Source organism: Lotus japonicus, chromosome 3, assembly GCF_012489685.1.
Source record: "Lotus japonicus ecotype B-129 chromosome 3, LjGifu_v1.2".
NCBI classification, from domain to species: domain Eukaryota; kingdom Viridiplantae; phylum Streptophyta; class Magnoliopsida; order Fabales; family Fabaceae; genus Lotus; species Lotus japonicus.
Genome location: NC_080043.1, coordinates 7899084 through 7962131, shown reverse-complemented (window position 1 = coordinate 7962131; position 63048 = coordinate 7899084). Strand labels below are relative to the sequence as shown.

General features: G+C 35.9%; 3 protein-coding genes and 1 pseudogene across 7 annotated transcripts; 2 read left to right on the top strand and 2 right to left on the bottom strand.

Annotated features, from left to right (window-relative positions):
- Positions 1-2715: 2715 nt before the first annotated feature.
- LOC130743531 (uncharacterized) lies at positions 2716-3573 on the top strand. The gene has a single exon (XM_057595779.1). The coding sequence runs from the start codon at positions 2716-2718 to the stop codon at positions 3571-3573; it is 858 nt and encodes a 285-aa protein (XP_057451762.1).
- Positions 3574-27437: 23864 nt separating this feature from the next.
- LOC130743530 (aspartate aminotransferase, cytoplasmic-like) lies at positions 27438-33619 on the bottom strand (annotated as a pseudogene).
- A 3820-nt stretch (positions 33620-37439) lies between these two features.
- LOC130745251 (histidine-containing phosphotransfer protein 3-like) lies at positions 37440-47481 on the top strand. Of its 5 annotated transcripts, XM_057597425.1 has the most exons (9): positions 37722-37806; positions 40992-41043; positions 41439-41550; positions 42195-42284; positions 43606-43742; positions 43829-43897; positions 46546-46617; positions 46874-46946; positions 47197-47481. In XM_057597425.1, exons 4-9 carry the CDS (start codon positions 42225-42227, stop codon positions 47245-47247), a joined length of 462 nt encoding a protein of 153 aa, XP_057453408.1. In that variant the 5' UTR covers positions 37722-37806; positions 40992-41043; positions 41439-41550; positions 42195-42224; the 3' UTR covers positions 47248-47481. The 5 variants fall into 5 exon arrangements, with proteins under 5 accessions (XP_057453405.1, XP_057453408.1, XP_057453410.1 ...); XM_057597427.1 differs by lacking the exon at positions 42195-42284 and having other exon boundaries at positions 41439-41655; XM_057597424.1 differs by having other exon boundaries at positions 41439-42284.
- A 2425-nt stretch (positions 47482-49906) lies between these two features.
- LOC130748561 (putative UDP-rhamnose:rhamnosyltransferase 1) lies at positions 49907-51667 on the bottom strand. Its single transcript, XM_057601785.1, has one exon. It carries the CDS (start codon positions 51650-51652, stop codon positions 50231-50233), a length of 1422 nt encoding a protein of 473 aa, XP_057457768.1. The 5' UTR covers positions 51653-51667; the 3' UTR covers positions 49907-50230.
- Between the last annotated feature and the right edge of the window lie 11381 nt (positions 51668-63048).

Genomic DNA, 63048 nt, shown 5'->3' with positions numbered 1-63048 from the left:
TATCTTTTGTGCAATCTTTGGTGCTTTCACTTGTCATTATCATCATTTTCAATCCATATTGTTCTCCTTTCTCTTGAACCCAGGATTTCGAACTTGGAAGCTAAGTTTAGATTTTTGTTGGCACTTGGTACTTGAATGACCATCATTGAAAACTTTGTTGGTTTACAGCACTAAAACAAAGCCAACCAACTACCAACATGTGCCACCAAGGCACTAAACCAAGGCTGGTCAACGTGGTGTAGAGGAAATGTTATTATTAGATGAAAAAAAAAATCAATCACACCCCAAAATTACTTGCATAGTGAGAAACATAGTAATAAAAGAAAGAAATTAGAAAAGAAAAAGTGGATAGATGAGAAAGAAAATTGTCTTGTAAAATCATTTCACACCCCAAAATCTAATTACTATACATAGAGTTTGATTTTTTAGTCATTTAAACACGTAAGCTTCACGTAGCGTTGAACTAGTATAATTGAAGTATTGAACTGGTATAGATGAATCATATGCATAGACTTAATGTGTATTTTATCCATCGGTTTTTCGAACCCGACCGTTTACATACAAATACAAAAAGTTTTACTCACTTTAAAGTTCACATGGCATGTCTAGTGCCTGGCTTTGATGTTTTGAACCTGGGTTTTTAGATGTGGGGGTTGAGGCGGGTGAAGAGGAAGAAGATCAAGGGGGAGAGGAAGAGGATGAAAGAGAGAAGAAGGATTTGATATAAATTTTTGGGTTGCAACAAGGAAATGGAGATTTGAGATGAATTTCTGAATTTGAGAATTTGAGTCATGGAAGATTAAGAAGTGGGAACGGGAAGAGGTGGCTGGAAAAATAAAATAATAATTCCATGTGAGATAAGTGGTAGTATAATGTGGATGTTATGATTGATTAAAATTCATGACACATAAGTAGAAAACACACTTTATGTTTTCCGATGTACCAAAAAAAAAGGAAACACACTTTATCCTTAATTTAATTTAATTTTTTTAAATAATAACATTTTAAAGATTTTTTATTGGAGACTCAATTTTTTGTCAAAATATTGGAGACTCAATTTGATTCCTCTTAGAAAGTTAATGATCTCAAACCTATTTAAATTTCTTTTAAATCCACTCATTGCCATACGCACCATAATTAAAATAAAAACTTGTCCCTACACCTATCATTATCAATTAAGAAATAGATAAATGAAAAAATAAAACAAAAAGTTACCTTGTGTTGGCATTCTACTTATTATGTGTGTCCAAAAGAGCAGAAGAAACTAGAAAATATAAAATAAAATAAAAGCTCAAGCAAAAGAAACTAGTGAGATCACACTAAGAAGCGGACTAAGGTAATCACTAATCAAAGTTTATTAAAGACAAAACATACAATTAAGTTAATTGAACACACGACAAATATTCAATGAACCAATATTTATCTGCCGATAAAGCAAGAAACCCGGTGAGACAAGACATTCACATAATCACATCACTTAATGATTACAATCATCTTATCTTAAACATGTAAACAAAAGTCAACACCTCTTAAGTTATTGAAGAATTCTTTGTATCTATTGAAATGAAAGGGTATTTTTATCCGTTCAAGATGACTAATACTAAAATATACTTAGCTTGAATGGGGGCAACGGCAACACCCTACATTATTACTTTTCCAATATTGAAGTTCTATTGAAACCATTAAATATTGTTCTTCCCTTATTTATGAAGGTTAATACTTAGGGATTAGGATAGTAGTTTAATGTTTTAAAAATATTAAGTATTTGTAAAAATTTGTATCATTTCGATTAATGATGTATTAAATATTTTAATCTCAACTATTACAACATCGGAAATTTCCATCTCTTTCAAGATTACTTAATTAAATTTTTGTTATCTCTTAAGGATAAGTGTTAGAAAAACAATCATATACTGTGTGAATAATTTTATATAGTTTTTTTTGGTGCTAAAATAATCTTATATAGTATGAACACAAATATGAAGAAATACAAGAATAAGGCTTTTAGCCAATTTAATCAATGCTTGTAACCATCATAGTGGGCCAGGTTCAAATCAATCTTCAATTTTCCTTTTTTAAAATGATATACTTTGTGATAATGAAGAATGATTATAGGAGTTCATAAAATCATAATAATTCAACTCCCCAGTCCCCACGTTCAGTTACCAGACACACTTAATTCATAAAAGACAATGAATAATACATTTATATTTAATAATATGCTTATTTCATTATTGATTTCAACTCCACATTGGTTAACAAGATTCTTTATTTAATAAAAAGATTTTGTTACTCATTAGTAACCAAAATAGTAGCACATACAATTTTTTATTTTCATCAACAAACCCATGACTAGAAACAAATTACTGGATTATAACAAATTTACAACTCAATAGGTGCTGTAATCCAGCCCACAAGTATTCCTATCTTTGACCCTTTCCTCTCTCTTTATCTCTCCCAAACCCATATACTCTTTCTCTCTCCCAATCTCTCTCTCTCTTCCATTGAAATTCTCAAAACAAGAACAAGAACAACAAGACAAACAAACAAACCCTTCTTTCTCCTTCACCTTGAATTCTCCATCAAATCCCTCCCACTTGGTAACACAACACAATCAAACAAAGTGAAAAAGCAACCACCAACAGCGTTTGCACAATTATAAAACAAACAAAACGCTGTCGTATCGTGTATAATCAAATTTCCACAAAGGAATCAATGAGGTGCAAGAAACATTTACCGGACCTCACCAGCACCCTCGGCGTCTGCGCCTCTTGTCTCCGGGAACGCCTCGAACCTCTCGCCGAGGCCCAAGCCCAATCACCCCATCCTGCCACCGGAAAATCTGATCCCAATCATCCTCCGCCGCCGCTCAATCTCCCTCCCTCGGTTTCACCCTATGTTACTCGCCGGAAAAGCGACCGCGACCGCCGCCAGGAGCGGTTATTCCACAGCGTGCCGGAGGTCGGCCAAGGATTCTCCCCAGCGTGCGACGGCGGAGCAGCGGCGGCGGCGTCAAAGAAAAGGATCGGAAGGTTCTGGATCTTGTCAAGCCTTTTCCGTCCAAGATCGAACAAGACAACGGAGGAGGAGGATTCATCTCGTGATTCCTACGAACCTTCTTCATCAGCGTCTCCTCCGCTGTCATCGTGGTTCTCCACGATCCTCCCTGCTCGCCGCCAGAACGATCAACGGAGTTGCCGCCGGCAATCAGATCGGGGATTATCGCCGGTTGAGACGGTGACGGTTACGCAGACTGAGAGCCCTAAAATCGACGGACGCGACAGATCTCCACCGGGATGCTCATCGGAATCTTCGCCGCAGCGGCGGCACCAAACGCCGACGGTGGCGCGGCGGTCGCGGTTTTGCCCTGCCGGGAAAAGCTTAACGAACATCGCGTTTTGCTTGAGCCCGTTGGTTCGGGCGAGTCCGAACCGGAGGTGGGGCCATAAGGGGTTGGCTCAGGAACTGAGTGGAGGTTTGGGTGGGCCCCAACATATATCCACTGCGGTTTCTTATTGTGCTAACCGGTCAAGGAAGCTTGCAGATTTCGGAAGAGTTGCCCACAACCGTTGATCTTGCTGACCTGTGACATGATTGTACGGTGGTAATTTTTCTGTGCATTTATATTTGTGAAGATTTTTAATATTTTTTTTTTACAAATACAAAAGGAACTTCCTTCTTTGAATTGTCTCTATGTATAGTGCACAAAGTTTATAACAAGGAAGAAATACATTTTTTAGATGAATTTATGTAATGTGTTTGAGTTTGAGATGTTGGTAATTAATTGCAACTAGGCTTAATTGCAATTTTCGTCCCTGATGTTAAGTCTTTGTGCAATTTGAATCCCCTTTGTTTAAAACGAGCGATTTTAGTCCTAAAACTTTCAATTTGTGCCAATTAAGTCCACTGTTAGTCTACTGTTTAATTCAAACAGAATTTACATATGTGGCTGCTCATTAATGACGTGGCTTTGACACATTTTGCCACTGAGATGCCACTCAGACTCCACGTAATAAAAATATAATTAATTAAAATTCTAAAAAATAAAAAATTCATAATTTATTTAACTTTAATCCAATTAAATCATTCATCCCTAATCATGATCCATCTTCATCTCCAGTGAATCAACAACAAAAATCTGTAAATAAATTTCAGAAGTAACAACAAATCAAGAAGCTATAGAAATTTCAGAAACAAAAATAAACTTTTCCCCTTCCTTCACCCAAATCCAGAAAACAAAAAAATATTTCCAGAGAACTAGGGATGGCAATGGGTTTCGGACTTATAGGGTACCCGCAAAAAATACTCATAATGGGTAGGGTAAAAACCCGCTAAATGGATATGAGATTGGGTATGGGTAATTACCCGCAAAAGATAGTGGGTATGGGTGCGGGTATGGGTACTATAGTACCCAACCCGCCCCATACCCGCACACACATTATTATTATTATTATTATTATTATTATTATTATTATTATTATTATTATTTAGTAATATATGAACAAATTAACTTAAGCTATTACTTTCAAACTTACTTATTTTAAAAAATTGATGAGTATTTAAGGTATTCATAATCATTGCTAATTTACTCCCACTTATTTTTAAATTAGTAAGTTAATAACCTACAACTTTAGGACTACATTATAATCCAAAATTAAAAATTAAAGTTATATCTTTCTTGCTTATTTGTTCTAAAAAGAAATATTCTTAGTTGAATGATTTTATTTGTTAAGTATTTGCATATCTTTTGTATTTATATTCGTGTTTTTTATTTAAAAAGTTAGTTTTATTTTTTATTTTCTATTAATAAAGATAGTGAAAAATATATTTTGGTTAGCTAAATTGCGGGTAATGGGTACGGGTACGGGCATATAGGTACCCAGAGGGTACGAGGACGGGCATTCAAGTTGCTACCCACGCGGGTATGAGGACGGGTACGGGTAATTTTTTAAAAACGCGGGTATGGGGATGGGTACTATAGTACCCTACCCATTGCCATCCCTACAGAGAACAACAAATCTGAACCAACAGATCTTTTTCCATTACCCATAAACCAACCCCACAAAGCTTTTCCCTTTACCCAGATGGCAACAACCATGAATCACTGCTCCCCTCCATCGTCGCACGACCTCCGCAGCCAAGTACGCATGAAGTCGCTCTCCTTGTTGTGCATCCAAGATCCTTTCCCTTTTTACCCCATTCTCTCTCTCTCTCTCTTCGATCTGGATATCTCTAGATCTGGAGACGCTAAGACGCACCACAATTCTAGAGAGAACCTGAATCTGGCTTTAATTTCTCTCGAACCTGAATCTGGCTTTGGTGTGCAAAGAAAAAAGAAGTAAGGATTTGGTGCCACTTCTCTTCTCCTATGGTTTTCCTCTGTAAGGATTTGGTGCCCACTTCTATTATCCAATGGTTTTCCTCTCTCATCATTTGGGCCTGAAAAAAGACTCCTTATTAGAACAGTGGCACAGGTCTGGAAATTATAGAGATTTGAGTTTGATTTTTCTGGAGATCAGGTTTTGATCTTTTTTAATTTTGATGAAGATGATGGAATAAGGATAACAAAGATGAAAAATGCAGATGGTAGATGGTAGAAGAGTGATAAGATTTTTTTTTTTGAAGTTGAGTGATTTGAAATAAAAAAAAATCATTTAGGTATAATTTCATTTTTATTTAATTACTGATGTGTCATTTTTGGTGGTGTAATTAGCAAAAAGGAATCCTGATAAGAATATTCCGTTTCAAATTTAACGGAGACTAACGGCCGGACTAAATTGGCACAAATTGAAAGTTTGTTAACTAAAATCACTCGTTTTAAACAAAGGGGATTCAAATTGCACAAAGGCCTAACATCAGGGACGAAAAGTGCAATTAAGCCTTGCAACTACTAACATCATTTAGCAAAATAATTAAGTTTCTTAAAGCATTTAGTTCAGACTTCAGAGTTCGATGCATTATATGTAATCTTAAGGTAATTAGTTTCATGACTACCAGGGTGTCGGGGTTGTTATCATTTTAATTCATTTGATAAATTTGGTGATATATTTTTATATAGCTAGGAGATAAGTAGATTTAATGATTGATGAAAGGGCATTAATTTTTAGTTTACAGACCCCAATATTTGAAAGAAGGGCATTGAAATAAAATAATCAAAGGGCATTGACTCAAAATTTGATTAGTGATGGCAGTGACAGTGAGAATGTGTTGAACTTGAATTTAAGGGAACTTTATATTAGGGGTAAATAGCCAACTTGGTCCCTGAATGTGTCAACCGCCTTCAACTTCGTCCCTGAACTTCTAAAATGCCTCTCGTTGTCCTTGAATGTGGCAAAAGTCATTCACACTAGTCCCTGAGTTAAAAAAAGTAGACGGACGTTAACGGAATGCTGACGTGGATTTTTTTTGTTAAGGCCGAAGCTTATATGGCATTTGAATGTTGAGAAAGTTTTAAAGTCTTCAATTTAGTCCCTAATAGTTTAAAAAAAAATTCTTTCTCCCCCACCACCATCACCCTCTTTTCCTCCCACCTTCCTCCCCAACCGTCCACCTACTCCACCACCACCACTCTAAACCCAGAAATTTAACCCTCTTCCATAATCATTTCCACAAATTTGGGCACCAATACTGCACATTTTCCGATCAATTGAACTAAAAATGTGATAATGTAAGTCCTTCACCTCCTTGTAATTCACCTTAAACTCTTCTAAATTCCTAACATCCTGCATCAACAGTACCAAATGTATTCAAAATTTCAAATTCATATTCCAAATTCCATAACAATGAAGCTTCATCCGTCAAACAAAATCCAGTGAACCACAAATAAAAATTGAAGTTCAGCAGCCAAAATTAGCTATTTCGAATGAAAACCTACCCTAAAATACCCAGAAAGAGGAAGGGAAAAAAAGTAGGTACATTTACAAGACATGAAATAAAATAGAAATGGAGAAGAAATCACAGATTAACCGAGAACACAAATCAATTGCCAGATTGAAAGAGAGACAGAGGATGAGGGAATCAGGGTGGGTTTGCTTTCAGAGATTGAAGAGAATTTCCGTCTGAGAACGTTGCTTCGTTGCTGACTGACAAAACTAAATGGTCAGATTGAAAGATTCAATTGTGGAGCGAGATAAAGGAACCCAGATCCAGAAAATGGAAAGAGGTATAAAGGGTTACATAAAAATCAAATCTTGAGAATAAAGAGTAAGTGGGTGGTGTTGGGGATAGAACATGTGTCATCGGAGGTTTGAGAAGTGGAGATCGGTGGTGGTTTGATTATTTGATTTGAAGACAATACACATTTCCTTTTTTTTTCTTTAACATCTTTGAAAATTTGGGGTTTCTTGGCTTATGGTTTTTCAGTTGGGATTTTAGAGTGGTGGTGGTGGGGTGGGTGGACGGTTGGGGAGGAAGGTGGGAGGAAAAGAGGGTGATGGTGGTGGGGAGAGGTAGAGTAAGATGGGGAGAGAAAGAATTTTTTTTAAACTATAGGGACTAAATTGAAGATTTAATGTTTTGATCAAATCACTTTTCTTACGTGGAATTTCCAAGTGGAAAATAAACATGACAAGTCAGCCTCTCCGTAAACGTCTGTTAAGTTTTTTAACGTCAGGGACTAACTTGAATGCATTTTGCCACATTCAGGGATTACGGGAGGCATTTTAAAAGTTTAGGGACCAAGTTGAAGGCGGTTGACACATTCAGGGACCAAGTTGGCTATTTACCCTTATATTAGTGATGATGGCAGGATGGTGAAAATAGGAAGTTTTGAAAGAAAAGGGGGGAAGCAACTGTGAGGGTGTGTATTGACCTGAAGGGGATTTTTGCAAGAAAATATTTTAGGGTGTGAGACAGTAAGTTGAGGATGTGCAAAAAGTAATCCCTTAATGAAATCTCACTGTAGTTTTAAAAAAAAAATCTCATTATTGAAATAAATTTCAATGATAACAATAGCTGCAGTACTTTAAATAATTGCTCAGTATCCCTTATTGTGTGATAGGTTCCTTTTTTTTCTTTTCCTTTTTAGGGTGGCCATGATATTTTAACTTATAAGCTCGCTATCCAAATCCTTCATCATTAATATTGGGGTTTTTTTTGGGGTACAAATATATTGACTTATTAAGGCTTTCATTCTTTGAAAAGTAGCTGTATTGTCTTACGACGTATACACATGTGAAATACTTGGACAACATTAGTTTAGGCCTTTAGTGGAAAGCTTCAGAATATTGGGCTTGACTCTTGAGTCTCTAATGAAAAACAAAAGGTTGATCTTTTAAAATGTAATCTTCAATTGAACAAAAAAAAATTGTAATCTTGACATAAGTAGACTTCTCTGTTCCCTATTAACTGTTCACTTTGAAGAATTGTTTTTGTTCTTATATGTTTATCTACTTAGCATTTCAAAAGAACATTAAATGATGTTTTTCCAAATAATACTCTTTTGGGAGTAATAAATGAGGAACGATAAAATACATTTGAGAGAGTGAAATTGGAAAACAAATAATACTTTTCTAAAAATTAACAACATTAATTGCACTTCTTAATATGTGTTTATTCTCTCTTGGGACAATTAAGTGGGAACTGAGGTAATAAGCTACAAACCACATGTTATGTGAAAAGTAAGAAATTTCGCGTACTTTGCCCGATTCAAATGAAAAATGGGGCTGCTCCCTCGGCAAACTTGGATAAAAAGTACAAAAGCTTTCTATTAAGTGACCTGCAGAAGGATCGCTTGATCAGCCTTAGTACCCACAGAGTGTATATTAAATATGTGGAGTAATTTCAATCCTCAATGTCCAATTTCATAGTCATCATAAACTAGGGTTCTAGCCTCACCTGACATCATCTCAAACTATATGCACATTGACCACATTAGCTCTTCGTTGCGACAAATGATTCTCATTAGTCACATTATCGCTTTGTTACGACAAGCAACTTCACATGTCGGTACTATGAACATAAATTTCATATAAAACTCGAAATATAGCTTCTACTCAAACGTGTATTGAAGTGTGCACAACTTATTTTTAAACATATTATGTATTTTGTTCTACTAGAGGCCAGCAGGCCCAAAATGGCGTTGATAGTCCATACATGCTTAGTTGTGGTGTTACATTCACACTAATAAACAATGGTGATTAACACCATAGATTTGTAGAGGAATGCCCTAGGGTTCATCTATGAGACTAAGGGCTAGTTTCTAGGTTTTTTCTTACATTGTTGGTTGTTTTTGGATCTTTGTTTTCTAACTCGACTAATTATACTTAGTCAACTAGTTTCATTTACTTCCTTCGTTTCAAAATAACTGTCCACTTTAGAGAAAATTTTTGTTTCAAAATAATTGTCCACTTAAAATTTCAAGAAAACATTAATTGATGTTTTTCCAAATAATATCCTTAAAAAAAATGAGGAGAGATAAAAATGTATTATAAAGGGTAAAATAGGAAAACAAATGATATTTTTATAAAAGTTAACAAAATTGACTACACTTCTTAATATGTGTTTTTTTTTACAAAGTGGACAGTTATTATAAAACTGAGGGAGTACAAAAGATGTAAGTCAGATAATCTTGCTTGCATGTGTTTCTCAAGTTCTTTTGTAGATGGGCCTTGGGCCACGATGGTTTTGTACACAAAATTAACTTAATTGATGTAATTATCTTATTTTTAATTTTCGAAACTGATGTAATCAACTTAATTGATGTAAGCTACCTTTGAATATTCCATGGGTGGGCTTTATAGTGTTCTAAACATTATTTGAGTAGAAGCTATATTTCGAGTTTTATATGAACTTTATGTTGTGCACTCGTGACCTTGAGTAGTCATAGGTCCGCAACGATGAGATGCTTGGCCTACCCCATGAGGTACACTCGTGACGTGGAGAGATTAAGAGCCTCAAGGCATGTGTCTAGGATGATATGAGTTGAATTCGTACACTCATAGAGTTTTATCTTTTGTATTATCGCTTTATCTGAGGTCCCCCGAAATGGGAAGAGATGTGTATCGTCACGGTTTGAACATTGATGGAGCAAGTGAATGTGTGTGGCTACTGGATGGATGATAATTGGTTTGGTGCAACTCTTTAAATGTGGCACAATGATGGGGCGCAAGGTGTGAAAGATTGTATGTGCTCTCGCTTGGGAGGTGAAAGATCACATTTGGATTTGGTTTGTTGTCTTTAAATTTGGAACTTAAACACCATTTTGCCTTCTCCTAATTCCTGCTATCTTCCCAAGCTTCTTCCTTTAGAGATTTCTAATCTAGAGCACCTAAATCACTTTTTGTTGAAATCTTCAACTCTTCTTTGACTTAGTAAGTTCTTCAATTTTATTTTTGTTTCCCCTTTATATTGTGCAGTTGCATGTTAAGGTATAGAGAAGATTAGGAACTTTGTGTTGTTCCCTATAAGTCTACTTCGTCATCAAACCAACAGTGTGTGTTGGTGGAAATTTTCAATTTTTGTTCGAAATTCTTGAGTTTTAAAACTATATGAAATGAATGACAGAAACAAAACAAAAAATTAAATTTTACAAGTTTCATCATATGACGAAAGGGAGCTATAATCAAATTTTATTAGGCTAAAATATATGCAAATTTTTTAATGTTGGAGTAAATTTTCAATTTTTTGTCGAAATTCGTGAGATTTAAAGGTGTTAGCCCATAGATTATGGATTGAGTTGCGAAATCTAAAAAATTAATTTTTTTTAGTTTTATGGTATGAATAAGAAACACTTTAACTAAATTTTACTCAGGACAAATATTATAAATTGTTTTAGTATCGCTGTAGTTTTTTTTATTTCAGCCATAATTCTTGAGTTTTAAAGGTGTTAGCCCATGGAATGAGTGACGAAATCCAGAAAAATTAAAATTTTCATGTTTCATCATATGATAAAGGAGATCAAACATTTTTTCAAGATAAATTTGTGCAAATTTAGAGTGTGTTGGTGGAAATTTTCAATTTTTGTTCGAAATTCTTGAGTTTTAAAGGTAATGCCCATGAAATGAGTAACAAAATCAACAAAAAATTAAATTTTACAAGTTTCATCATATGATGAAGGGGAGCTTTATCCAAAATTTATGAAGCTAAAATTTGTTTAAATTTTGGAGTGTTTGAGGAAAGTTTCAATTTTTAGTCGAAATTCTTGAATTTTAAAGGTATTAGCCCTTGGAATGGGTGACAGAATTCAAAAAAAAATTAATTTTTCCGAGTTTCATTATATGATGAAGGGAACCTCTAACTAAACTTTCTCATGCCAAAATTTATTCTAATTTTTTAGTGTTGCTGGTATGTTATTTGATTGTCTTGAGGAAATAGCAGTGCGTGAATTGACAAATTAAATTGCAAGCTATCGATTTCAATAGTTTACGTTTGATGCGTTGGGTGAGGAGGTGTTTTGATTTGTTTGAGCTGGTTGTTGTATGGGGAGAATTCTTTTTGTCGGGGGTCGTGGAGGAGGAAGACATAAATATGAAGGAGTTTGGGTGATCAAGTAATCTTATTTTTTCCTTGACTGATTTACTTATGCAAAATGGGGTGTACTCGTGGTGCAACACGAGAGGTGTGGGGATTATGGAACAGTTTTGGTAGATGACAAGTTTTGAGGAGGCTGTGTGGGTGTTTAATGGGGGTTGATTAGGTGGGTCACGAGTGAGGATTTTCATCTGACATTTACATTATGTTGGGGATGTAGAACTTTTTTTTTTAAATGGAATGAATATTATTAATAAGAAATCCAGCTTGAGGAAAAGATTCTCAAGCAAAAGAGAGTACAATAAAACTAAGGTTCCCAACATCAAACATGACCCATACAGACGTCGCCACAAAATGGCTTAAAACAAAATGTGATGAAATAATTTCATTCTGGGTGGTTTATTTTTAGCTAGTTGGTGATTTGTAATTTCCACTCTTGAGAGGGTTGCTCTTAAGTTTTTGGCATTTCAATAATAATTTTCATTTAAAAAAAAGGGATTCTTTTGTAATTCCCACTCTTGAGTTGCGAAATATAAAAATTTTAAATATTTTGAGTTTCATGGTATGATGAAGGGATGCTTTAACTAAATATTATGAATCTTTTTAGTATTGGTGTAAGTTTTTTCTTTAGCCGTAATCCTTGAGTTTTAAAGGTGTTAGCCCATGGAATGAGTGACGAAATCCCAAAAAATTAAATTTCCCACGTTTCATCATGTGATGAAGGAGAATTTTAACCAAACTTTCTCAGGCTAAATTTGTGCAAATTTTAGAGTGATGGTGGAAATTTTCAATTTTTGTTTGAAATTCTTGAGTTGTAAAGCTAATGCCCGTACAATGAGTGATGAAATCCAAAAAAAATAAATTTTACAAGTTTCATCATATGATGAAGATGTGCTTTAACCAAATTTGGTTGGTGGAAAGTTTCAATTTTTAGTCTAAATTCTTGAATTTTAAATGTATTAGCCCTTGGAATGAGTGACGAAATTCAAAAAACATAATTTTTCTGAGTTTCATTATATGATGAAGGGGAGTTTTAACCACACTTTCTCAAGCCAAAATATTTTCTAATTTTTTAGCGTTGGTTGAAATTTTCAATTTTTAGTCGAAATTTGTAAGTTTTAAAGGTTAATCCCATGGATTGAGTTGCAAAATCTAAAAATTTTAAAAAATTTTAGTTTCATGGTATGATGAAAGGAGGCTTTAACCAAACTTTCCCAAGGTAAAATATGTGCAAATTGTTTAGTGTTGATGAAAAATTTCAATTTTTTTTTCGAAATTAATGAGTTTTAAAGGTGTGCCCAAAAATTGAGTTGCGATATCTAAAAAAATTCAATATTTTGAGTTTCATGGTATGATGAAGGGAGACTTTAACTAAATTTTTCTCAAGATAAATATTATTAATTTTTTTTGAGTATTGATGTGGTTTTTTTTTGTTTTTTTCGGTAATTCTTGAGTTTTTTTTTTTAAAAAACTGAAATTCATTATAAGTATAAGAAAATGTAACATGAGAACAAGCCTCTCATGAATAGCTAGAAGACATGCCCGCCATCACAAATACAACCCAAGTAACTCCCCTATCTTTGATTTACTAACCAAGGACTGAACCTCATTAAAACCTTCAATGGAAAAATCCAGTGAGAAAAATCCAAATAATGAAAAAGAGTACCCAAGCCAAAGATAACAACCAAAAAGCCACTATTTCATTATTACAGAAACATATCCCCAACTGTGATGACAAATAATAACTGCAAAACCAGCTAGATATGACAAATATCATGCCCTCCTATCCTGCAATACGAGTATCATGCCAACCAAATAACACCAACAACCTCTCTACGAAGACAGACCCAAGTGCAATGAGTGGTCCATCAACATTGTTTCTTACGGGTTCAACAACATTAATTCTTGAGTTTTAAAGGTGTTATAGCTCATGTATTGAGTGACAAAATCCAAAAAAATTAAATTTTACAAGTTTCATCATATGTGAAGGTAAGCTTTAACCAAATTTTCAAAAGCTAAAGTTTGTGCAAATTTCGGAGTGTTGGTGAAAAGTTTCAATTTTTAGTCGAAAATCTTGAATTTTAAAGGTATTTGCCCTTATAATGAGTGTCGAAATCCAAAAAAAATAAATTTTACAAGTTTCATCAAATGATGAAGAAGTGCGTTAACCAAATTTTCTCAAGCTAAAATTTGTGCAAATTTTGGAGTGTTGGTGGATATTTTCAATTTTAAGTCGAAATTCTTTAATTTGAAGATATTAAGACCCTAACCACGTACATTTATAAAAAATAATTACTTCTAATTATTTATACAAAATAAGTTTAACATTCAAAATATTTGTGTCTTACCTTATTATGGAACCTCTTTTTCCACACTTGACGGTTGAGGGAATACTCCAACAGGGAGCTGTAACTCCCCAATATCTCTCAATTAAATGAAATATTTTCTTTTTAATATTTTCAATATAATTTTAATTTATATTTCGAGTTAATACAAGAGAAAAAGGATTATTCTACTAAAAATCAATTTAGTATCATCAGATTTATTTGAGCATATAACCAAATAAAAGAATTAAAGGGGTGGGAGGGGCTCACTTGGTTAAGATAAGGGTAGAAGTCAGTACTTTTTTTATTGCTGAAGCTGGATTTGAGTATGCAACCCCTCATATTTTTCCTTGCCCTCACTACTCTCCCACCATTTCAACACCAATGGCTCCATCTTTGTCACTCCGCCGCTATTTTTGAATTTAGAATTCAGCTGCTGCATTTTTTAATTTTGAAGAAACACTATATGCCATAGAAAAGTGTCTAGTTTCTGTAGATCAGAAATTAATCCAAACATGGTCTTATTCTTAGTGCATATTTGATTTAGCGTTAGAGTCAAGACAAATATGATTTCACGTATCTTATACCTTGCTGGAAAAGTCTTTGTCCGTCCCCGAATGATAGTTCAAGTGGTAAGAGGTAGATGATATATGAGTTGGGTAGGAGAGGTTTAGGGATCAAACCCCGGCGGAGGTGCATTTTATTTTTCCAACCTCCATGGCGCCCTCAATAATACTCTTAAACTCTCGAGACTTTTCATCAGATGTAGAGTGAGACAAATCCATAGAGAAGAGAGTGTTTGAAATTGAATTGAGGACAGTTGAGAAAATAGCTTTTCTTAAGAGATGGTGAAGCAACTTGATGACCCGAGATTAAATGCTATTTTTTAATATAATTTTCATGCATTTTAATATATTATTTAGGATATTTTAGTCATTTTATGTCACTTTAGGATTATTCCATGCATTTTATTATTTTTATGTGTTTTTAGTATTTTCTATAATTTTTATGATTTTTATTTATATTTTATTTGGATTTACTTAAGTTATTTGGGTTGGTGATCTTATTCTATCTTCTAGTTAATCTTTTCTATTAGGTTTTACTTATTTTCCCTTATTGTTATTGTTATTTTAGGAGAAGATGTGGAAACAAGGAGCAAATCAAGGGAGAAAGATATGAATTTCGAAACTTGGAACAATCTGGATTTATTTGCGCTAGTTATGCACCAATTTCCTCTTGCATTTCGCGCAGACGCGCCAAGGAAGTAGCTACTGGAAAGTTTTGCGCGAGTTCCTTCACAAAGTTCGCGCATTTGCGCGAAATATCAGCCAGAGTCTATTTAAGTGCGTTTTTAACCTAGTTTAGAAAGCTTTTCACGTGGAAACATTTGGAGAGACCTTTGGAGGCAGAGCTTTGAGTTCTTTAGGATCCCTTACAGGTTTCTATTGTAATTTTGATGTATTGCTACCTTTTTCTTGAATTGTTTCCTATGACTATGAGGAACTAATCCTCTCTTGTACTGGGGATATGATGTAGTTTTCTCTAAACTATGTTTTGATACGTTTCAGTTATATATGAATGGTTATTTTAGTTCACAAATTTCTTCTTTACTTTTATTGAATCCAATCGCGAAAGGGTTTCATGCTATCGTTTGCACAATTGGGAAATTGGTAGATGATAGGGATCTAGGAAGAAATTGAATAAGGGTCTCTACGCCTTAGGGATAAGGGTAGCAATTTATTTGTGTTTGCCTGAACATGAAATTGAATCTCTAGTTAATTAGGATTAGGTACTAAGGAATTAGCTATCACTAATTAACTAGAAGGGGTGCTTGACTAAGGGATTAGCAAGTAAACATATAGGCTTAGCACTATGAACAGATTTAACTAATTTCATATATAATTGTAGCGGGTAGAAATATAACAAAGGGTAAACGAAATCAATTCCCCGATGCGCTTATCTCTACTTAATTTCAAATAAATTATTATATTTTCTACGTTTTCTTTCAACCGTGTTATTTGTTTTCTTTAATTTTATTGCAGTTAAGTTTCATACCAACAACCAATCATATCTTATTTTTATTTTTATTTTTGTGTCCTTTCATTCTAAATTTAGTTAATTTAGAGCATAAACGTACGTAATCCTTTTGGTTCGACCTTTTTATTACTTCGAGCAACCTGTACACTTGCAGATTCGCTATCAAGTTTTCTATCAAGTTTTTGGCGCCGTTGCCGGGGATTGTGTTTAGTTTATTTTCTATTTTATCTGAATCTAATTGTTAGGACTTTTATTTTTTAAATTTATTACTCTTGTGCAGGTGTTACTGACTGTTCTTTGCTAGTGCATGCAAGGTACAATCAAGCGAACACCATGGCTGAAACACAAGAGGAGTTTGAAGCAAGACTCCGGGCTAAGTATGAAGCGGAGCTGCAATCTAAGATTGAAGCTATGAATGCCCAGGAGGAATTTGAGAGAAAACTCAGAGTTAAACTTGAAGCAGAATATGCTAAAAAAAGGCGTGATATATTGCAGTTGGAGAAATAATTTTATGCTAATTGGAAGTGTATTCGTGAAAGTGGATCGCATGGACAAGAACACGAATGGATAGCTCAATCCAATGTCCTACGAGAAAAAGTATCTTGCATTTTGCGGACGCGAGCAGATCATCAAAGTCATGATGAATCACCTATTGGTCATGAAAGTGATTTCTTGGAGCAATGTGAGGAGACACCAATTGAAGAAAATGAGAATTACGAGTTAGTTGAAGAAAATATCTCTCGTCAAGCCATTGAGAAAAAAGAGAAAGAATTTTTTGAAGAAGAACTCACAATTTGTCAAGAACTAGAAAAAGACATGACAATGGGTGAAGCGAAAGAAGCATTGATTGACTCCGAACCAAAAGAAACCTTCAATGTGGATTTTGTGTATGGAGATGAATTGATGATGAATTCAGGTAAGCCTCAAAGTCTAAGCCTATATTTTAATGCCCTATGGATCAAAGGTGAATATGGCAAGGGAAAGAAGCACTCATGGAAATACATTGATAAGAATTTCCTTAGCCTCCTTATTTTTAAGTTGCTTTATTTGGCCATGATCTTTGAGAGTGAATGCACTGTGATGATGAACTTATGTGAAAATTTGCATGATCAAAATGATTTAATCGAATTTGCAATAGACACTGGATAGTTTTATGAGTCCGGGAAAGTCTAACAAAGACTATAAAATTGTGCTTCTTGGGAGACAACCCAAGTGTGTCTTGTTTAATTGTGTTCTTTTATATTTGAGTTTAGTTTTAATCTTAGTAATATTAGTAGTGTTATTATTTCCGTTTGTGTTTTAGTCCAATAAAAAAAACATTAAATTTAAGAGTTGAAATTTTTATTTATGAATTAATAGCATGAGAATGGTGCAAGTCTTATGCTAAAGTTATGGCATTCATCAATTCTAAAATTTTTGGCATGAAAATGGTGCGGATCTTGTGCCAAATTGCATGGCCATGCTGGTTCATCCTTTTTTTATAAAAAAATACAAAAAGATTTTCTTTTTTAATTTGAGTTTGAGTCTTAGGCTATGTTTGGCATGTCATTTCAGCTAGCTTATAGCTTATTTGACTAGCTTAAAACTTATTTGACTAGCTTAAAAGCTCTTCAAAAGTGTTTGGTGAATGAGCTTATTTCAGTAGCTTAAAGCTTTAAGCTATAAGCTATCTCAGGTAGCTTATAGCTTAAAGCTTATAGCTTATTAAATTTATTCTCATTTTTATCCTTATTATTTTATTAAAATTCCACCATTACCCTTATATATTTATAAGAATACTAAACATATTTTCCCCCTCACACTTACGTATGCAGTTCCCGCCACACCGCTACGCACCATAAGTATTAAAAATATTATATTAATAAAAATAAGTAAAAATCAATATTATATTTTTAAGATGATAAATAACTTGAGTTAATAAAAATATTTAAAGTGATAATAATTTTAATATTAATATCATATAGGTATTAATATGAAAATAAAGTAATGTTAAATATAAAAATATTTATATAAGTATGTCCTTTTACAATTTCAGCTTGTTTAACAGCTAGTTTTACCAAACACCTTTGTTTCAATCACGTAGCTTTTCAGCTTTCAGCTAGCTTATCAGCTTTCAGCTATCAGCTAGCTTATAAGCTTTCAGCTAGCTTTTCAGCTTTCAGCTAGCTTTTCAGCTTTCAGCTAGCTTATCAGCTAAACATGCCAAACATAGCCTTAGTGTTCTCATGAGTTATTTGAGTTATAATTGTGATATTTTTAATGTGTGTGCTCATTTTTGCAAGGATTAAGTGATTTACAGGAATTAATATGAGCTGGAGAGCCTAGCTGACAGAGTCCTGGTGCTATTATTGTTTGCACCCAATTTGAATACAAGGAGTTTTTCTTAACCAATTATCTCTCAAGTAATTGCATGATCATGCATTTTACGTTTTGTTGCACACACTAGTTCTGCACATGCTTTTATTCCTTAGTCATTTTACCTTTGTATTTGACTACTCAAGTGGTTTCAATTCTGAATCTATGCCTTGTTTTTTATGAAAATTGTGATACACTTGTGTTGTTAATGTATTGGGTCATGACATGCTATTGAGAGAAGGAAGTGAATTTTAGGACTGAGTGGTGTTTTCAATAGATAGTGTTGATAAGAGTTCACTGGAGTTCATCTCTTTACCCCTTGTTTTGTTGCTGAGTGATGAGTGATCTCTGATGATTCCTGACTTGCTTGGTTCTGCTTTGAAATGCATGTCGGTTTGATAGTGTTACGCTTGTAATTTGTTAAGAGATTATTAGGCATTCTTGATGGCCTTCAGACTTTGTTTTAGTTATTCCTTAGTTGCCCAAGTTGAGCCTAAATGTGAATTTTCTTGGTCCCTAACTTTGGAAATATTCGTGAATTGTTAAGTGAGCTGAATTGTTAATTGAAAAAATAAATATTAGCGTATCGGTTCCCTCTCTCCACTAGTGTGCATGAAAATGAAGCAAAATGCTTGAAAAAAAAAAGAACGTTAAAAAATGAAAAGAAAGAAAAAGAATGAAAAAAGAAGAAGCAAAGTTTGCAAATAAAAATAGGAGAGTAGCGAGAAAGAACCTTGAGTATTTTAAATAAATGCTCTGAATTGAAAGAAGAAATAGATCACTTAATTATCTGTATGTGTAGCCCTGCTTTATCCTTTTCTTATCCTACCTAAAGTTACACCTTGGCCAAGTTACAACCTTGTGAATCTCTTTCTCGTTGCATAGCTTGACATTGTCTGATCTTGATTTGATTGATTATCATAATCGAAGCATAATGTTTGTACTGTCAGATGCACTAAATAAATGATGATTGATGATTAAATTTGTGAGTTTTGATGTGAACTCTGAGTCTCATTGTCCTATTGATTTCATTCTCTCTAGACTGAATTCCTTGTTTCTCTTAACTAGTATGCTCATGAACTTATCTTTCCTTGTTGGATGTGTATCTTGCTTTTTAAAAGTGCTGGCAATTGATTTGGAATTGATTTATTCTGTGCTTGAGGACAAGCTTTCCTAAGTTTCCGCTTGAGGACAAGCTGCCGTTGAGTATATGGGTGTGATGACCCGATATTAAATGCTATTTTTCTATATAATTTTCATGCATTTTAATATATTATTTAGGATATTTTAGTCATTTTAGGTCACTTTAGGATTATTCAATGCATTTTATTATTTTTATGTGTTTTTAGTATTTTCTATAATTTTTATGATTTTTATTTATATTTTATTTGGATTTACTTAACTTATTTGGGTTGGTGATCTTATTCTATCTTCTAGTTAATCTTTTCTATTAGGTTTTACTTATTTTCCCTTATTTTTATTGTTATTTTAGGAGAAGATGTGGAAACAAGGAGCAAATCAAGGGACAAAGATATGAATTTCAAAACCTGGAACAATATGGATTTATTTGCGCTAGTTCTGCACCGATTTCCTCTTGCAATTTGCGCATGCGCGCCAAGGAAGTAGCTGCTGGAAAGTTTTGCGCTAGTTCCTTCACAAAGTTCGCGCATTTGCGCGAAATATAGCCAGAGTCTATTTAAGTGCGTTTTTAACCTAGTTTAGAAAGCTTTTCACGTGGAAACATTTGGAGAGACCTTTGGAGGCAGAGCTCTGAGTTCTTTAGGATCCTTTACAGCTTTCTATTGTAATTTTGATGTTTTGCTACCTTTTTCTTGAATTGTTTCCTATGACAATGAGGAACTAATCATCTCTTGTACTGGGGATATGATGTAGTTTTCTCTAAACTATGTTTTGATACGTTTCAGTTATATATGAATGGTTATTTTAGTTCATAAATTTCTTCTTTACTTTTATTGAATCCAATCGCAAAAGGGTTTCATGCTATCGTTTGCACAATTGGGAAATTGGTAGATGATAGGGATCTAGGAAGAAATTGAATAAGGGTCTCTACGCCTTAGGGATAAGGGTAGCAATTTATTTGTGTTTGCCTGAACATGAAATTGAATCTCTAGTTAATTAGGATTAGGTACTAAGGAATTAGCTATCACTAATTAACTAGAAGGGGTGCTTGACTAAGGAATTAGCAAGTAAACATATAGGCTTAGAACCAAGAACAGATTTAACTAATTCCATATATAATTGTAGCGGGTAGAAACATAACAAGGGTAAACGAAATCAATTCCCCGGTGTGCTTTTCTCTAAGTGATTTCAAATCAGTAATTATCTTTTCCACGTTTTCTTGTTACTTCGTTCTATCAACCAACTAAACCTTCTTTTAATTTCGCTTTTCGTCCTTACAACGAGAATTTGGTAACATTAGGAAGTAAACTATCACAATCCTTGAGGTTCGATAAATTAAAACCCCGGGCGAAACTGTACACTTGCAGTTTTGCACATCACAACTTCAGAAGGTAATGGTTCAGGTATAATGGTACCAGAAGGTACAAAATGTTCATAAAGAGATTTAGACTTAGACATATGAGGCTCTTTTCTACACGATTTCCTTCTCTAACAACTCATCAAAAAGTTTATCTGCCTTATCACAGTCACCTCTTTGACATAAATTCCATATTAGAATATTGTATGAGGCAATCACTCTGGAAGATAAAGTAAGTCATCACAAGTTCACAACCATTAATAGTGATTACCTACTTTAAAAAGTTACCTACTTTAAAAAGTTAATAAAGTAACTCAGTTTTTTTTATAAGCAAAGAAATGCATTATTAGGAGTACAAGGGGTACTCAACCTATAATACATCAAAGAGAGTCTAGAAGGAAAATAAAAAAACATGAAACCAAACATGGAAAACAACCCAACATAGACCTGCAACATTACATGCCAAGTTCATGAAGGAGTGTGCTATAGTCATATAGGAGGGCGGTCTTTAGCGGTGAAGGTGTTACAGGATGGGTTTTATTGGCCTACAATCAAGAAGGATTGCTTAGAATATGTCAAAAAATGCACAAAGTGTCAAATCTTTGCACGTAGTCAACGGATCCATAAATTTTATGTAGTGAGGGCAATATATACATATAAATTTGTAATAAAAAAATTAACATATTCTATGAGAAGTGAAGAATTTTTTTACCAAAGAAGACACAAGTGAAGACATTTTTTACCAAATGAGTTATCAAAAACCACATACTTTTACTACTCAAGTGAGGACATTTAGTAATGTGGAACACAAGTGAGGGCATTTAGCAATGTGGAATATAAGTGAGGGCAATTTTTATCAAAGGAATCATAAAAAACCATATAATTTTACTACTCAAATTTTTTTTCTAATGTATTTTTTCATATTTAAGTGAGGGCATTTGCCCTCATCCTCCATAACTTGGATCCGTCTCTGAGTCAATTAGTTTTGTGTTGGTTTCAGCTCTTTGGGATGTCTGAAGTTTTTATTGTGGTACTAATTCCTGACTTTTCTCCTTTCATTTTTTTTTTATAACTTACGATTAGATTCTGATCCAACCACAATGTGGAAGTTTTACATATAACATGTAATACTAAGGAAAGAACATAGAATAAGAACATATTTCATGGAAGTTTTACACATTTACAACATTTTCCATGCATTTCAAACATTTTCTCATTTGTTTAATAAAACATCATTACAGTTAACAATCAGTAAGGTGGATGTGAAGAATCAACCAGAGTCTTCTGCTGCCATTGTATATTTCTCTTTTGAGGTTTGCTAATCAAGAATCTTGATATAGAAAGAACAACTGTAACCCAAAGAAAAGTAAAAGACAAATATAATTTGGATGGTTGGTTGTGAAATTAGCAATCTGAAGTAAGAGGTAGAAATAATGTTTGAAAACTTAGCATTTAAGAGAGGTATTAGCCCTCAGAATGAGTGATGAAATTCAAAAAAAATTATTTTTTTCGAGTTTCTCGAGTTTCATCATATGATGAAGGGGAGCTTGAATAAATTTTTTTTAGAGTGTTAGTGACAATTTTCAATTTTTAGTGAAATTCTTGAATTTAAAGGTATTAGCCCTTGGAGTGGGTGACGAAATTCAAAAAAATTAATTTTCCCGAGTTTAATTATAAGATGAATGAGGGTGTTAACCCATGGATTGATATTAATAAGTGTGAGAAGTAAGAAAGTATGCGTTTCAATAGCTCTGCTAGGGTTTCTATTTCTCAAGCTTGCAAGAAGGCTGTTGTTGTTTCCAATGGAGATGGTTCAACTGCAGATGAGGATGACGACGAAGATGAGGCTCTGCGGGGGTGGTCGGGGCTGTTGTGTTCTCCGGTCGTCCTTGCTATCCTTTATTCATAGATGGGATTGCAGACTCAGTAGACTATTTTCAGGTAAGGAACCTTTTTTCACGACATGGTAGGCTGAAAAACGTGTTCATTCAGCGCAACGGGAGGAGCAGAAGGAAATTTTACATCGGGTTCGTCTGTTACGCAAAGAAAGAGGACGATGTTAGAGCTTTGGAGCTTTTGGATGGAGTGCGCTTGGGTGGAGCTTATTTATCAGTGAAACCAGAAATTTTTGCGGGGAAGGTGGGTAGCTCTCGGCATAGTTACCGTGCTCCAGGGGAGGCTCTTGCGTTGGCGAATGGCCCTATCGCTCAGGGGGGGGCAGTTTGCTTCGAGCGGCCCTTCTCCAGCATTTCGTTCCTGGAGCGATGTGGTGAAGGGAGGTTCGTTGGAGAAACCTGCTAAATGTTCGGCGATGGACTCTGAGGCTTTGGCCGCCGGTGTGGGTGGCTGCTGGGTGTGGCCACATCGGATTTCTGACGAGGTGTTGTTCCCTGAGTCGGTTTCAACGGGAAGGTATGTGGATGGTAGTGTGTTGCGCGTTAACAAAAAGGTGTTATTCCCGGAGATGGACGCCTGGTCTAGTCACGTTGAGGACTTGAGGCATTGCCGGAAGTCGCTGGCTTTGTTGAAGAAGAAGGGTCGCAAGCTGTGGAAGGAGAAGAGTCGGTTCTCTTTGGAAGGGGGTGGGACCAGCTTGCCACAATTGTGTATAATTCTTTTTTAGAATTTAATGCGGTGGATTCTTCTAGGCTAGTAATCAGGGGCTGTGAGGCTTCTTTTAAGTTGGGGAATTTGAATTTGAAAATCTCATTATTTGCTCCCCTTGGAATTAGGAAGAATTTTTTGCCATGGTTAAATGATAATGAAATTCTGGTTCTCGCACAGGACGGATGTCGAACCAAATGTCTGAGACATCTGGCACAACGTACAACAGATAACAGCAGAAGTGCAGCACAGTATTAAATCAACAAAAACATTAAAGATTACAGAGGATTGTTAACCCAGTTCGGTGCAACATCACCTACATCTGGAGGGCTTCAGCCCGAGAAAGGTAATCCACTATTATAGAGAATCAAGTACAAAAAGGTCTTAACAGAACTGCCCCAGTTCCCAACCTTTCTACCTATTCCTACCCGTGGTTTATTACTTAGATCTCCCCCTAAGTATGAGAACCCCCTCTCACTTTCTCACACACAATCACTGCCACAGTGATTGAAACAATAAACAACAAGATGAAAATGAAGGGATTACAACTCAACTAAACAAACCAACTCTAAGCCATATGATTATCAATGGAGGCAATAGAGAGGTGTGCAAAATAACAGAACAAGGACGCACAAAACAAAACCCTAAAAGCACAATCCTTGGGTGCCCAACGCACACTTAACAATTAGGGTTAAGCCTCCTTAAATATAAGTTCTTCAGCAGGCCTTGATCTTCAATGGGCTTGCACAAAAATAGAGTCCACAAAACAGATCTGGAACAAATCTTTTTAAAACATTAACAAATCTTATCAAATAAGATTTGAACAAAAGATAACAACTTTCACAATTTAAACCAAATCAAATCCTCTTAAGCAGATTTGATTCCACTATTATATATTCCAGATAGCACACAGAAGCTTCCTCAAAAACCCTAACTTGATTATCACGAAATCAATCCAAAGCTTCACAATTAAATCAGCCAAACACACAGCAGCTCCGCAGGGACAACTGTCATAGGCAAGATGTTACGACATCGTGTCTGACATGTTGGCACACACCATACATTAGCTAAAATGTAGACAATCATAACAAAGGAACAATATATAATATATTGCACCTATCTAGTTTTTTTTTACAACGAATTTTAAGGATTGCACTACCACAGGCTTGGCGGCTGGCACCTATCTAGTTTTTTTTTACAACCAATACTTTGCCTGGCACCTATCTAGTTTTTTTTTACAACCAATACTTTATGATGTTGGCACTCTGAGTTTTGATTTTCATGGTATAATGAAGGAAGACCTTAACTAAATATTATTCAGGATAAATATCATGATTTTTTTGAGTATTGGTGTAGTTTTTTTTGTTTTTAGCTGCAATTGTTAAGTTTTAAACGTGTTAACCCATGGAATGAGTGACGAAATTCAAAAATATTGGATTTTTACGTTTCATCTTATGATGAAGGAGATTTTTAACCAAACTTTATCAGGCTAAATTTGTGTAAATTCTAGAGAGTTGTGGAAATTTTAAATTTTTGTTTGAAATTCTTGATTTTTAAAGGTAAGTCCATGTTGTTTTCAATAAAAAAAAAGGTAATGCCCTTGAAATGATGACGAAATCCAAAAAAAATTAAATTTTACAAGTTTCATCATAAGTTGAAGGGGAGCTTGAAACAAACTTTCTCAAGTGTTGGTGGAAATTTTCAATTTTTAGTCGAAATTCTTAAAATTTAAAAGTATTAGCCCTTAGAATGAGTGACAGAATTCAAAAAAAATTAATTTTCCTGAGTTTTATTGTATGATGAATGAGAGCTTTAACCGAACTTTCTCAAGCTAAATGTTTTGCAAATTTTTGAGTGATGGTTGATATTTTCAATTTTTAGTCGAAATTCTTGAATTTTTTTTAGAACAAAAGATTATATTGATAGGAAAAATCATGAGAACAATCCTCTCATGTTGATTGAAAAAAGAACGTGACAAGATAAATAAAACCCCGAGCCGTATCTGCTATAAGTCCTAGCCATCCCTTGACTAATTTGGTAACTAAAGAGCTTATTAAGAACCCCATTAAAACCCCTTAGAAAAAACCCATTGGGAAAAAGAGTTCTCAACACAAGCCCATATCACGTAAAACAGTAAAACACAGCTAGGACAATCATCTCTCCATAGACAGCCGTACAACATGGATTACATCGAAGGACAATAACTAAAATAAATCAGAATACAACAACATTTTAGAAATGCATATCTGTGACCTTTAATTATAATACAGATATAGCATGAAATTCTTGAATCTTAAAGGTATTATAGCATTTGGAATGGATGACGAAATTCAACAAAATTATTTTTTCCGAGTTTCATCATATGATGAATGGGAGCTTTAACGAAACTTATCAAGTTCAAATTTGTGCAAATTTTTGAGTGATGATTGAAATTTTCAATTTTTTGTCGAAATTTGTGAGTTTTAAATGTAGTGCCCAATGAAACTTTCTCGGGCTAAATTTGTTCAAATTTTATAGTGTTTGTGGAAATTTTCAATGTTTGTTAGAAATTCTTGAGTTTTAAAGGTAGTGCCCATGAAATGAGTGACAAAATTAAAAAAAAAAATTAAATTTTACAAGTTTTATGATATGATGAAGGTGAGATTTAACCTTACTTTCTCAGGCTAAAATTTGTGCAATTTTTGGTGTGTTGGTAGAAATTTTCAATTTTTAATCGAAATTCTTGAATTTTAAAGGTTAGCCCTAGGAATTGGTGACGAAATTCAAAAAAATTAATTTTTTCGAGTTTCATCGTATGATGAAGAAGATCTTTAACCAAGCTTTCTCAAGCCAAAACTTGTGCAATTTTTTGAGTGTTGGTGAAAATTTTCAATTTTTTTTGAAATTCGTGTTTTTTAAAGGTGTTAGCCAATTAATTGAGTTGCAAAATCCAAAAATATTATTTTTTTCAAGTATCGTCATATGATGAAGGAGAACTTTAACCAAGGAGAAATTTAAATTTTTTGAGTTTCATGGTATAATGAAAGGAGACTTTAACTAAATTTTACTAAGGATAAATATTATGAATTTTGTTGATTATTGGTGTAGTTTTTTTATTTTTACCCGTAATTCTTGAGTTTTAAAAGTGTTAGCCTATGGAATGAGTGACAAAATCCAAAAAATTAAAATTCTCACCTTTCATCATATGATAAAGGAGAACTTTAACCAAACTTTATCAAACTAAATTTGTGCAAATTTTAGAGTGTTGGAGGAAATTTTCAATTTTTGTTCGAAATTCTTGAGTGAGAGACAATTGATAATATAAGGGACTACGGTAGATATTCTTTTAGTTTAGATAGGAACCAGTCAGCGCCTCACACTTTCAGGGAACAATTTAGCTACTATGGATGAGAATTAGAGTGATGAGGGTGTGATTATCAACTCCATATTTACATATGACGGGTAGCGAGGACAACCACACAACTATGCTAATGCCCGGAAGGAGGACAAACTTAACCCTCCATCATATCTTACATTTCTTATGAAATAGTTTTTTTATAAGAAAATGTTATTTTTTAGTAAATTAGTACAAATTATCCCTCCTCATAGTTCGAACATTGACCCTTCACCTGCAATTACCCTTAGCTCAACCATGTGAGCTACCCACCCCATCCCTTCTTATTAGATAGTGAATGAGTACTTCAGTCCTAGAGGGAGATGGGAGACGGAGAAAAATAACCCATCTTCAAGTAAATTAATACAGGTTTCATTGAGAGTTGAGACCCATTTCTAGGATTTAGGCCATATTTTTTATGGACAAAATCTTCCCGATCCACAGATGAGGCCATTGATAGAGGATTGCTTGTTTACTTGTTCTGAAGAGAAAGTTTATATATAGACGTGTCTGATTTCCTACAACATCTAGAGACTTCTATACAACATTGGTGAGTACAAATTTTGCAATGATTGACTTATATTAGAATTTGGATTATGTATAACTCTACATCAAAATAAGACTTAACAGCTCATTACTTTCCGGGTCACTTCTTGTCCTGGGAACGAACATTTTATAATGATAAGTTGATAAATGAGAAATCAACAAAATAATGGGTCAGTTGAGAAATATTTTTGGCACAGAGAAAGAAAAGAAAATATTTTTAGAGAGAATACGATTGAAAGTGTAAAGGGCAATATGAAGATAATATTATAGGAGCTGGGAAAGCAAAACATAAATACCTTGGTTTAGCAGGGCACTCTGGTTCTGCAACAAATACATTAGAAATACATGTTTTAGACACCAAACAAGTTGTGCAAAGGAAATACATGAATTGGAAATCACTAGTGGATATGGTAGAATAGCCTACATGCTAATCCTTAATGGCAGGCCTATGGATTTCCATATAATCAACAAACTCATCTACATATTTCTGGTGCAGCCCTTTGTCCCCAACTATCTTACTCATCTCCTCTGCTTGACTTCTGTAAGTTTCACCTTCTTCTTCCAACATCACTGATCTCAAAGCCTTGGCCACTGCATCCCTAGTGAAGTTCCCAACATGATCATTTCTAGATACTTTTACCCCCACCTTCTTCTCTTCCATAAGCTTAGCAACTAACACTTGTTCATTATGGAAGGGCAACATAATAAGTGGACACCCAACTTGAAGAGCCTCTATAACTGAACTCCAACCACTGTGAGTCAAGAATCCCCCAACAGACTTGTGAGCTAATATCCTCATCTGTGGTGCCCATGTTCTCCACACCATTCCCCTTTTATTTGATTGGCTCTCAATCCAATCCTGTGACTCAGCTGAGTCACTATTTTGCTTCTTTAAAACCCAGAAAAAGGGGAAACCAGATAGTTCTAATCCCATAGGCCATAGCTAACTCAGTAAATTCTTCATTACTTAGAGTCACCTCACTTCCAAATGCTACATATATCACTGATCCTTTCTCATGTTTATCTAACCAATTAACAATCGTATCCCAGTTGTCATCAGTGCTTTCTTCACTGAACTCTAGCGAGGGCGGCAATAACCCGAATGGGATCACCGGTTTCATGAAGTTACTTTCAATTGATTTCAGAGTCTCACCTTCAATCTCCATGCAGCTTCTTGCAGCAAACACTTGAGCACCAAAAAAGGTTTCTTGGGCTCGGAATATATCTGAAACCATAGAATCATTTTGTTCAAGGAGCACAAAGTCAGTGGCAATTGCAGTTTTGTGCTTAGAAGGTTCAAGATGTGCTTTCACCAAATCCAAAACAGAAGATATACCAAATGCAGAAAAAATAGATAAATAGATGCACATAATGCCTAGCTTAGAGGATATTGGGGGTAACCAGTAAGGTGCAAAGTCGTATAAGATCCAATCAGGTGTGGATCCTTCTAGAAACCTAGTCAAAGGTTCTTCAAGACCATCAAAAGCCTTCTTGAGATATGGAACAAGGTGCTCTGGAAGGTCCATGGTGGCCTCTGCATTTTCAGGGAGTTTGTCAACATGGGGTAGTGGGAGCTCTATTAAATCCACAAAAGGTTGTAAATTTGCAGGTACTTTAGGGAGGCGTTGAATGTTCCTAGGAGTGGAAATGAAAGAAATTTTGTGACCCTTTTGAGCAATGAGTTTTGCTAGCTCAAAGAATGGGACTATGTGACCATAGGCTAGCCATGGAAACACAGCAATGTGAAGCTTCTTATTATGCTGCTGATTTGCCATGGTTTGTAGTGGTCTTTAAGTTGTGGTTTTGTGACTTGTGTATGATGTATATATAGTGAGAGGTTGGAATGGAGCAATTATTGCTATCCCCTGCGCTAGTTAAGAAAATCATTCTCAGGATTTGATTATTTCTGTTAGAATATGTGGTTCTCATTCCACATCTAAATATCTAATTCTTATGAATGTGACACCGTCCAATAATTCATACTCCCATCAAACTTGTGGCCTATGGTAATTCACTAATTCATTGGTTTGTCAAAGTTTTCACCTCCCTCTACAAAAATAACGTTATTTAGTGGGGTTTTTTTTTTTGCATTTAGTGGGAGTTTCCAACCCCCGCGAGTTACTTAGCGGGGGTTTTGAAAAATCCCGAAGTTACACTCGCCACAAATCATTAACGGCGTTTTTTCAGCAAACCCTGGTACATGCATATACATTTAGCGGCGGTTTTAAACCTCCCTTATCTGCAAGATTTTTTTAACGGGAGTTTTCAATCCCCCTTAAATGCAAGAGATTATTTACAGCTTTAAACCTCCCTTGGCTACTAGAGTTTTTTCTAGGGACATTTTTAACCTCATTTAATTGTTGAGTTTACTTATTAACCATTTAAAGAGGTTTTCTAAACATCCTAACTAGTCTTCATTTTTTCAGAAGTTAAGAATAAGTAAACAAAAAAGTCTGGTATATTGGTGAAACAATAGTACAAGCAGAATAAATTGCAAAGGAAATTCAGTAGAGGCAGACCTCTGGAACGTAAAGCATCAAAAATTTGTTGGCGCATACTGATAATACGATCAGCCATTCCCTTCAACTCAATAATCCACTCATTGTACAAATCCCTGACAAAGAAGCAAAACAGTTGAGAAACTTTAACAAAGGCTCAAAGAGGATAATATCACCTAGCAAAAGATTATATAGTAGCATCTCCTGGCAGTTAAATATATACCCTTAAGGCTCAGTTAAATATATGAACTCAACCAGTAAAATCATCTCAGTTAAGGACAATGTTCACTCACAGTTAGAGGTATAAAACATATTTGAAGTATGACATCTAAATATCACAGCAATGACAACCACAAAATCCATCACCACTTGACATGCCATTTCAAGACTGGCATTGATCACAAAAATAAACACACACACACACAAGGAGAACGGACAATGATAATCATTAGCAAATCATTCTTTGCCTAGTTTTACTCAGAGAGAGTCTTGGCTCATTACCGGTCCTTGAGAATCGTGGCTACAATGGATGCACCATGAAGGGGAGGATTTGAGTACATGGGCCTGATGACAAGTTTCAGTTGACTCTCAACCAAACTTGCAACATCAGCTGACTTGCAGACCTCGGCGATTTTTTTTTGATGAAAAAAAAAGGAAAAAGATAAGGGCAACATATAAAAAAAGAACAAGAAACTTTTGTCAACCTGTTCTATTAAAAAACTAACATAAAAGTTACACCAATGGTACTAAAAGGACCCAAAGACTCAAAAGGCAGTCAAGGAAAAATATCAGATTAAATGGAACACAACGTGCATGATTCACTAATCACAACTAATGAAAAATTCCAAGTTTTTTTCCATTTAATGCTTTGAAATTCTTACAATGCTTAAGGCACCAACACGTTCTCCATAAAGACCCATGTTCTTTGCATAACTCTGGGCTGCCTGCAGCAATTCACCCCCATCAGCAACAAATGAACGAACAGATTGTGCATCTGCATCTAGACTTCTACTAGCAAAACCCTATTGAACAAAATATGTATAGTTTAAAAAAAAGTGTTTCATAAAACAATAAGCATTTAAGACTAGTAGAGATGAATTCTTGAGTAGACATGATCCATTGTATACTTCTAAGAAAAGGAAGTTGGGAAGCCATGCAGTTGGTAAAAAAGCCTTTGATCTTACTACAAATCTCAAAGGTAAAAAACAGGAAGCAAGCAGTTGGTTGTATGCCAGAAAGCTTGCTTGATAAGCACTGTCAAAGAAAGGTAATAAAGCCTTTGATCTTATCAGCTACCTAATCTGCTCCCATTGCTCAAGGGTTGGATCAACACCAGTAGGGTTATGAGCGCATGCATGTGGCAAAACAATGGATCCAGATGGGGCAGAACCAAGATCTTCTAGAAGCCCTGTCAGGAACATGGAGAAAAGTATCATAAAATGAAACCTGTTGAAGTTATTGAATTATGACCATGATGCATATGAATTTGGATACATATTAGAAAATAAGGAACAATCACTTCACAGCTTGATGCAATAATGTCTAACCTTGAAAGTCAAGCCCTCATGTTGCTGGAGCATAGTAGCGATATGTTTTGACAGTTAACCCTGCCAAGGTGAAAACCTTTGTGTGATTGCCCCAAGTTGATTTTGGCAAGTATATAATCCGCTGAAAAAGACAAAGGCAGTTAGACATGGAAAACTGGGACGGAATACATTAATGAGTTCAAAAGGACAAAAAGTTTCAGGACAGAACACTTTACTTCGTGATAGTGTTTAGCCAAAAATTCACCCCCAACTCTTAATGAACCAGTACCAGACAAGCACTGAACAATGGTAATCATGTTCTCTTGAATAGCAGGGCTATATCCAAAAATGTTCACTAATAAGCAGTCAGACATTACAAACAAGAAATTACTGATTGAACAAAACCTACTTCTAACAAGAACAAGAAAAGCTCATGTAATAACACTTTGTTTCTATTACTAACCTGTCAGCACCGAAAATAAGCTTAGCACTCAATTTGTTAAAATCAGCAAGCCCCACAATTGGAAGATACTCCTTGTTGCGTGACCTGAAAACAACTCGAAAGGTAAAAACATCATCAAATATAGAATATAACTTCGTCAGAAATGAGAAGAAACAAAGTAAAGTCAGGTACTAACGGGTCATTCACGATTAGGTGTTGAGCTTTCCTGACCACATTCAAAACAAGAGGTTTTCCTTCCTGGTACAGACAGACATGCTACAGTATTAGTAAAACTGAGATTGAATGAATGTGATTGTTAGCTACAGGTAATTATTCATTATTCATTAACATGAATTTCGATTATTTTCAATGGCCAAGTTAAATGCAAGGAAAGGATCACGAATCATGATTATAAAAGGCATGGAAACATAGTTTACTATCCTGTCTCAAATGACTAAGAACTACAATTGCAACCAAACCAAATAGCCGAGTCACTCACCTCAGTTCGGTAAGCGCCAGCACCCAAGTTGAGCTTAACAGGGCTAGGATCTTTGTTGAAAGCGACAGTCACCTATTTTACAAACGCAATGTAAGTAATAGAAACAAAGTCAAGAAGGAAAAAAAAAGTAGTTAAGATTAAGATACAAATTAGCAATAGAGCTATAACAAAATACACAAATCAGTAACAAATGTTTAGATTAAAGGAAGGTCGAGTGTGCTTCAGATTAAACAATAGAGCTATAACAAAACGTAATGCAAGTAAACATATCAAGCTAGTCATCATCAATCCAAGTGTGAATGCCAAGTGTAAAAGAACCAATGAGAAAGCAACAAGCATGAGTTGTAATGGTTGAAAAGAAAAACATGGTAATTCTTTTGTGGACACCTACTTCTTTCACAAAAGAATTATCATGTTTTTCTTTTCAACCATTACAACTCATGCTTGTTGCTTTCTCATTGGTTCTTTTACACTTGGCATTCACACTTGGATTGATGCTATAAATATGCCATAGAAAGCAACGTGAATTGCAACTCACAACACAGAGAGAAAAACATTGAAGCTCATACTCACATTTCCATTTGTTTCTTTGACTGGTTTATTTTGGTGAGAATTCTTGTTCCATTTGAGAGAGTAGTTTTAGTGCAAAATATTGCTTTGTCCTCATTTCTATAAGAGGACTTATTGTACTCTCCATTTTTCATAGTGGAACTTTGCTCTTGATCGCCCGTGATTTTTACCTCTCACATTGAGAGGGTTCTCCACGTAAATCTTGTGTGTTCATTTTCTTGCTATCCTATTTACTTCTCTTAAATTCTCAATTATCACGATCCTGTGCTTCCATCTTGCGTTAATACCCCAACAATTTCATACTTCTTATTTTTTATCATCTCATTTTCATTCATTTTTTTTTATATTTTTTTCATATTAATTACTTATCATATCTGTCGTTTCTCTTTCGTTCCTTCCTTTCTCTTCAAAATCAAGTATAACATAATACATATATTTATTCAATCATTCTCACTCCATGTGAAACACGTACTGCTTGATTTCCGCCAAAATGAGTTATATTATACGAAACATGGTTAATTATTGGGTTTCGTTGGCTTTTATTGGTACCGAATAGCATCTTTTATAAATAAATAACTGGAACCTGAGAAGGGAGTGGCTACCTACTGAAGTGGCTAGCTGGATATATTAATAAATTAAACAATTCTATTTTTTAAGAGTTTTGATTCATGTTTAGTTGTCTACTCTCATCTCTTTTACTCTTATAAGGATTAATGATCAAATTAGTCTCTGTGTTTATCACCTCATTTGATTTTCGTCCCTAGTCAGTGAATAGTTGGCGATATAACCCTATGTTTGCACCATGTCTGGTTTTGGTCCTTGCTGGAAGGTGGAACTCAAGCGAGCATGCCCAATGGCATGCCAGAGGTGATGTGACATTATTCACGTCATTTTTAATTTAAATAATTTTCCACCTGTGTTAAAAATATATTTAAATTTAAATTAATAATAAAAAAGTTACACAAAATTAGTAATCCCCGAGAATTAAAATCGAATTGAAACTAAACCAGATTGTTGTCCATTCACCAAGAAAACCAAATTGTTGTCCACCAAAATTAGTTCATTTTCAGGGGAGGGAACATCGTTTCTAAACTCATCTAAACGGTTCTCCCTAAATTATGCACCACTTTTATAGTGTTCTAATTTTACACCACTTGTTTTGATCCGTTATAGTAGGTCAACCCATCTTTTTTTTTAAATATCATTAAAAATTTGTTATATGTTATTTTAAAAAAAATTGATGTATTGACCTGTTATAGCAGGTGAATGCAAATGGTGTAAAGTTGCACCACTTAAAAAGTGGTGCACACTAGGGGCCACCAGCATCGGTCACGACACAACACTAATTTTGGCCAGTTTGTGCGTCGGAAAAGCCGACGCAAGGAAAGTAAAAAAAAAACAATTTTGTTTAGCGTCAGCGTAGCTCACCCGAATTTGTGTCGGTTAAGTAGTATTTAAAGTCAGCTCCGACAAACGCTAAATTTTCCGCCCACCATAGCGTCCAACCGTAGACAAATAGCGACATCTTGAAGCCGACTCTACATCCTTAGCGTCGTCTATAACAAGAAGTGTTCGTCGTGGGCATCACCTTCCAATGCTAATGATCGCGTACGACTCATTTCGTGGGCGTGAAAGTCATTTTCAACCTTTCTCCGCCCTTCTCCCCGCTCCGTCGGTCCCCCCTCCACCCATTGCCCCTAACCTTCTTTTTTCGTCCTATGGTCCTCATCTTGTCGCCGCCCCTCTTCCACACCTTTATCCGACGTTCCACGGCTCTCACCGTCCTCCGCCACTCTCACCCTGACCCACACTCTCGTTCACCGCCTCTCACCCTCCTCTGACGCTATGAGTCGTCGCCCTTCCTTCTTCTGCGCTTTTATCTCCCTCACCCATTCTCTCGGTTCTTCCCTCATCCTTCGCCACCCTCATCCTCTCTATCTCTCTAGCCTCCCCATCCACCTATATCTCACTGCCGCCTCAGCCGCTCCGTCACGAGTTGAACCCCTACATGTCGCTCTGCCACGAGCTACACACTACAATAGAAATGAGGACTAGCGGCGGTTAAAATTGGTATTTAGCGGCAGTTTCAACCGCCTTTAAGGGTGACTAGCGGCGGCTGGACGTGCGCCAGGGAATTTGCAACCGCCAAACATCTTGTCGTCAGTTATAACCAACCGCCACGAGTTTTTGTTTATGACTAAGGGTGCTTGTAACCACCAATAGTCTATTCTCATTTTTTTTTCTGGATGACTAATGGCAGTTTGAACAACCGCTAATCTTTTTTTCGAAGGGAGAAAATATATATAATGATAATGAGGAAACTGATAAGATGTACACCCAAACAACCTCAACACGGTATAAAAACCCACACGGTCAAGGCTGACCACCCCAAAGAACAACCGCTAATCTACTCTCATTTTTATTTTATTTTTTTACTAAAGGAAGTTTTAACCATCGCTGGGCCAATATTTTTTTTATTTGTCTACTAATTGTCACTCATAAACTAATTTAAGTATATATAGGGGCGTATCAAGTGAGAGCAATATTTATTGTGAGAGATGAGATCATCGCATTGTGACCATTAAAATTTAAATTTAACATGTCTGGTCAAGATTATAAAAATAAGATCACATGATTTTTTAAAAAGAGTGGGCTATGAGTTGGGTTAGAGCCTTTGCAAGTCAGGTTTTAGTTTAAAAAATATAATTGATTGTTTGAATTGTATGAATGCAAAAATTACATGTATTTTTTATGGGATAGTTTTTTATGTAGTCACAATCCATGTGCAGCTCTAATAGAACCTGAGTTTTGGATCAGTGATGTGAACTGAAGATGTTTAGTTCTACGAAATGGAGGAGCGTGAAAAACAACTAAAATTTATGATTAGAATCTTAGTTCTCTCAATAAATACCAAATCAAAAATTTTGAACATAAATAATTGATATTAGGCTAGTTGAACTTTTAGTCTCCACTTTACGCAATTGTAAATACGAGGTCCCTAAATTTTGAAAATCTCAGTTATGATTCCCACATTTACTGTCGTTCGCAGTTTTTTTCATGTCATCTCAATTCCGTATGTTAAACTTATAATGCGTTGGTACTTGGTAAGTGGGTTGGACGCTAGAATGGATGATGATATTCCATCCCAATTGGTGAGAGACTAGAATCAAAGCTTACTTGTTTTACGAATAATTGTTTGTTAACAATTCAAATCCACCTTCACCTTAATGATATATGATGGGAGGAGAGATAAATGAGTGATATGATATTATATGTGATGTGACAGAAAATGCAAAGAGAGATAAGAAGAGAAAAGAGTGAAAATGAAATGTAAGAGAAACTAGAGTGTGAATGAATCATTTCTGCTTATTTTACTGGGACAAAAAACATAATTAACCAAATACTTTTTTCTTCATAATTAATCCAATATTTTTTTCACCACTTTATTCCAATCATTTTTCTCTTATTTTCTCCCTTAAACCAAACAAATCACATAAGAGAGACCTCACTCATAAGAGTATCTTCAATGCATAGTTGCTAGTTGATTTGCTTAAACACTATTCTGGTGGACCCAATGTTATTAAACTCGGCCCGGTGATCGACTCGGTCAGGGCACTGAGTCAGTGGGTCATTGGTCGAACCACTAGGTCATTGGTTCGAATGCTTGACTCGGTGTATATTAAAAAATATAAAATAGTTCAATACAATATAAAGTTAATATATAAATATAGGCTTAATAGCTCTTTTGGTCCCTCACTTTTCACGATTTTGTACTTATGGTCCCTCCATAAAAAATTATCAAAATTAGTCCCTCACATTTACACACTTTTGCCGTTTTAGTCTCAAATAGGGATAATATTTGCAAAAAATTAAGCAATGTGGAGGACCAAAAGTGTTAATTTTTTTTATTGAGGACCAAAAGTGCAAAAATGTGATAAGTGAGGGACCAAAAGAACTATTAAGCCATATAAATAATAAAAAAGGTTTCAAAACATTAGTAAATTACATATTAGATACACTTCTGTTAAAAAAAAAGTGACTCGTCGGTTCTACAAAAAATCGGCTGAGTCACCGGTTTTCCAGCTAAACAGGTCGGGCCATTCTGGTTCAGTCCGGTTTGATTACATGGCCGATCCGATTGTCAGCTCGAACCGGACTAGTCACCGGTTCACGGTGAAACCGGTCAGACCGACCGGTCTGGTCCGAATTTAATAATACTGGGTGGACCCAAACTGCCACATAGAATTTAAGCAACCCAGAATTCGCTCCAATTATAGTTGTTTTTTTTTTTTACTTTTGGTTGGGTCCCATTATACCTCATATATTTATATTATTTCAAGGTTATGACACTGTTCAAGTTAATGAATGAAAGAGAAAATATAATTTTTTAGCAAAAAAAGTAAGAAGAAAACATTGCTAAAATTTAAGCAACCAGAACTGTCATGTCAAGTTATTCCAATAGTACTTCAAAATAAGGAATGTTGCTTAAATACTCCAATTGTATTAAGCAACTCGATTGGGGAGGCTCTAACTTTTGTTTTTTTGATAGGTAAATGTTTTTTGAACTCTTGATAGACAAATGTTAGTTGTTAGTAATGTTAGTAAATTAATCTTCATCATGGTTCAAACCTTTGCTCATTTTTCCTTCATCCCACCGAACTCTTATGTATTTAACTCGAGCTCTAACTAATCTTGTCTTCCATTATATAGGGAAAGAGAAAAGAAAAAAAAATGGCATACATGAAGAGTTATGCAAAGATGGATCCAAGTGGAAAAATGTGGGAAAACCAGTCGTCCCTTCCGTTGGACACAAAGCAACACACTACGCCACCACACCCTTCCCTCCCCTTCAGTGTACAACACAACAATCAATGTCTCACTCTCACCATTAACTTTGATTCCTCGTCAATTTGTTGTTCACTTTCTATATTTGTTTAATTTTGGTTTTTGTCTGTGACGATAATGTCTTTTCTTCTCATGTTTCAGTTGCTATCATGCTCTTTATCGAAATCAAGAATGGTTTTTTTTTTTCTTATTTGGGGAGAAAACTCCAAACCCTTGTCCAGGTAAATCATAATCACTTCATGGAAAAATTTTTTATATTCAAAATGAACCATTTTCTTAAGATTGTGTTTCAACTTTCAATCCATATTAAAATATGCATTGAATGCTTAGGAAATTTTTTCTTAATGGGTACTTGTTGATTGGTCTTGTAAATGATTTACTTTTCTTGAATTGAGAAGCCTGGAAATGTTATATTGTTCTCTAGAAATAACAGATGCTTTTGATGTTGTGTTCTGTATTGCTCAAATAGATTGAAAGCATTTTCTTTTAATTTAGTTCAGAGGTTTAAGACAGAGAAGAAGATAAAGTAGTGTGGCAGTGAGTGTGCTACCTTTGCCATTCTTTGGTTAATTTGGTTAATAAAGGAAAGCCTTTGTCATCACCCCACTTTGGTGTTTGATAAATAAAGGGATTTTCCTTTGGAAAGAAGGTTCTCCTTCTTGTGAATCCATTAGGATTTAGTTGTGTATCTCTCTTCTCTTACAGTTTGCTGTTAGGATAATATAAATCCTAACACAAGTAATATAATAGGTAAAACTAGAGGAAGAGCTCATGGGTGCAGGACCCCACAAAGAACTGTATATTATTAGCTCAAAAGGAAGATAAGTGTGTGTAGACACATGAGAAGGTAAACTATGAGACTTCCCTAAACATCAGGGAGTACAAAACTCTGATGTTTCATTATTACAATGAGAAATATTACAAGAATGAAGAACACGTTTCAATGTATCTATATGAGGATGTGCCCAAAGATAGGTATTAGTAATGGATGAAAAGGAAAACTATTTATTACCCAAGAATAACAAAGGAACTACAATGGTTATTTGTATTCGGGAGACCAGCACTGTCCCAAATCTATTCCCGTTTCCGGAATATCACTCTAACAAACCTATTACCGCCTTATAAAGGAAACTACTCAGCAGTTACAACAGAATTTCCCCCAAAACTGCCAATAATTGTTACGGGTCTAACTCTATCAATACTCGCCTTTAAAAGATCCACCATGTCCTCAAGGTGGGAAATAGGCAATGCCCCTTGAATGTAGGTTGGCTGCTCCAATTGTCCTGCAGTTTTAATCAGCATCCTTGCACCGTTTCGAGTTTGACTCTGAAAGATATCTCCTGGATCCCACTGTTTGAAGCACAATGAGCATAATCCCATGTGAAAGCAGTGATGTCCACTTCCAGAACATGATAACCAAGTCCTGAAGATCTTTTGTATAGTAGTAGCAATAGCCAACCCTTTACCAAATATCACTTCAAGATTGGGTCCCTGCATCTCAAAGATTAAGCATTTCTCCGCCTCTATTGTGGTCCCTGTCATCTCTTCCTTTGCTTCTACTCGATGGCCTTCTCTTGCTTTCTCCAAGACTTAATTTTTCCTTGGGCTTTCTTCCTCTCCAGAATCTTGAACACATACTGCTATGTCAGGGTCCATTTTTGGTTGGAATTTCTTCAGCAAAGCCTTCACAAACTCCCACCATGTTGCTTTCTGCTTGCTTCTTTTCCAGAAATAGCACCAAACGAAAGCTTCACCTGTCAAAGCCCTCTCAGCCTCCGGGAACTTCTTTTCTTTAGTTATAATATACGATGGCTCAACAAATGAAACAAATGGTTTCCTGCGGGTGATCGGGTTTTCCAGTTTGAAAAAATTAGTTCATCAGGGTAACAACGGGCAGGTTCGGATTTGAAATTTCCGTTTCGTCGAAATCTGAACCCGACCACAATATCATAGTTAACATAAAAAAGGAGTGGCACAGACAAAGATTCTTGGCGTGCAAAATAAGTGAAGCCTATTAGTATTATTTCCCATTAAAAGATTTGATATAATTAGGAGACTGGTATCAATCAAGGGAGGTTCTGTACAGATTCTTTAATTTCTTAATTAGGTTAGTAGCCTCCATAAATTGTAATTACATGTTGTATTTCTACTATCAAGCTATACTATTATAACTTCTCCTACTTTCAAGTGGAAGCGTAAGAGATAGTTAAAGTAGCACTTACTGTGAACGAAGATGGTAGAATTTCATCTTAGATGGTTTAGGCAAGTGTGGAGAAAACCTGTAGAAACACCACCAATAAGGAAAGTAGTCTACATGGAGGATAGTCCACTACTTAGAGCTAGAAGAAGACCAAGAATAACTATAGGTCAAACCATTAAGAGGAATTTGGAATTAAATGACCTGTCATTAGACATTTCATCATTCATGATAGGATATTATGGCGTCTTTGATCTATACAGCTGACCTCACCTAGTGAAAAAAAGGCTTTGGTTGTTGTATTGGGCTCAATAATGTAAGAGGGCAAGATATGTTTTGGTGGATAAGATAAGATGTGTGATCGAAAATTTCCTTTCCACTATGTCTCTGATTTTACTAAATTCCAATATTAATAGGTGTCCGAGAAAATTTAATTTTAAAAGCATGATCTATCAAGAAATTTTACTTTCCTTCTAAGATTTGGGTCGTTTTATCGAATTATGTGCTTGTTCCCTCGTACACAACCACATACATATAATTTTTGTAAGATCATATGCATTGGTATGGAATTGCTGCTATGAAAGTGATAAATATGCCTTTCTTCATCAACCTTTTCCCTTTTGAGCATGTGATGTCAACCAAGTTACTAGAGTAACAAATTAAAAAAAAAAGGATTGGGATATATTTGGATTTATTGTGTCAATGTTAGTTGCTGACTGGATTGCATGCCTTAGTCATATTGCCTTCCGTTTCTATCTCAGTTGCAACATCTCTTGCCAACAATGATACTTGGATATTAGTTGCAATAGTCTTTTCCTTTCCCTGTTCTGCTCTCACTTGTTACTATATTGTACTACGTGTCAAATATGAGGAAGTTTTATATTTTCTTTTCTTTTTCGGGTAACCATTGTGGTGGCCAGTTTTAGTGCAGTTCGAGGGTGGTCCAAGAAGACTATTTTGGATTGTAGTATTTTAATTCAAAATTTTCATATTTAAAAAATAATATTTTAACCAGTAATTGAATTAATTAAAATTTCTGTTATGGCTTTTAGTTATCATAGTATAGTTTAAGTTTGATGTGTAATGAATTTATATGTGTAGATAGATATTTCTGCCGATAAATTGTTTTTTTAATGATGGATATTATTTTCTTATCGTTTAAATGAAATTCTTTACATACTGTTGAAGTTTGAGCTTAATACTTGACAGGGCATTACAGTGTTGTATGATCCATGTAGCCGACTCTACCTAGTGGGGAAAGGTTTGGTTGTTGTATTGAAGTTTGAGTAATTTCTTATTTTGCAAGCTTCAAGAAGCTATAGAGATTTCTTGGAATACATCAATATAGTTTACATTGGCGGATCTTTGAAGGGACTAAGGCAGGCCATGGCCCCTCCAGTTTTTTTCAAAAAATTATTTTATATGTTAGAAATATAAATTACATCCACAAAACCTTAAGCCACTTAAGGCAATGAGTGTGAGCGGCTTAAGGTTTTGTGGTGTGTGGATGTAACTTATATTTCTAACATGGTATCAGAGTCCATTGCTGAATGGCTTCTGATCATAAAAAAAAGATCGGGAAAAAAAATCAAAAAAAGGATAAAGTCATATAGTCCTCTGAGACTCAGGAACCTAACACCTAATGACGTTGCGCAGGAGTTCAAGCCCAGACAAAGCATGCCGTACGGTCTCTAAGACTCAGGAACAGAAGTTGCACACCTAATGGCGTTCCGCTGGAGTACAAGCTCAGGCAAAGATGTAAAAAAAGGTAAGTCGTAAGGCCTCTGAGACTCAAACAAGTAAGTACAAGCCCAGACAAGAAGGAAGAAGAAAATGGAGTCCGCCTTGAAGGGGGAGTATGAGAGAATTACAAGTATGACTAAAAGAAGTCTCACATTGAGTAGATTAACAAGTGTACAATAGTATATAAGTAAAAGGGCATAGTCTGTGACAATGGCACGAATGTTATTTTCAAATTTAGTGGCTAATTTCATAATTATTAATGATTTAACTCAGGATTACTTACAGATTAATTAATGTTTAATTAATGCGTAATTAATGTTTAATTAATGCCTAATTAATGATTAATTCACATTGACAGTTACTATCTCATTCTGCTCATCAATTTGAGAGCTTTTGTTTGTCTCTATTCATTTGGGTTTTAAACAAAGGAAACTTCCCCCTTCTCTCTGACAATGGCATAATGTTAATTTGCAAATTTTAGTGTCTATTTTCATTTGTATTTGTGCTGAATTTAGGGCAAGTGACAGCCAGTTTCATCTATTTGAGAGCTTCTGTTTGTCTCTCTCTGCATTTGGGTTTCATATCTGGAATTAAAAAAAGTACCTCCTCTCAGTGCTAGATAGTCTCTTCCAACTGAAGCGCTATCTTCCTTATATTTTTGCTACTCAGAGGGAGCTACATTTCTGCTTTTCAAGAAAAATGACAATGTTTTTTCTGCGAGGATACTTGCATGCACAGCTGATTCGAATGTTTGATGAGGTAAAAGAATATCTTTCTAGGTGATCTACTTTTCATTCGTGTTAAACTATTTGCCAGGGATCATTCTAGTGTTCCTTTTAGGATCTAATTAGGGATTTGGTTTATTTTAATAAAAGAGGTAAACCAACCCTAACAGTTCCCTTCCTTCCTCTTCAAAATTCTGCCTTTCTTCCCTAATTTTCTTGTGAGGGTGACCTTAAGAGGTCATTGTAGATGGAGTGACTAACAGCTTGTCTCTGACAATGGCATGGATGTTATTTTGCAAATTGTAGTCGCTAATTTCCTAAAAAATCATGCTGAATTCAGGGTCACTGACAGGCAGTTTCTATCTCTACTCATTGTGCTTATTTTGTGTGCTTTTGTGGTTGTCTATGTATTTGGATCTTCAACTAAGGAACTGGCTCCCTTTCCGTTTGTCTCTTGTCTATGTATTTGGATCTTCAACTAAGGAACCGGCTCCCTTTCTGTTTGTCTCATCTCTACTCATTGTGCTTATTTTGTGTGCTTTTGTGGTTGTCTATGTATTTGGATCTTCAACTAAGGAACCGGCTCCCTTTCTGTTTGTCTCTGACAATGACATGGGTGTTACTTTACAAACTTAAGTGGCTAATTTAATAAAAATTCATGCTGAGTCCAGGGTAACTGGCAGGAAGTTTCTATCTCTACTCATTCTGTGCATCTATTTAAAGCTTTTGTTCGACTCTGGGCATTTGGGTTTTAAATCTGGAATTAAAGGTACCACCTCTTGTGCAAGATAGACTCTTCCTACTGAAGCGCTATTGCGCCAATCTTCCTTTTAGTTTTGCTTCTCTACGGAGCTACGTTTCTGCTTTTTATATATGATGACTATGCCAATTCTGAAAGGACTTTTGCAAGGATACCTGATTTCATTGCTTGAGGAGTTAAAAAATTCCTTTCTAGGTGATTTAGTTTTTATCCATGTTTAACTGTTTGCCATGAATCTCCCTAGTATTCAAAATTCTGCCTTTGTTCCCTAATTTTCTTTTGTAAGGACTGAGGATGACCTTGAGTGCTCGTTGTAGATGGAGTGGCTTTACTGTTTTTCTCAGTATCTGAAAATTCAATTACATTTTAATTCGCTTCCTTTGAATTGTTTCAATATATTTTTTCTTTTCAAAACTGGGATCAACATCCAATGCAGAAATTCAAGTGATTTAACTCTGTTTTGCATTTCAGGTAGGTGCACATGAGTTATGAATATACTCTTGTTCTGGTCTAGCGGTTTTCTCCTTATTTTTAGCACTGTTTTGAAAGAATGTTCAGATGTTTGACTGTGTTCTTTTCTTTCCATTACTTGCAGGGGGTAGTTAATGATCAGTTTAGTGCAATCACGTGTCCAAGAAACAACAGGGGTCGAGCTCGAGATCACGCTGTACAGCTGATAGAAAGTTATTTGGCTGATGTTGATGTGATCCTGTCTGAACTTTCTCGCCATGTGTAATGCTTCTGCTTATTTCCTAGTTTTCTATTTTCAAGCTGATTATCTAACTAGTTTTTCTTACTTAGCATTTTTATATCTACAGTGATAATTCACATGTTGACTTCTATATGTTGGGTTCCCTAGCTCGTGAAGTACATGATAAGAGCACAAGGTAATTTGCAATGTCTATCTTACAGATATGCTGGGTATTTAAACAGGCATCCTTATTCAAACACTATGGATCTTGATAATTTTGACTGTAACAGTGAATGCTTTAACAGAATATTGATGAAGCACAATATTCTCTTGTCTCTTTAACTAAAGATGTTTTATTCTTTTTCATTTTTTCCCTTTCAGATTGTCATGATAATTTTGTTAAAAGAAATCTTGACCTAAAAGCTTGAGCTGTTGAACAATGGCCTGAGAATTGTTTTCATAGCCCTAAAAAGATTTTTTTTAATACAAAGCTAAATTATGTAAAAGTCGAACACTGGTTGTGACATTTACTTGAAAGTTCCTGGCTGTGGATGAAAAGGACCCCTCTCCCTCCTCGTGCTCCCTATTATGAAACCCTTAGGCACCACTCTAGTGGTGGGGGCTCCCTTAGGCCCTAGCAGGGTCTAGTAACTGAAAGGAAAAAGAATTCTGTGTGGGAGTAGATACAACTAATGATCCCTGTCTATCCAGTAAATCAACTGATTAGCAACAGCTAATGATTCATGTCCATCTGGGAAAGCATCCCTTTTCCATTTCCATTTTTCTATCAGTTAATCTGCATTTCTGTGTCTTTCTTTGCTACCTATCCACGCCACCCTGTGTCTATTTGCTTCGAGATTATCTCATATCTTTTCACTGTGTAGTTTAATATGGTCATTAACTACTATTGATTGCATTGTGAATATGTATAGAGCGTAGTCCTCTTCCTCGTGCTTTGGACCAGCTATCAAACAAGATATCTTTTAATGCTTTTTCATTTCCGAACACATTATAAACCATTGCATGGTCTCATAAACGGGAAGGTAATCTTAACTTAATTCATTTTATTTTCCAGGAATGCAAAACAGAAACTTAAATACACTAGAAATTTAAAACTATAGCTTCTTTTATACTTTTGTGCAATTCTTTATGGTTATTGATTATCAATTTCGTGTGAGATACCTTTTTAATGTGAATGGGAAATATTTTTGAAAGGCAACCTGATACTTTAAAGCTTCCATCAGGGTGGGGAGGGTTGGACCTATTGTGGGTCTACTGTAAGTAGTTTTACCTTGTATTTTTCAGAGGCTGATTCCTTTACTCAAATCTGTGATTTCTTAGTCATATGGCCATGTCTTGTATGGATTATAAAGAGATTTCTATAATCTTTTATATCTTCATAACTGACTGATGCTCCTCGGTCTAAATGTGCACAGAGACAAAGTAATAGGTTTGGATTTGTTTCTCATTTGGCTCTAGTTGTCAACATTAAAATGCTGCACTTCTGAGTTTATTTATTACAAATGCACAAGTTTGGCGGTGCATGAAATTTATTACAATTACTTTCTATAGTTTTCTATGATATTTATGAGTAATGATATATACACACCTCATTTTTTAAACACTCCATTTTCACCTCTTTTTATTTCTATCTCTCTCATCTTATCATCTATCACATCTCATATTTTCTCTCTCTTACTTTTTCTTTTCTTCCTATCTCTCTCACCATTCCACCTCTCCACCTCAAAAGAGAGGTGTGTATTAAACATTACTCGATATTTATTGCATTTAATTATCCATAATTCCCCTCTGGTATTAATATTATTAAAAACTTGACTTATCTTAAACCACTCGTATGATTTTGGTAAAAACTTTTCTTACCTTGAACCACTTGTATGATTTTGTGTAAGATAACCTATTTGATGAGGTCTATCCTCATGCATAAGCACTCCTGCATAGACACACAGGTTCGCATATCCCAGTCTGAAATTTTCTTGGTTTTATCGCAGAATTTTAGAACTAGGTTATTAACAAGCAAAAATTCAAGATTAAATTGCTTTTTTCTTTCTTTCTTTGAATACAAGCTATCTTCACTCTATAAAAGTATAATTGCTTTTACCTGTGTGTAAGAATGCCTGTTTGTTAATATTAGGGATAAAATCTTCTAAAAACTTAAGCCATGTAAGAGTCTTGTGGAAAAAATCAGTTTTATTTATAGAATGAAGGTGACAGAGTATAAACTCTTGACCAATTGGTCTTAAAGACTTTTATATCATGTCAAGGACTGACTATACTGAAAGTTTAAGCTATTAGATGATGGACCCTGAATGGTTCTTATATCAAATCTAACATATGCAAGAGTCTTTTGTAAGTGTGTACAATGCGTAGATATTTTTTTTATCATGTGCTGAAACTCAACTTCAGTTAGAAGAATGATTGAACTTCTGATCCCTCGATCTTAAAGCCTCTGATATCTTGTCAGAGACCAATTATCCTAAAAGTTTAATTTGTCAGGTAAAGCTTCGTGAATGGTTTTTATATCTAATGTTGGAACAATGTTGAAGCTTGAAATTGTCTGTCTTTATATCCTCTCAATATGATGCAGTACTGGAAAGCAATGTAAATGTGTCTTTTTTCAGTTTTATGAGGATGTTTGTAGTAGCAACCCTTAAGAGAAAGCTTGAGTTAGTTTTGATACTTCTAATGATAACTTGAGAAGTTCCTATGATGCTAAAATCTTATATAGTTACATTGCTTATTTTTCTTATCGATATGAGTTTAAGCTTGACAATACACCTTTTATTATTTCAAGTTATATCTTACTATTTGTAGTTGATGTTACAGCATTGGTGCAGATCATATGAGGCTTGCATGTTTTGATGTCATTGCAGCTTGTGATGAGAGGTGCAAAAGCAGGTACCCTGTCTTAATTGTCCTCTATTCGAACTTTGTCTCTGCACAATTCATTTCTGCTATCTATTATATATAGATGAACCTCAAGTAAATTATCTATACATATATGCAAAATAAAACCTATTATTGTTTATCTATTTGATTGACACACTTGCACTTAAATTCCGAACTTCACATTTTTTGAAATGCTTATTGATTTTATTGTCTTATGTTTTATATAGTTCTGATCTAATTTTTGTTTGTGTACTTTGCTGTTCAGTTTTTCTCACAACCTGACCCTACTGAAAAATGAGTTCGGTTATACTAAGAGGCAGTTGAGCAATTTTGTTCAGGTATATACTACATTACTTATATTTTTGGATGAAGACATGTTCATAGCTGCATTAAACATAGCTTGTTCCTTGTTTTTTTGCGGCTTAGTTGCGAAAACATAGCTGCATTAACCTGTTTTTAGAAATGCACTTGGGGTGCGGACTGTATAAAAAGGAAATAAAAAGAGTAGGAAAGTTAGCTTTTTGGTACTTGAGTTTTCAAAGTTCGCATTGTATACTAATATGTTTGATTATTCTAATTTTTTTACAGTTGGAGAGGGATATTATCAGACTTGAGGAGAGTTCTCAACCACCAAACTAGAGTCTCTGTGCTGTTGACTCCTCCTGTTGCTTGCTAATGTGTTTGTTTCGAACTTCTGAGTTGTTGCTGAACATGTATCTCATTCACCTTTAAAAAGGATGTTCTCTTAAAAACATCATCAGCTTGCCCTTTTTAGTTTCTGTTTTTCCCTTGTATGCGCTTTTGCCAACTTGAAGATTTTATAATAGTTCTCCTTTGGTCGACACTATTGATAATTTGCTTGAGGTTCGTCTATCTTGTATTATGGTTTTTTTAGTTTCCATAAGCTGAAATTCTTGCCAAGACCAATGTTGTTTATGGCGGATGGTGGTCTTTGGTGAAGAGCCAAAAACCCACCATATTTTGACAAATAATAATGTCGGGTCGTGGATTATCTTGGAATATCGGACATGGTGGAGGGCCAAAAACCCTCCATGAGATCCCGCCATGGCCGATATTTGATAACATTGATTAAAACTCAAGTTATAGTACATCTATATGTGATTCCGCTTTTATCACAGCTTTTAGTAACTTGCCTAAGAGAGGTCTTTAGCAGTGTAACATACATTGTAAATGAGTCTACGAACAAGTGAATCATAATTTCATAAAATGTGGGCTGTTTATAAAATTTACAAATATAGTTGTTTACATATTTAGTAAACAAACATTTTCCGAGCTCGACTGGAAAAAGTTTAAGAGTTTTACGAATTAAGGGTTCTTTTGGGAAAACGTCTTGCCAAAGCGTGTGTGAAATTGGAGATTTCGACAGCCGTGTGTCGAGGGGTAAAAACAAGTAAGGTTCAAAGCTAAAATACAAAACACTTAGAAATGCTTGAAAATAAAGTTCATTAATTGAAAAGCTTTACACAAAGTAAGATTGATAAATTCGACTACAAATCCAATAAAAGCAGCAAAGAACAACGAATTCGAAAATCTAAGTGCAGGAATCATAAATGGCTGGCTCGTCAATGTACTCCTTCATGATCACGTTAGGCTCGTTGAGTCTCTTTGATGCGGACATGAGAGCTTTTTTGTGATTTTTAGAGCTGAGTTGGGCACCCTCTTTTTGAATTGGATTCTCCTATTTATAGAGCTCCATGTTCTGCACGTCCTTGGCGGTTTTCCTCCCCTTGGATGGGTTAGTGGGTCTGTGTTTTCTTTCCCACGATCTGATGCTTGCTCCGGAAGTTCTCTGTGTAGTGGTGGAGATCGTGTGTTTCAACTGTTTCAACTGCTTGTTGGCCACGTACTCAGCCATCGTGGTGAGAAACTGACTCAGTCCATGCTGCACATGTTAAATGTGCCCGTGTTTGTAGCAACGGTTACTAATGCCTTTTTTGTCGAATTCGACTGCCTCTCTAACTTGGCGCATTTTTCCTCTTTCCTTCAGTCCATGTTCGACTGCCTTGTGCACTTTGGGCCAAATGTCTTTGGGCCAAATATCTTGGGCCAACAAGTGCTCCCCAAAAACGTTGATTCTCGACTACCTGGCCTTGGAGCCTCGTGCACTTTGGGCCACATGTCTTTGGGCCAAATATCTTGGGCCAACAATAGTCATCTTCTTTTCTTAACATTTATTTATCTCAATATATCATGAACTCAAATGCAAATCAATCTCAACTCCAAAATATTGATTTATTTAAACCCTTTTTCATAATCTTTCAATAAATCCACTAGCTCTAGGCTTCACCCACACACGAAAAATAGGAGCATCGATTTATAGCTAGGATATCTGGATGGTGCTCGAAAAATAGGAGCATCAATTTATATAACTTTCCTCGACATTCGTGGTAGTTTATCACTGCAAACATTTGTTTATATAGGATCTTGAAATTATATCATATTTTTATAAATATTTACCTACTTAACATTTACTTCGTTTTGTCTAGCCAACACTTCTCTACTAAAGAAAACATTTGCTTACACAATTATTATTTGTTACTTTTTTGGTGCAAACAGATAAGAAAAGAAAAACAATAAAAGAAAAAACCCCAGGCTAGGAGACTAGCCTCAGGTTATTAAAATATTTTTTGGTCTATGTAAATAATTTTATTATAATAACTATATTTGTTAATATTAATATTAATTATTTTTTTTGAAAGAATATTAATATTAATTGTTAATATAGTTAAACACGTAATAATTATGGAATTAATATTAATTTATAAATACATTTGCATGTATATATATATTTTTCTTAAATAGTTTCTACTAATAAATCCATTACTAAGTAAATTTTTTTACACATATTAAATAAAAAAAAATTATTTCCATTTAATCTCTCATCTCCCGCAAGTAAATCACCTTTTTATGGTAAGAAAAATGGTGAAACAATGAAATTTATGATTGATCACCAAAAATTAGTGTAATAACAATACTACTAGTCAGGATGAGCAGCTACCACCCTCCCTGGCATCACCCCTCACTAAGCCAACAACACTCGATGTACCCTCCACAATAATATAAATCCTGATAATACCAGACGTCTCTCCTCTAGTGAAAAGAGCTTTGTAAGCTTGCGCATCACTCGCCCTCCTGGGTGACCAAACTCAAAAAAAAAATGAGAAGTCATTTTTACTTGTGAACTAAATTTTTCTTGGTCCAGACACTCCACACTAGACCAAGCTTTACATACATAGTAAGAATCCCGACAAATTCTAGATTCATATCAAAACGCAAATTGAAAGTCTCAAATAAATTCTAGATTGAAAGGAGCCTTGAAAAGGCACGAGTAATACATGTTTCTGACATCAAACAACTGACTCATTAGATAATCATATGGATTTCTGAGTAGTGCAGCAAATCGTTAGACTAAAAGCAAAATTTAAATTATGCCCAGGTTGACATCACAAATCACAATCACAAACAGCTATCAAACCTTCTTTCACGATGAGTTGGTTCCCCAATGATATTACAACTGAAATCCTGGATACCAGATTCATGAATAAATTTCACAAGATGGAATGTTCATTCCAGTCAACACATGAATGGGAAATCATTAAAGCTAATAATCCTTAATGGCAAGCCTATGAATTTCCATATAATCAACAAACTCATCTACATATTTTTGGTGCAGCTCTTTGTCCCCAACTATCTTACTCAACTCCTCTGCTTGACATCTATAACTTTTACCTTCCTCTTCCAACATCACTGATCTCAATGCCTTGGCCACTGAGTCCCTAGTGAACTTTCCATCATGTTGATTTTTGGATACTTTTACCCCCAACTTCTTCCCTTCCATAAATCTAGCAACTAACATTTGTTCATTTTGGAAGGGCAACATAATAAGTGGACACCCAACTTGAAGACCCTCTATGACTGAACTCCAACCACAGTGAGTCAAGAATCCCCCAATAGACTTGTGAGCTAATATCCTCATCTGTGGGGCCCATGTTCTCCACACCATTCCCTTTTTATTTGACTGATTCTCAATCCAATCATGTGAATCAGCTGAGTCACTATTTTGCTTCTTTAGAACCCAAAAAAAGGGAAAACCAGATAGTTCTAATCCCAAAGCTAACTCAGTAAAATCTTCATTACTTAGTGTCACCTCACTTCCAAATGCTACATAAATCACTGATCCTTTCTCCTGTTTATCTAACCAATTAACAATTGTATCCCAGTTTTCATCACTCCTTTCTTCACTGAAATCTAGTGAGGGTGGCAATAACCCAACTGGGATGACAGGTTTCATGCAGTTACTTTCAAGTGATTTCAGAGACTCACCTTCAATCTCCTTGCAGCTTCTTGGAGCAAACACTTGAGCACCTCGAATGGTTTCTTGGAGCCTGAATATATCTGAAACCCCTGATTCATTTTGTTCAGGGAACACAGAAGGGTTTCGTGATAACAAATCTAAAACAAAAGATATACCAAATGCAGAAAAAATAGAGAAAAGGATGCACAAAATGCCTAGCTTAGAGGATATTGGGGGTAACCAGTGAGGTACAACGTCATGTAAGATCCAATCAGGTGTGGATCTTTCTAGAAACTTAGTCAAAGGTTCTTCAAGACCATCAAAAGCCTTCTTGAGATATGGAACAAGGTGCTCTGGAAGGTCCATGGTGGCCTCTGCATTTTCAGGGAGTTTGTCTAAATGGGGTAGTGGGAGCTCTATGAAATCCACAAGAGGTTGTAAATTTACAGGTAGTTTAGGGAGGCGTTGAATGTTTCTGGGAGTGGAAATGAAAGAGATTTTGTGACCCTTTTGAGCAATGAGTTTTGCAAGCTCAAAGAATGGGACTATGTGACCAAAGGCTAGCCATGGAAACATGGCTATGTGAAGCTTCTTATTATGCTGCTCTGCCATGGTGAGATAGTAAGAAGTTAGAGGTTGGAATTCGATTATGGTTTCTTCAGAAGGATTATTGGTAGACGTAAGTTGATTTTGATATCTGAGCCACCCTACGAGACTTAACAAAATCATTCTCACTCCATGCGAAACACGCGGATATATAAATAATGGGTGCTTGTTTTTGGTACTTTTGGTGATATATATTAAGGTGTGGTATGCAAAATAAGTTTGCTTAATAATGAAGAGTTAAAGGTTCATGTCCCGATAAAATTTTGATTTTGTTCTATCGTAGTAATGTAACATTTCATTCTTATTTTGAGATTTGTTCATCCATCAAACATGTTCATTTTACGTGTCTCTCAATCATTATCATTCGTTTCCACCACTTATCTGTTTTTCATTAAAAAATGAATTTCATGAGATAAAGTTAGTTGATAAGTAAAATAAAAATTTAAAATTTAATATTTAACTTGAATAATATGATAATAATTTATTGAATTACTTAATACAGTACCACACCCAAAAAAATTTCAAGACACCATAAAATTTGCATAAATAATGAGTCTTTTGAAACTTTTTTTTTGAACTTGAGGCATTTGAAACTGACTTATTAAGAATATTAGCTTATGTTTCTTTAAGTAGAATAGTTTAAATAACTAAATATGGTCCAAACACCAATCATCAGTCTACATATCCTTGATATTGAGATATGGTCCAAACATCAATCATCACAACCGTTAACCGTAAATACCAATTTTGAAATTCAATGAAATAACTTGATTTATAACTTACTTTACTTTTTAAAAGTGATTCTCTCATTTTAAAAGAATAAGTAAATTTCTCACTTTAGATGATTGTTCGGGAAAGAGAAAAAGGAAGGAAAAAGCATAATTACAAAAATAGACAAACTTACAGTGTTTTTGAAAAGGTAAAGTGAGGATACTTTTGTACAAAAGAAAAGGTGTTAGGTGCTATGCTACTTGTGTATTTGAGTGCCCACGACCCTGGGCACTTGTCCGGGCTTCCTAACCTGGCTTCGTCTTAAAACGTGGGCAGGGTTGCAGGTCCGCAGGGGCACTTTTGAGGGTCCCAATGACATTTTGAGGCGCAGTCACAGAGAAAGAGAGGCAGAGAGTGACTAAGTGTGACCACGACACAAGAGGGATGAGAAACTCAACTGTAGATAGTAAAGAGTCACACGCAGTGTTTTAAGACTCGGCTCGGACCGGCCGGTCCGACCGGGACTCGGTGACCTGACCGGTCCAAGCCACACTTCAGACCGGTTAAGCAAGCCACTCGGCTGGAACCGCTTTAAACCGGCCGGTTTAATGATCAAACCGATGACTCGGCCGGTTTTTTGATTGAACCGACGAGTCACCTTTTTTTTTTTGGTCAATGCCAGTCGGCCCAGTCCCCCTTTTCATGTTTTTTTTAATTTTTTTTTAAGTTTGTTGACGTTGGGCCATTCAAATTGTTTTTTTGGAAGCCCGTTTATCTAATTATTAAACATATTGGGCCATTCAAATTGTTTTTTTTAGTCCAGTTATAAACATTTTGTATGTAGTAGGAAAAAAACTTGATATTATGTTCAAAATGCTGCAAGGAGGGTTCGAACACAAGCCATGGAGGAAATATGGAGGAAACCTAACCACTGCACCATTACTATGTTATTGATTGGAGATGGATTTTATTAATTATATATTAAATATATATTGCATTGGACATTTTTTATGATTTTTAAATATACACCGAGTCAAGCAATCGAACCAGTGACCCACTGGTCCGACCAGTGACTCAGTACCCCGACCGAGTCGATGACCGAGCCGAGTTTTAAAACACTGGTCACACGACATCGCAGTGGCCGTTGATGGTGGACGGTGGTCATCGACTTGGGTTCGAAGCACCCAATTTGGTGACATGAGAAAGAAGAACCTGTATGAATCAAATCTGGTGACATAAGATTAGAAGTCTTAAGAAGGGAAGGAGAAGATACGACGCTTGTTGGTTTCAGATCTGGTTGGTGTACATGAGCGGCTCTTGTGTGTAATGTTAGAGTGGACTTTTTTACTAACATAGATTGAAATAAACTAGGGTTTCTACAACTAATGGGCTTAAACCCAATCGATCCCTTAAAAAATATATAAGCGCCATATTGATCATAATCCAAGGGGGCCAAGATATCCAATAATATGAACGCAAGCAAAACATCCACATATTATTTAACTTACCATTTAAAGCGGGATGAATAACTCACATGGTTGAGTTAAGGGTAATTGTAGGTGAAGGGTCAGAGTTCGAACCTGAGGAATAACAATTTGTACTAATTTACTATGAATTTACATTTACCTATAAAAAAAAAGAGATACATATTATCTATCATAAAATATTATAAGTATATTCATCATATGTTTATGAAATGATTTATAAAATACTATAAATCAGCAAATAATTTATAAAATTATTTAGGCACAAATTATGAAAATATAAACCTATATTATTTTTTGGTACATCGAAAAGATAAATTGCACCCGCCAGGAATCGATCTCTGGACCTCCCGCTATCAACCCATGTGTCCCTCGGCTCTTACCACTTGAGCTATCCTACGGGGACATAAACCTATATTATATATACACAATATATATATATATATATAATCGTAGCATTCGTGCTACGCTAATACGATTTTGCATCTCTTCTCTGTTTTTACGTAGAATCACAATTTTGTCAATCTTCCTTGTTAACCTGCCTCATTCTTATCACATTTTTAACTTTTGATCAGATTTAATATATTTGATATTGATATAAGGTGATATTGGTTTAACTTTTTCCAAGTATATAATTTTTTGATATCATAAGACTCTCTCTAGCATCCATATGCTACACACCATCTTTGAATTTTTAAACTAAGTTTAAGTTTATACCCTCTTCTAAAGGTATGAAAAACGGTAGAAAGGGGGGTTTGAATAACGTTTTCAGTATAAAGCTTCCACCTTAAAGATTTTGACAAATCTTTCGAGAACTTAAGTGCTAAAGATAAGAGATAGAGAAGCACACAAGGATTTTATCCTGGTTCACTTGATAAATCACTCAAGCTACTCCAGTCCACCCGTTAAGGTGATTTCTTCCTTCTTAGAATGAAGGCAATCCACTAATCAGGTAAGAGTTACAACTGCACTTGAAACCTACAAGTGACTAACGATTACACTGACTTAGCTCACACTAAGATTCACTCTCTTAGTCTTCTCTAGGATCCGATCAACCTTGATCTCCTAAAGGAACTAAACAAACTGTTTATCAAAGAATTGTTTACAAGAGATTTGCTTCTAAAAAGCTAATAGTAAACTCAATGAATTTCAGATGAAAGAAAGCTTAGAAGAATTTGAATATGTCTTGCGCGTATATGAATGCTTCTAGCCGCTTCTTTCAGTCTTCAGCCTCTTTATATACTCCAAGGATTAGGGTTGAGCGTTGCATGGAAAATGCTACCGTTGGAGGGCAGTTCTGGAAAATCCAGCTTCTGCTATGTCTGAGACTGTTAGGTAGGTCGTCAGGAAGGTACAGTTGCTTTTGTACTTGGATAGCGACTTGACCTTTAAACCTAGGAGACTTCTGATCAGGGGAATGCTTCATATTGGAACTTGCGAAGCCGGTTGATCAGAGTCAGAGGGAAAGCCCAGATCCTCTGACCATTGTTTCTTCTGATTTTGAACTCAGAGGGAAGTACATGGTCTTCAGAGTATCTTGCTTCTGGACATCAGAATTTCACTAATCAGCTTCTGGATCTTCAGAGTCTTCTACACCATCAGAATATCTGAGCCTTCAGTGTTTCTTGGTTATCAGACTTTCTGGATCTTCAGAACTTCTAGTGACTGAGTCCACATCAGAGTTTGTATAACTTCAGAACTTCTGAAGCTTTTCCACTGTTCATACTGAACATGGTGAATGCGAAAGCGTTGCTTGGGTCGCTCTTTAACACAGTGCTTCTGATTTGTGTGAGATTGAGTTGAGGTCAGAGCCTGTAGATAGCACACTCAGAAAAACACGTTAGAGTACCACAATTGTTCATATCAAAAGGTTAACTTGTAATCATCAAAACATAGAGTTGTACTACTAGATCAAAACTTGATCTTACAATCTCCCCCTTTTTGATGATGACAAAACTAAGATTTTTGATGAACAATTCTTAAACATTAAACTAAATTCACTCAGAGTTTAGAGATATAGAATAAGACTTATCCTGATGTGAATAGTTTATCTTGCTCATTCTGAATTCAAGTCACTGCTTGATTCTGAGCTTAGCTCCCCCTGAATCTAATACTTGATGAAAACATTAGTAAAGTCTAGATTCTGAGCTAGATGATATAAGAGTTCAGAGTGAAAAACTTATGACATAGATGAAAATAGAGTAATCAGAGCGCATAAGTAATCAGAGTCACGGACAAGGTATCAGAGTCTTGGGTATCAGAGTCAAATTAGAATCACTTCAGAAGAAGTGAAATGTATTCCTTGTATTTGCCCAGTGACACATCTATGGTCATAAAGGTGGAACTCTTAAATTCTCCAAAAGAAAAATAAATCACACTAACACATCTTACACATCAAAAACTGGGTTTACTCCCCTTTTTTTGTCATAAGCAAAAAGCCTGGGGTATGAAAAACTTAGCTTGAAGTACAAGGTACTCCCCCTTAGAGAAGGTCTAAGTTTAAAGAAAATGAAAACGATGCAAGAATCAGAGTTAGGCGAAATAAATAGAAGAGTTAATGCAAGATAAGAACGTTTACCACCGGCCAAGGGAGTAAAGAGGAGGGTCAGTTACCAATAACTTAACCTCGAGAAACTGTAGGAGCATTAACTTTCAAAGAGAAAGTGAAGCCTATATAAAGCGTTGGAGAGAGAGGTAAGCTTCACAACTCGAGCAATTTTCAGTAAAAAAGAATGGCATCATACATCGTAGCACTAGAAGAGCTGAGAAAGAAAGCCTTTGAGGAGGACTTGTTCCTGAACATCAGGCATCCAGAGGGTACAAAGACCATCTCGGAGCTAACACGGACATTGCTGGAGGAGGACCTGCGTCCAGAGTTGAAGAGGGACTTGAGGGAATTTCTTGCCTTCGTTGAGGAGGTGCAAGAACTCAGCCAGCTTGAACTCAAGCTGCTGGTAGAAAAAGAGATTTTTGAAGAGAAGCTCAAGACTGCAGAAGAGATTCTGGAGAGGGATGAGCTAAAAGACAGGCTCAATAACATCCAGTATGCACTGGAGCGTCTGGAGAAGGATAGGTCAGAGCAGCGCCAGGAGTGCAGAAGAATGAGGAGGGATCCTCCATTCTAGACTTTAGGAAAAGAATGTATGATGTAAACATAAAGAAATTATGAATAAAAAGATTTTTGCAAGCATATGTGACAAAAATATATATAGATATGCATAGATAATCACAAACGAACAAAGTAGAATAAATAAAGAAAAAGAAACAGAAGTTAACAAAATAAAACAAAGTTAAAGAAAAGGAAAAGCGAAGAGATCCTAAAAACTAGGGTTTATCAGATCGACGCAGAAGTTCCATCATCATGTGCTTAATTTCAATTAGCATGGATTCATGAGTGTCAAGACGCTGTTCCATGATGTCGAGTCTGGACGAGCTTGACTGAGTAGAACTGGAAGGAACATTCTGAGCAGCTTGAGGAGCTGGAATGGAAGCAGAAGCAGCAGGAGTAAACACTACTGGTGCAAGTGCTTGACATCTAAGGGCTTCAGCCTCAGCTTCAAGTCGTTCTGCCTCTAATCTGGCTTGTTCAGCTTGAACTGTTGCTTGACGTGCAGCTTCTTCTGCTTGTTCTTTCTTTCGTTTGGCTTCTTCAATAGCTTCAAGTAGCTTATGTCTCTGTTCTTGTTCATGAAGAGCCACCCTTCTAGCAAACCTTTGCTTTGCAGCCTCGATCCTCTGACTTCCTTCTGCATGCAGGAGCTGCATCATAACTGAAACTTGAGCCACTAGCCAAGTGCCCAGATTGTTCCACTCATCAGCCACATGTTCAGCATTCTCGCTTAGGTCAGTCTGACCTTGCACATTGCGTAGCATCAAAGAGGCTTCATGATAGAAAATATTGATGCACTCAGAGAGAGATGTGGGTCGGAGGTGAGTGTAAGGAATTATGGAGAGGTTGGTTTCAGGAGAGGCTGGGTGATTGCTGCTGTGAGCTTCAGAGGCACCTTGTGGAGAGCCAATGTTAAACATGTGAGCATTTGGTTCAGAGGTTCCAAGGTGAGGTTCTGAAGTTTCAACCAGAGGATGGGGTGATCTAACTGAGGATTGGTTAGACACAGATTGTTCTGGTTCAGGTTCTGGTTGAATAGGCTCTTGTTGGTCAGGGGCAGGGTGAGCTTGTGGAGCCAAAGGGTCTGCCTCATGTAAAGGATTGGCCAAGATAGGTTCATCTGGGTCAACTAGACGTTCAGGTCTAGGGCCAGGATATCTCCTAGGGCTTGGACAAGTGAGATAATACTCTTCTAAGGTAGACACCTTTTCTTTTCTGACTTCCATGAATTTTCGAAGGGATTCAGAGTTGTTGGAAGGAGAAGAATCAACAACATTTGTTGGGAAGGATACGGGTGTAAGGGCTGTGGAAGAGTCTGTATCCGTGGTTCTGAGAGCCAGACGTTCTGATGCTCTTGGGACAGAATGATCAGAGGTTCTGGGTCCAGGTTCTGTTGGGTTAGGCTCTGGTTGCTCATGAATGATGGGTTCAGAAGTTAATGGGTTGTACGGGATGGTAATGGGAGAGGTTGGTTCTTCTGACCTAGAGGGTTGGTTCTGGAGCAAATTCCAGAGAGGTGCTTCAGTAGGGGAAGGTTGAAAAAATGAAGACCTTGGGGAATGTGGTGGAGAGGTGGTTTGTGCAGCTGGTTGGGACTCAGGAATAGGAGTGAGGGGATTTGAAGAGTGTTTGAGCATGGCTGATATGGGGAGTGCATCAAATAAATTCAAATCATCATCAGAAGCAACTGCAGACTTACTTGAATGTGCTGATGATCTTGTCACTCTGGCAGGAGGTTCAATCCTTCTGATCACTTCAGCAGCTGGTTCCACCCGAGTAGGCTTCACCACAATTCTGACCTGCTTCTTCTTCTTCTTAGGAGGACCATCCTCATTATCACCATCATCACCATCATCAGGCTTGCTGGTTTCATCATGCTTTCTCTTGGATTGACCAGCCTTCTTCTTTTTGATCAGAGGGACATCTGATGTAAGATCAAGATTTGGTCATGTGGTACAACTCTATGTTTTGATGATAACAAGTATTTATTTGTGGATGAACAACTATGATACTCTAATGTTTGTCTTGAGTGTTTTGACAAACAGGTTCTGATTCTGACACCAGAAGATATATTCGTCAGAAGTTCTGAAGATCAGAAGATCAGAGGATCAGAAGATCTGAAGAACAAAAGTTCTGAAGATCAGAAGATCAGAGGATCAGAAGCTCTGAAGATCAGAAGATCTGAAGATCAGAGGATCTGAAGATCAGAGGATCTGAGGATCAGAGGATCAGAAGATCAGAGGATCAGAAGATCTGAGGATCAGAAGATCTGAAGACCAGAAGCTCTGAGGGACCAGAGGCTCTGAAGGTTCAGAAGCTCTGAAGGTCCAGAAGCAGAAGTTACGAAGGTCAGAGGATCCAAGCTTCCCTCTGACTCTGATCACCAAGCTTCACAAGTTCCAACACGAAGCATAACTCTGATCAGAAGTCAATGGTTAAAGGCAAATGTCTCTATCGAGAAGTACAAGAGCAGTGTACTATTCTGAAATGCCTACCTACCAAAGTTCAGCCACTGCAGGTTCTGGAAGTTCCAGAAATGCCCTCCAACGGTCATATTCTCTCAACAGAAATATCCTTTGCACCTTGGACTATAAAAGGCTGAAGAAAAGAAGAAAGCAAGAGCGAGAGAAAACAAAGAGCTACAATACAAGAAAAGATTCAAGCCTCTACTTTCTTCATCTATTCTTATTTGGTTTACACTCAGCTTATTTAGAAGCAAACCTTTGTAAACACCAACCTCAAACAGTTGTTTGATTTTCCTTAAGGGACCGGGTAGGTCAGTATCCTTAAGAAGACTAAGAGAGTGAATCTTAGTGGTGATTCCTTTAGGAGATCAAGGTTGATCGGATCCTAGAGAAGACTAAGAGAGTGAATCTTAGTGATAGCTAAGTCAGTGTATTGTTAGTCACTTGTAGGTTTCAAGTGCAGTTGTAACAATTATCTGATTAGTGGATTGCCTTCATTCTAAGAAGGAAGAAATCACCTTAACGGGTGGACTGGATTAGCTTGAGGGATTTATCAAGTGAACCAGGATAAAATACTTGTGTGCTTTTCTCTTCTCTCTATCTTTATCCGCTGCACCATCTATCTTAGAGAAACTGAAAAGATTTACTTTAAATCTTAAGGGGAAAGTTTTTATATTGAAAACGCTATTCAACCCCCCCTTCTAGTCGTTTTTCACACCTTCAATTGGTATCAGAGCGCAAGTTCTGATTACCACACTTAACAGTGTTCAGTAGATCCGGGCCAGTGTGAAAAACTCATGGATTCCACCACTACTACAAGCAAATATCAATACAGTGCAAGACCACCTATCTTTGATGGTCAGAGATTTGATTTCTGGAAAGATAGAATCAAAAGCTTCTTTCTTGGCTTTGATCCTGATCTCTGGGATTTTGTTGTTGATGGCTACACCCCTCCTGTTGATGAACATGGTGTAAAGATCCCAAGGGTGAAGATGAGTGAAGATCAAAAGAAGGAATTCAGAGATCATCACAGATCAAGATCTATTCTGCAAAGTGCCATTTCATATGAAGAATATGAGAAAATTACTGATCGTGATTCCGCCAAGGGCATCTTTGAATCCTTGCAGATGTCTCATGAAGGAAACAAGAAAGTGAAAGAGACAAAGGCGTTGTCTCTAATCAAGCAGTATGAATCCTTCCAAATGGAACCTGACGAATCCATTGAGGATATGTTTTCCAGACTTCAGTTGCTCGTAGCTGGAATAAGACCTCTCAACAAAAGCTACACTACAAAAGATCATGTCATAAGGGTCATCAGAAGTCTTCCTGAAAGCTGGATGCCTTTAGTGACTTCAATAGAGCTTACAAGAGATGTTGAGCATATGAGTTTAGAAGAACTCATCAGCATACTGAAGTGTCATGAACTAAAGCGTGCTGAACATCAAGATCACAAGAAGAAGTCTATTGCCTTGAAATCCAAATCTGAAAAGGCTAAGGCTCTCCAAGAAGCATCAGAAGATTCTGATGAAGATGAGCTGACTCTGATATCCAGAAAGCTCAACTGCATCTGGAAGCACAGGCAGAGCAAATACAAAGGTTCATCAAAGGACAAAAGGCCAAAGAAGCACTTCAAGACGAAGAAGAGTCTGATGGTGACATTTGATGAATCAGAGTCAGAGGATGTTGACTCTGATGGTGAAGTCCAAGGACTCATAGCTATTGTCAAAGACAAAGGAGCAGAGACAAAGGAAGCTGTTGACTCTGACTCAGCATCAGAAGGAGATCCAGACTCTGACGATGAAAATGAGGTATTTGATTCTTTCTTAACCTCTGAACTTAAAGATGCTTTGTCTGAAATTATGGATAAATATAACTCTCTCTTGACTAAGCATAAAAGGTTGAAAAAGAATTTCTCTGCTGCCTCTGAAACTTCTGTTGAACATGAGAAAATTATTTCTGATTTGAAAAATGATAATCATGCTTTGATTAATTCTAACTCTGTGCTTAAGAATCAAATTGCTAAGTTAGAAGAAGTTATTGCCTGCGATGCCTCTGATAGTAAGCATGAATCTAAGTATGAAAAATCTTTTCAAAGATTCCTGGCTAAAAGCATAGATAGAAGCTTGATGGCTTCATTGATCTATGGCGTGAGCAGAAATGGAATGCGTGGCATTGGGTATTCTAAACCCATTAGAAATGAGCCCTCTGTGCCTAAAGCTAAATCTTTGTATGAATGCTTTGTTCCCTCTGGTACCATATTGCCTGATCCTGTACCTGCTGAAGTTGCTAAAAACCCTCGTAAAAAGGGATCTTTCTCCATGTCTAAATATCATGCAAAAATTCCTGTATATTATCCTGCTGAAAGACCCAAAGTTGTCAGAACTTCTGGGCTAACTAACAAGAAAGGACCCAGAAAGTGGGTACCTAGGGATAAGATTATATATGTTGCAGATATCTTCAATAGGTCCATCGAAACTCCAACCATGGAACCTGGACAGTGGATGCAAGCAACACATGACGGGAGAAAGGCATATGTCCCAAGATCCAAAACTTGAACCTGAAGGTGAAGTTGATCTTGGAGGCATCAGTAGAGTAAGATTTGGTCAAGTCAAAGCTAGCTGAAAAAGCTTGTAGAGATGAGCATGACCGGTTCAGAAAGTAACAAAGACTCAGAACTTGACGAACCAGAAGCAACAACATTAGAAGATGCTACTACAACTTCTGACTTGCGTCATCAGAAGAAGAGTAGGCTCCTAGCTTCTCATTCTGAAGTATCTAAAGATGAAATTTTGTCCAGAACGGAGATGTCACCAGAACCACACTTCTGCTCTCATCAGAAGATATGCTAATCAGAAGCCAAGTATCCCTTGGTATTCCTTCTGAGGGGGAGTATTTCGTCTTATGCTCTTACTATTTTTTTTTTCCCTCCACCTTCATTCTTTTTGCTTATGACAAAAAGGGGGAGAACTTATAGTATCTTGACAACTCCTATTTTATTAAGCTCAGAATCTAGATATTACTAACGTTGATATTAAGTATTAGATTCAGGGGGAGCTTAGCTCAGAATCAAGCACGAGTCTTGGATTCAGAAAGAGCAAGATAAACTATACACATCAGGATAAGTTTTAACTCTGATACCTTATACTCTGAGTGTATTCAGTTTATTTGTTTAGAGTTGTTCATCAAAATACATGGTTTTGTCATCATCAAAAAGGGGGAGATTGTAAGATCAAGATTTGGTCATGTGGTACAACTCTATGTTTTGATGATAACAAGTATTTATTTGTGGATGAACAACTATGATACTCTAATGTTTGTCTTGAGTGTTTTGACAAACAGGTTCTGATTCTGACACCAGAAGATATATTCGTCAGAAGTTCTGAAGATCAGAAGATCAGAGGATCAGAAGATCTGAAGAACAGAAGTTCTGAAGATCAGAAGATCAGAGGATCAGAAGCTCTGAAGATCAGAAGATCTGAAGATCAGAGGATCTGAAGATCAGAGGATCAGAAGATCAGAGGATCAGAAGATCTGAGGATCAGAAGATCTGAAGACCAGAAGCTCTGAGGGACCAGAGGCTCTGAAGGTTCAGAAGCTCTGAAGGTCCAGAAGCAGAACTTACGAAGGTCAGAGGATCCAAGCTTCCCTCTGACTCTGATCACCAAGCTTCACAAGTTCCAACACGAAGCATAACTCTGATCAGAAGTCAATGGTTAAAGGCAAATGTCTCTATCGAGAAGTACAAGAGCA

Bases quoted from the DNA above. Each gene is read 5' to 3' on its own strand.
- LOC130743531 (XM_057595779.1), top strand. From the start codon at position 2,716: ATGAGGTGCAAGAAACATTTACCGGACCTCACCAGCACCCTCGGCGTC.
- LOC130745251 (XM_057597422.1), top strand. From the start codon at position 37,472: ATGGCATACATGAAGAGTTATGCAAAGATGGATCCAAGTGGAAAAATG. The intron at 43,743-43,828 runs GTAATGCTTCTG...TTATATCTACAG, and splicing joins TCTGAACTTTCTCGCCATGT to TGATAATTCACATGTTGACT. The intron at 46,947-47,196 runs GTATATACTACA...ATTTTTTTACAG, and splicing joins AGTTGAGCAATTTTGTTCAG to TTGGAGAGGGATATTATCAG.
- LOC130748561 (XM_057601785.1), bottom strand. From the start codon at position 51,652: ATGATTTTGTTAAGTCTCGTAGGGTGGCTCAGATATCAAAATCAACTT.